This window comes from Myotis myotis, unplaced genomic scaffold (assembly GCF_014108235.1).
Source record: "Myotis myotis isolate mMyoMyo1 unplaced genomic scaffold, mMyoMyo1.p scaffold_m19_p_2, whole genome shotgun sequence".
NCBI lineage: Eukaryota > Metazoa > Chordata > Mammalia > Chiroptera > Vespertilionidae > Myotis > Myotis myotis.
In genome coordinates, this window is record NW_023416324.1 from 93783802 (window position 1) to 93844904 (window position 61103).

Sequence of the window (61103 nt, forward strand, 5' to 3'; positions counted from 1 at the left end):
TAGCTCAGTTTTAGCAGCAAAGAGCCTGATATTCAGAGTATAGAGATGATGAATCAGAGCTCAAACCAGTCTTGACTCCAAACCCATGCTCTCATTGCCATCTCTCTGCACCCCTCAGTGAGCCATTGAGGTATCAGGGCAAGGAGAGGGACATATGGACAGGCCTGGGAGGAAGAGGGACTGGTGTTAAGAGAGGAAGAGCAGCCACTACTGGCCACTTTTGATTGAAATCTCAAAAAAATTATAGAGTTTAATGTTGTTCTCAGCTGACTTTTGCAGTTCTCGGAGATAAAGATCCTCTTTTTTTTTTTTTTTTTTTTTTTTTTGCCTGTTATTGGCCTAAAGGGATCCATTTGCCTGCACACATAAAAGTCCAATAAGACACGGACAGGAGTTTCCAGCAAAGGAACTAAAGATTTATGTAAGAAAATGGCACCAAACCTGGAGACACAGGTGAGCTGATGCTCTGAAAACTGGCTCTGAATGGCTTCCAAGAAGGAGCTGGGTTATAAAGGGGAGAAGTCATTAACCATGGTGACTAAGGGAGCTGGGGTCCTGGCCTCTACTGAATGACTGGGGCCAGGGTAGAGGGTAGTTAGTCATTGTATCAGGCCCTGAGGTTAGCCCTGGCATTGTTCTTAAGACTGCTTGATGCTGATCAGAATCTAACATCAAGTTCCTGTGCAGTTGCATGTCTGCATTCCAAAATAAATTTGAAGCTTTTCCAATAGGAAATCCCAAATTATCAATAAACAATGGTATGAGGTTTTGATCGCCCCCCTCCACCTGCCTTTATTCTCTACACTCCGGCAGCTCCTATGTCACAGCTGAATAATGGCCTTCACGGACTCTATCCCTAATCTAGCCCTCACTATTTGTTAGTTATAACTCTTGGTTGCAAGTTATAGAAACTTGACTTAAACTGGATTAAGTGGAAAGAAAGGGTAGGGTTACTGAAAGCTTAGCACTCCCACAGAAATGGTAGTGGGGTGACTGGCCTAGAAGTCTTCACTAAGACCTCAGATAAGCCCAGGCTTCTCTCACTGGTTTCCTTCCCAGGGTCAGCCTTATTTCATCACACTAGCTTTCGTCACAAAGCAGGAAATGCATTATTACAACTCTGAACACCATGACTAAGGAGGCTTGTTCTCTGTTCCAGAAAAGAACTCGTTCCAAGGATCAGGGTCTGAGGTGGGGCATCAAACAAAGCCTACTGGATGAAGTTTCCCTCCCAGCCCAGGGCTGGGCCAGGTGGACTAGACAGAAGCTCACAGTTCCCCCTGGCAACACGCACTTAGAGGAGAGGGAACATAATGTCCCTGAGGAAAGGGGTTGTTGAAAAGTGTACACAAAAGTCTGAAGGTCCATTGTCCCTGTCAGGGCCAATCTCTGCAAGTGTGTCCTGCACTGCAGGAGGGGAACATTGCTGGAGGTTCGGCCAGTGGCTCTCCCTACCCAAACATGGTTATGCAAGGACTGCAATCCAATAAAGGACTCTACATGAAGTTTATGTAAAAAATGTTATTTACTTAGAAGTTATAATCATCAATGCACAAGCATATCTTTAAGCCTTAACAAATATTTATTTAAAAGTATTTTTCTTCCCTGGCCGGCTTGGCTTAGTGGATAGAGCGTCAGCCTGTGGACTGAAGGGTCCCAGGTTCGAACCTGGCCAAGGGCACATACCTGGGTTGCAGGCTCAATCCCCAGTAGGGGGCGTGCAGGAGGCAGCCGATCAATGATTCTCTCTCATCATTAATGTTTCTATCTCTCCTCCCTTCCTCTCCGAAATCAATAAAGAAATATATATATTTTTTTAAATAAATAAAACTATTTTTTTAAAAAAAGTATTTTTCTAATGTTGAAAAAGGTAAAATGATGACATCTACACAAATCTGGATATAAAGGAGGAAATCGTTTGAAGACAGTGGGATGAATTAGCTTGAAGTTACAGTGACATCTGCTTTTAAAGTGAAAAACAGCTCCCACCCTTGTCCTCCCAGAAATCACCCGAAGCAACAGCAGGTTGAGAACTAGTGTTATGGGCTCACTCAGCGGGATAGACCACCGACTCAGAATTTAAAATTTAGGAGCCTTTATTTAGCTGGCCAGCTGACTAGAGTTACAGAACCCTGCCGAAGCAGAGGCTGAACTGCAGCGCCGATTTCCATGGCCAGCGACTATAGTTACAGCACCCTGCCGAGCAGACGCTGAACTGCAGCGCTGACTGCAGGAGTTACATTTTATTATTAAATTTCGTGGAGGCCCAGAGAAAAATGTGTCTTTCAAATTCTGGGCCCCCCAATATGGAGGAAACTCTCTTTATTTATACTTTTTCCAGTCCTTTGTCTCCCAAATTTGGAATGAGACTTCTGGGCCTTCTGAGAAAGAAGGCCTGCATGCTGGGAAGGGGCCATGAGACCATACCTCAAGGCCTGGCTTGATGTCAGCACCTTCCTATCTATGTGTTTTAGGAACAGACAGCACAGCATGACCCGTCTGGCCAAAGTGCCAGATATGCAGCCCAGCACATTCCCTACTGGTTTTATGTACATGAGTCAAATCATTGACTCTTTTGGGTCATTGTTCGGGAGGGAGTTATATCGACCCCTGAGGAATTCTTTGCCAAATAATGTCAGTGGGCCTGTTTATAAGATAAGGGCCTGGAATGAGGGCCAGGAGTAATCTCTAGAGGGTCCAAAGAGTGCTGGGCTCTCTATTTTGCCGGGGCTGTCTTAAGCCGGGTGTGATGAAGCCACGTCAGGATCCCATTGACCTTGACTGCTGTGGGGGTGGTCCTTTTCAGGCAGGAGTCAGTCCTTGAGTGGCAAATTTATTTACCAAGAGTCATCAGGCTGGAAGAGATGAACCGGATACAGGCAGATCATCTCGGACATGCTTCTGGTCTGCTGTCTGGGTAGACTGTAAAGCCTGAAAGAACTTGAATAAAGATTGGTTATGGATTTCAGCTTTTCTAGATTGGGTTTCCATGTCTGTAGAGGCCCCACTGGTTTTAGGGCAGCCTCCCGGGCTGCTTCGTCTGCAGCCTAGTTCCCTCTTGCTTCTGGGGAGTTCGTGCCAGTTGGCACATCATCCTTGCTCTGCTCATATTTGTCTAACTGCCTACTATATTACCTCAAGGATCCTGGCTCTGAATTATTTCAGGGAAAATGGGTATTGGATTTCTTCTGTAACTGCTTTGAGCTGAGGAGGGTCAGAAGTTTCTCTCAGAGCCAAGAGATCCTTGCTGTCTGTCAGAGGGACGATGAGGCCTGGGCATAGAAGGAGGTGGGCTTGTGACCTGGTGGAGACAAACTGTAACAAATGGTCTGGTGGGAGGGAAAGAAAATATTTCAGTTTGAATAACATCCATTGAAATAGATTTTTTCTCCTTAAAATTATCCCTGTTTATTAAAGTACTAATTTGTTTACTGTATTCAGTTTGGCCTGATTGTTTTCATAAACACAACAAGAATGGTAACTGACTACCTTTGCTGGAATCTCATGATTGAATCTTAATGTGCCCTATAGGGCCAGGAAGCCAAGCCATCCAGCCGCCATCAGGCCTGCCTGCAGTATCTGCTGCCCATTGTCCTTGCTTCAAGGCCCTTCTCAGTAGCCCTCCTACTCATCGCGAACCAGAGTGCGTGGGGGTTCCGTGCTCCCCTTCTACTCTGACCAACCGCCAGTGATGGTAGGGCATGGGCCTGACACCAACGCCAGCTATTTTCAGGGCTTCCAAGCAAGATACCAGGCTTTCTCCATGGCACCCTTATTGGCTTCAAGCCTTCACAGCTGAGACAGGGCTCTTTAAAACATGATACTCCAGTCAAAGTTTTCGCTCAATAAAACCACTATTGGAAACCGGTCTTATTGAATTTATGCAAAGAAACGTATTGCCATGATTTATTTAGCATTGCCAAATTTCAGGGGAATTACATAAGGAAAAAAAGCCACTGACCTGCCTTAAGATCTTCTGATTTTACTTGCCAGTCCTTTTTAAGGACTCTCCAGAGTTATAACAAAACTGTTGGATTTCTTTTATCATTCCCCCCTAAGTACTTTGGTATAACTATTTACCCTGTTTAGGAAAGCAGAATATAAATTATTTACTCTCTCAGGCTTACTGGCCTGTACCATTTGATTAATTTCCTTTCAACATTTCTCTTCTCCTTCTTATCACCTACACAACCTTTATAAATTTCATACTTTCAGATTAGCCTTTAAACCTTCTTTCTATGTCCTTTAAAAATGCATAACTATGCCTCAGACCTTCTACTCAGTAATTCCTTATTCTTAGAAACCTCAATCCTTCACAGCCAGTATTTCTCAGATTACTAAGAGCAGGTGCTTCCTTTCCTATGTAATTTCAAGTATATTGTATCAGTCTAATTTAGTATCGGAAGGGTTAAAGAGAAAAAAACGGGGCAGAGAAAAACTTACTGTGCTTAGCAGCTTGCGGCCTTGAGTCCAGCATGGTTCAGATAAGTAAAAATCAACAAAACTCTCTCCCTGCTCTCCCCACTGATGCCCCGCCCCCTTTTCTGCATTAACCACTTACTCTGTCCTTAGCTGCTCTCCCTCCTAGATTTTTCCTTCTTTAAGCCCCATAGACTCAAATCCTTCTCCTCCTTTACTATTTTTTAAAAAATATATTTTATTGATTTTTCACAGAGAGGAAGGGAGAGAGATAGAGAGTCAGAAACATCGATGAGAGAGAAACATCGATCAGCCGTCTCCTGCACATCTCCCAGTGGGGATGTGCCCGCAACCCAGGTACATGCCCTTGACCGGAATCAAACCTGGGACCCTTCAGTCCGCAGGCCGACGCTCTATCCACTGAGCCAAACCGGTTTCAGCTCCTTTACTATTTTTGATCTCTCTGGCCATCCCCCTTTCCCCGAGCCTAAGGCTCCTCCATCTCAGCAGGCTGAGAGCCTACTACCCTATCTAGTGAATCCTACCACCACTACCCTATCTCACACCTGCTCCGGAGCAGTTTTCAGCTCTCTTCCTCCCCCAGTTAGAGCAGATGCTGTCCCCAACAGAAACCTACTGTAAATCTATCAGGAAGGGCAGGCAAGTCACAGGTCTCGGGACCACATGATAAAAATCCAGCAGTCCCTCTCCCTCACCCTACACAGGCTACGAGAAAAAGTACTAATCTTAACCTAACAAGCCTTTGTTTAAACTTCTTTTGGTTGCAACTTTATACCTTTAAATTAACCCTAGACTTCTAAAATTTTAACCTAACAGCAAAATTATACCTCAGGGAAAAGCAATTAAAAGTTCTCTACTATCTTCCCCTTAAAGCAGGGTTTGCCCTATCTTTAAACAAACAACAAAAAGAGATAACAAATACTCTCATGTGTACAGCCAGACAGCACAAAGTAGCTTTCACTTCACACAGACTCTCACACTTACATTCATACACTAGGCAGTCCGAGTTGTTGACTTCTACCAAATGTTTACTCAGAGTTTAAGCAATCCAACTAATTCCTGACTAATTGCCTAAGGGAGCTCTATGGCTTCCCAGGAGGTGATCAAGCTCCCCTTCCACTCACTTGGAGTGGGCCAGATTGATAGGGGGTCGATGAAGACGACTGACCCTAACCCATTTTAACAAAGACAAAGACAACAAAGAACAAAGACAAAACAAACACCAGACAACAAATACCAGACAGACAAACCCAGTGCAGCCTAAAGCCCCACAAACCAGGGACCCCAGCCACCGTCGTGGCCGCAGGTCAGGACCAGGAGTACCGCAGCGTCCAGCCCTCCGTATAGGTCCTTTTGTGGGACGTCCCAATTCCAGATTAACGACAGGTCTTCCTTACCTCTCTCGAGAGTCTAGGTGGCTCGGTTTCCGAATTGAAAGTTTTGGGTGGAGTCTCCTCCGCCTCCCTGGAACCCGGGACGGAGACTGGAGGCCTCCTTGGTAGTCGTTCCCACAGGGATGTGGGGTATCTCACTGCGTGCTTGGCCATAAATGGGGGAGAGCCTCCTGCCCTAAATAAGGGGTCCCTCACCGCTGCCGGGAATCTCGCTGGGGCCTCCAAATGTTATGGGTTCACTCAGCAAGATAGACCACCGACTAAGAATTTAAAATTTAGGAGCCTTTATTAAACTGGCCAGCTGACTACAGTTACAGAACCCTGACGAAGCAGAGGCTGAACTGCAGCGCTGACTGCAGGAGTTACATTTTATTATTAAATTTCGTGGAGGCCCAGAGAAAAATGTGTCTTTCAAATTCTGGGCCCCCCAATATGGAGGAAACTCTCTTTATTTATACTTTTTCCAGTCCTTTGTCTCCCAAATTTGGAATGAGACTTCTGGGCCTTCTGAGAAAGAAGGCCTGCATGCTGGGAAGAGGCCATGAGACCATACCTCAAGGCCTGGCCTGATGTCAGCACCTTCCTATCTATGTGTTTTAGGAACAGACAGCACAGCATGACCCGTCTGGCCAAAGCGCCAGATATGCAGCCCAGCACACTGAAAGAAAACATTCTGTCAGCTGGAGCCAGGCGATGACTGAAGCATCCACACACCTTGGCTTTCAAGTGGATAGCTGCGTGGTTTGTATAAATTAGAGTGAGTTCATTCCTGGGTGCTCACCCTCACTTCCCTGAGCACCAATTGTCTTCTTGAGGCCCTTCAGCGTGTGCTGGGCTGGGAGTTGTTCCAGTGTGGTGCTTGTGTGGATGGCCTCTGTGCTGTGACCTGGCTGGGAGGCGTGGGCTGAGGAGGGCAGAGGAGAGAGGGGAAGAGCAGTACTAGTGAGGACATATTCATTCTTGGTCCTAACCTAAGGTTCCAGGGACAGGATTTATCTCTCTTCATCACTGGGCCACTCCCTTCTTGCCCACCCTCATCAATTTAGGGAGCCTCAGGGGCTTCTTTCATCTAGAATTCAAACTCCTGGGTAAAAGAAGCAGGGAAGGGGTAACGCAAGCTCTGGAAAGCTGCAGGAATGGATTTGGTATTGAGCTTCTGGGCCACAGAGCCCTGGGCCAGCTTCCTTTTGCCATTCTTTTCCTCTGAGGCCTCGAAGTCTCAGCTCACCACCACTTATTGCTGCAACTGGGCTCCCTCTGTCTTTGAAGACAGCACACTCCACCCAACCCCGGCCTTGTGCAGCACATCGAGTTGTCCCACACACTTCTTCCCTCTGCCAGACCCCACTAGGATCTTTCCTCAGAAATCCAGAAGGAATGGAAGGGCCAAAAGTAAGGAGCATAGCAGGCTGTGGGCATATAAACAGCTGAGTTAGGTCAGATACTTCTCTGTTGAGGGACGTCCAGCTTGGGGTGTCCTGAACTTTCCTCACAGAAGAGATTTGAAGCTCAGAAAGAGGGGGTGTGAGAAGGGAGTGGATTTGCTCTCTGGATACCAGGTTTTTGAGTGGTAGTTGGAGGTGGGCACTGGGCAGGCAAAGGAGATGTCTGCCTCCTCCTCCTTGGTCTTTAGGGCATCCAGTGCTGCCCTGCTATCTCTCTGGAACCGTGTGAAGACAAGCAAGTCTTCCAGTTGAGAGAGAAGGGAAGTCCCTGTGAGGGCCCCGAGACAGAGAAGAATCAGGGAACCTGAGCAGCTGTTTCATAATACCTGTTACTGAACCACAACCCATTTCCCTAGCTAGCACCAAAGTGTCCTGGAATAATTTAGAATGTTGGTTCTTAAAATTTATTGGGCACAAAAATCTCTCTAGACCTTGTTAAAACCCAGATTCCTGGTTCAGTGGGCTGGGGCTTGGCCTCCCTGATGCATCCCCACAGCTCTGGGGGCTGCTGCTCCTGCTGGGCTGGGAACCCCACTGAGTAGCCCTGACTTAGAAGACAGAGCTGGTTGTCCTGCAGAATCCTAGGCAATTGTTGTCCATCCTGGAGTCAGATAACACTCCCAGTTCAAACGTTGTTACCAAACACAAAAGGTTCTTTTGCCTATTCATCAGAGCCCAATAAAATGTGAACAGGAGTTTGCAACAAAGAAAGTGAAGGGTTTTTAAAGGAAATGGTGCCAAGCCTGGATACACAGGTGTGCTAGTGCTCTAAAACAGGGCTTCCAGTGGCTTTCAGGGGATGAGTTATTTAGGGGGAAATCATTAATCATGGTGACTAAGGGAGGTGGGGTTGTGGGTTCTATTGATTGGTTGGGCCAGGGTAGGGAGTATTTGATCAATGTATCACGTCCTGTGTCAGCCATGGCATCGTTCTGTCTGGTTTTGTAGAGTCATTCTGAGGAGGAAACTAGTTTTGCAAGGCGTGTCAGGCCATAAAAACTGTGAGCAATGCACTGCCCTGGGATGGGAGGGAGGTCATTATCGCTGGCCCCAGGACAGATCATCGGATATAGCCTGGGGACCCCCAACACCTGGGGGCCTTCCTGTAAGCCCATGAAAGGGGGGGGAACCATATCTGCAAGACAAAGACCCCAGCGGGATATATATATAGACAGGCTCTCTGCATGTTTCTTCACTCTGATTTAGAAATTATTCCCGGAGTCCACTGGTGTTAATAAAGAGGGTCCCTCCCTTTCTCTAGGAAGCGTGCTTGGTATTTCTTTGGTCTTCTGTAACAATTCCACTTTCATGGGCCTTAGGCTGAAACACAGCTAAAGTCAAAATTGTTTTTTTAGCTTGACTGAAACTACGTTTCTGTAGTCAACAGACCTGAGGCTTTGTACTTAAGACTGATGCTGACCAGAATCTCTATGCTGAGGGCTTAATAATTAAGGAAGTGAGTGGGCATGCAAGGAAGAGGCAGGCAGATGAGTCATGGTGCTATTAGAGTGGACAAGGCCAGTTTAAATCCAGAGGAAAGAAAGGAGCAAAGGTCACATTCAAGAAATGAAACCACATTAAAGAAATGAAGTTTTTGAGCGGTTACAATACAATGTGACTTGGGAAAACGTTTACAAAGATTTCCTAAGGCTGGATGTTGTAACACCTCTAGTCTCTTCCCAGTTCAGCCCTTCCTGTTGCTGTGACATTCACCAGACAGAAGAAAGGAGAAAGGAGAACTGGCCTGAGGTGTTCTATCCTTTGATCTTTCATGATTTCAACACCATCCCCAGTTTCCTATTCTGGGAATGGGGGCCTGGAGGCAGACAGGCTTCAAGAGATCTGGCTAAAGTGGCCCCAGGCAAACAAGAACAAAGAGCAGGGGTAGTTTTAGTTCGTGGCTGCTCAAGGCTGCCCTCCTTCAGGGCTGCAGGGGAAAGGAGATGAGTGAAGGACTAATGGGTCAGTTTTCCATTGGAGTTCCTTCCATCCCTGTGTGACTATCAAGGAAGCTAATGAAAGAATCCTACGTCCACATGTAGCAATTTAGTTCTTTTAAAACTGCTAATATTTCTTAACGCTTTCATATATAAATGGGAAATAAAAAAGATAGTCCCTTGCTTTGGATGGCACTGGAGGGTTGATACTTTCACCTAGTTATCTTACTTGATTTTCATAAGAAACTTCCAGTGTAAGGGTGGGTGTGTCAGCCACTGTTGTTCTAACCTTACAGCTGAAAAAACTGAGGTCTGAACAAGTTAAGTGGCTTGCCAGAGACTGACTTGAAGAATGCTACTGAATGACTCACCAGCAAAATGGGGAGTTTCCTTTAAGTGGTTTTATGATGTGAGTAATAACCATGTGTGTTCAAACTGCCTGAATCCTTAGAGATTATTGTAATCCAACTTCCTTCAAGAGATAAGGAGACTGAAGTTTAGAGGGGCTATTTAATCTTCTGGGATCCATCACAGAATTAAGCATATAATCAGGTTATTGCTTAAATAAAGGTATTATAAAGAGACCCGGACTCTGTTTTTAGTGCAGAAATAAAATATTCATGTCAAATCCTATACTACACAGCCATTCCATTCATCCCACAAAAGCAAGAGCAAGCCAGGCTGGAAAAATGATGTTAGGACATGACTGATCCAATGCCCTGGACCAGGGTAGGTCAGACTTGTACAAGCTGAGACGGGGAGATGTCTACTCTTAAATACCACCTATCTTCTCCAGCAAGTCAAGTCAACTAAACAACTGCTGGCTGAAACTTCCAGGTGCCAGGCACTGTGAGGTTGACATGAGTGCCCCCAGGGTTATAATTTGTTAAGATCCAAAGAGAATCTGTGCACCATTAGCAGCCAGTGTGATGTGAGCAGAGGGTGGTTAAGTGAATACTTCATTTGTCTGATAGATCTTGGGGCAAGATAAAAAAAAAAAACCAATAACAGCCGAAACCGGTTTGGCTCAGTGGATGGAGCGTTGGCTTGCGGACTGAAAGGTCCCAGGTTCGATTCCGGTCAAGGGCATGTACCTGGGTTGCGGGCACATCCCCAGTAGGAGATGTGCAGGAGGCAGCTGATCGATGTTTCTCTCTCATCGATGTTTCTAACTCTCTATCTCTCTCCCTTCCTCTCTGTAAAAAATCAATAAAATATATAAAAAAAAACACCCCAATAACAGAAAATGGAGGAAATGTGGGGTTCCAACTCAGATACTTAAACCAGGAGAGTGGTCACATGAAACAGTTGAGCTGCCAGTTACATAACCTCACTGCACAGTGAAGAAACAGCCCACCCAGGGCTGCAGCAGGCTGCTGAGCAGAGGGGCACAGGGACTCTGGCTTCCTCAGAGACAGCTTTAGCCGGAGCACACCCTCCTGAATAACCTTCCCCAATGCACTTGTGTCTCAAGCTCCTGATCAGGTATGAGCAGGTTCTTGGCTCAAGAATAGAGTTTTTGTTTTCGCTGGACTTGTTTGCACTAACTGTGACGGTGAGGCAGTGTCTAGGCAGGTAGAGAATTGGCAGGCTGCAATATGGAGTTCGTATATTTCATTCTTCAGTAAGGAGCTAAGTGATCAAAATGTGTATTTTCAATGGAGTTGAAAGTTCATCAAAATAAGAAGAAGTACAAAGATCAATTCACTCGGCAACCTCTTTCCTGGGGGTGCAGCCAGCCTGGGTGCCTTTGTGAGAATAAGAAAACATGCCTTCTCTCTGATTTCAGCAGACATTCCCCTGGGTATACCCGGCTGGCACCCACCACCACCCTGCTTCCCCACTCCCGTATCAGCCTCAAGGGTGGATGGCTTAATCCAGCTACATGCGGACAGAACTAGCAGCTGCTATTTGAGATGCCCAGGGATAAAAATGGGGCAAGAAAGGGAGGCAGGCCCAGGTAGCATGGGGACTTTGGACAGGCCTCATGGCTTTGTAAGTCACTGAATGTTTTTGCAGTGAGAAAGTAAAGATAAATAATGTACTCAGGCAGGGAGGCAGTTGGGGCGGGGTCGGGGAGGGGGTGCGGAGGGCATAGGGGAGACACACCTTGCAATTTCATCCTGGGTGCCACTGAAAACTTCTTTCTAAGGTGTTGCTGACAGGCAGCACAGTGGCTCTCTGAGTGTGGTCTGTACAGACCAGCAGCAGCCCCTGGGAACTTACAGAAACACAAATTCTGAGGCCCCCATCACAGACTGACTGCTCTAGGAATTCTGGGGTTTTAACACAGCCTCCAGCTACCTCTGATGCACATGAGAGTCTGAGAACCCAGGCAAGGTGGTGAGCAGTTCTGCATGGGTTCCAAGCCTAGCTCCACGACCCTGGGGAAGTCATTTAAGTACTCTGAATCCCAAAGTCCTCTTCTATATCTAAAACGGATGTAAGAACAGTACTATTTCAGAGAGTCATTTTGGAAACTGAGAATATAACTGTTCTTTGTCGACATGGAGAAGCAGCACACACATTTGCAGTTATTTGATACCAGCACGAATTATTAGGAGTCCTTGGAAGACTGCATCCCTCCACTGTCCCAGGCTGACCCTCAGAGAGCAAATGAGAGACGATGCAGGCTTGCCATGCCTCTTGTACCACACAGTCCACAGGGACAGCAATATCCAGCCAATGACCTGTAGCCCTGGGGAACCCCAAGTACTCATGGAGATCAGAGCAGAAGTGCATGGGTGGTGGGAGCATATGCTGAGCTGGGCACTTGGCTGGTGGGGACCTGACTGGAGCTGAGGGGGTCAGAGAAGGCTTCCCTAAGAAAGTGTTTGAGCTGAGATCAGGAGAGTGAGTAATGGTCATGACTAACTCTTTAAGGACACTTCCTAGGTGCCAGGCATTATTCTCAGTGATTACATATTTCAAATCAGGTAATCCCCATGGGATTAGGTAATATTTTGACTCCCATTTTCTAGATGGGATGGGGGCAGGAGATGATAACTCGATCACAGCCACGTGGTAGAGAAATGGCACAGGTAGGATTTGAATCCAAGCAGACAGATCCCTGGACCTAAGTGCTTCATTGTGCCTAGTTGACAGGAAGGGTTAAAATAAACATAGTGGGGATGAGGGGTGGGGGTGGGGGGCAGAGGGCTGAAGGCAGGGAGAGAGGAGAGTGGTGTTAAGTGATGCTGGAGAGGTGGTCGGGCCAGATCATGCAGGTCTCAGGACTAAACTATGGACTTCTGTTCTTACACTGAGCGCAGAATGTAAAACTCCACATGAGGCATTTAAGCAGGGGAGGGGGAGGCTGCTGGTATAGGATCAGACAATTAATTGTCCAGGTAAGAGATAGGACAGTCCATCCAGGGGGCTGGAAAAGGAGATGGGAGAAGTCAGATGTCTTCCCTAATGCTTACTAAACCAGTTCTTAGGCATCTACCAGTCATAGCCTGTGTGGATGGCAAGCTGGTGTTGTGCAGCACACAAAATCTGAAGCCCCTGCCCACCCCCACCAGTGGCTAAGTCACACATTAAGAGACAAATTTTGGGATATAAGAAATCATGTGGTGACATGAGAAAAAGCCAGCTGTAAAAGAGATAATGCATATTTTCAATTTTCACATACACACATTAGAAAAATATGCAGAGGACATATGTAAAAATGGTCACAGTTATTACCACTGAGAAAAATATTGAAGTTGACTTTTTTGCATCCCCTCCCCTTTTTTTGCAATGATAACATATTACTTTTGTAATCAAATTAATATGCTTCTTAAAAACGGCTTACTAGTCTATGAAGTTAATCACAAATAATGGAAATCTTGGCTACATGGCCATCTGTTCCAGGTGGAAGCTCTGAGGAGACTTAAATAGTGGCTCATTCTGTCACGGCTAAAGCCTGTCTCCTAGTGGACAGAAGCAGCAAGGACAGACCAATTTTCAGACATCTACATAAATATCAATGCATGTTTATTTATTCACTCATTTTGTCATTCAATGAATATGAACTGATCACATTCTACATGCTAGGCATAATCCTATATAATAAAGAGGTAATATGCAAATTAACTATCACACCTTCCCAAGATGGCTGCCTACACCAGGCCAGCAGGGGGTGAGGGATGACCAAATAACTAAACAAGCAGGCTGCATGGGGCGACCAGGCTGGCAGTGGGGGGCAGTTAGGGGCGACCAGGCAGGCAGGTGAGCGATTAGTAGCAGCGGCCCAGGATTTTGAGAGGGGTGTCTGACTGCTGGTTTAGGCCTGATTCCTGAGATCGGGCCTAAACCGACAGTTGGACATCCCCCCGAGGGGTCCCAGATAGGAGAGGGTTCAGGCTGGGCTGAGGGGAACCCCCCCCACCCCCGCCCATGCATGAATTTCATGCACCGGGCCTCTAGTGAAATATAAACACAAGTTAATGTTTATAATAAAACTAGAGGCCCGGTGCACAAAAATTTGTGCACTCGGGGGGGAGGGGAGGTCCCTCAGCCCCATTTGTGCCCTCTCACAGTCTGGGACCCCTGAGGAGATAACGACCTGCTGGCTTAGGCCTGCTCCAGGGTGGCAGAGGGCAGGCCCAATCCCTAGGTGCAGCCCCTGGTTGGGCTCAGAGCAGAGCCAATTGGGGAGTTGGGGCGCTGCCCCCTGTAATGCACAGAGCAGGGATGATCAGGGGGTTGGGGCGCCGCATGCTGTCACACTCAGGGCAGGGCCAATGGGGAGGTTATGGCTCTACCCCATCACACACAGAGCAGGGCCCGTGGGGGGGGGGGGGGAGTTGGGGCGCTGCACCCTGTCACACACAGAGCCACAGGGCGATCAGGGGGTTGGGGAGCTCCCCGCTATCAGGCACAGAGCAGGGCTGATCAGGGGGTTGGGGTGCCTTCCCCTGTCATGAACAGAGCAGGGTGGATAGGGAGGTTGTGGCCCTGCCCCCTGTCACACACAGAGCCGCAGGGCAATCAGGGGGTTTGGGCGCTGCCCCCTGTCATGCTGATCCCGGTGCCAGGAGGCCTCGTGGCTCCACTGATCCCGGTGCTGGGAGGCATATTACCCTTTTACTATATAGGATAGAGGCCTGGTGCATGGGTGGGGGCCGTCTGGTTTGCCCTGAAGGGTGTCCTGGATCAGGGTGGGGGTCCCGCTTGTGTGCCTGGCCAGCCTGGGTGAGGGGCTGATGGCTGTTTGCAGCTGGTCACACACCCTTCAGGGTGGGGGTCCCCACTGGGGACCCTGGCCAGTCTGGGTAAGGGGCTGAGGGCTGTTTTCAGGCTGGCGGGTGACTGAAGCTCCCAAACGCTCTTTTTTTTTTTTTTTTTTTTTTTTATTCTGGGCCAGCTTTAGCTCTGAGGCTTGGCTCCAGCTCTGAGGCCTCGGTTGCGGAAAGCAGGTATCTGGTTTGTTTGGGTTCTATAATTGAAACACTGTTTCAACTCCAGCTCTGAGATCCCGGCTGGCTGAAAGCAGGTTTCTGGGGTTTTGTTTAGCTTCTATATTTGTAACAATGTTTCAAACTGCAAGCTCAGAGTCCAGCAGCGGCAGGCAGGGAACGTTGGCTTTCTCTGTCACTGAAGCAAGCAAGCCTCATGTTTGCTTCAAGCTGCCTGGCTGCCGGCCGCCATCTTGGCTGGCAGTTAATTTGAATATCACCCTGATTAGCCAATGGGAAGGGTAGCAGAGGTATGGCTAATTACCATATTTCTCTTTTATTAGATAGGACTAGAGTCCCGGTGCACAAAATTCATGCACTGGGGGGATGAGTTGTCCCTGTGGGATCGGGCCTAAACTGGCAGTTGGACATTCCTCTCACAATCTGGGATTCCCAACTGCTTGCCTGCCTTCCTGATTGCCCCTAACCGCTTCTGTCTGCCAGCGTGATCACCCCCTAACCACTCCCCTGCTGGCCTAGTCCCCCCCAACTGCCCTCCCCTGCTGTCCGGTCATGCCCAAATGGTCACAAGATGGCCACCTCCATGTGATCACAAGATGGTCACCCCAATTTGCATATTACCCCTGCTGGCCTGTTTGCCCCCCAACTGCCCTTTCTTGCCAGCCATCTTGTGGTGGCCATCTTGTGACAACATGGAGGCGGCCATTTTGTGACCACATGGAGGTGGCCATTTTGTGACTACATGGGGGCGGCCATCTTGTGCAAGGGCATGACAGTCAATTTGCATATTACCGCTTTATTATATAGGATCATGTTTAGGAATATGGATGATTGCCCGAAGCCGGTCCATCCTTGCTGCTTGACACAGTCTCTGCAGGAAAGAAACATCTGCACAGCATATGTTTCAAGGGACCTGGCGTATATAGCATACTGTTCTTAATATGTTTGCTCCCCTTAGCGCTGTGTTTTAACCAAGGTCACCTCCCTGAGAAAGGTTGTTTCCCCAGGTAGGGATTTTCCCCTGAAGTTAGGGAGGGGATAAAACCCCTTAACTAAGTGCCAGGCAGGTAGTTAATCACTTTAACTACGAACAATCACGCTTAAGCTACATAATCTTTACTCCCTGAAATGGAGATAAGAAACGCCCTAACCTTTGGAATAGAGATTGATAGGATTGGAATCAACTGGTATAAATACAGATGTAACAAGACAATAGGACACAGAATCTAGAGACAAAACCTAGGGAGAGAACATGGCAAAAGAACCTAGACCAGCCGTGGGCAAACTACGGCCCACGGGCCGGATCCGGCCCGTTTGAAATGAATAAAACTAAAAAAAAAAAAGACCGTACCCTTTTATGTAATGATGTTTACTTTGAATTTATATTAGTTCGCACAAACACTCCATCCATGCTTTTGTTCCGGCCCTCCGGTCCAGTTTAAGAACGGATTGTGGCCCTTGAGTCAAAAAGTTTGCCCACCCCTGACCTAGACAGAACCTGGCTGAAGAACCTGGCTACAGAACCTGGAGACCCTGGAATGGAGATAAGAAACACCCTAACCTTTGCAATAGAAATTGACAGGATTAAAATAAACTGGTATAAATACAGATGTAACAAGACAGTAAACACTAAAAGTTGGCTAGAGATCCTGGCTAGGCTGCTGATCAACTGAACGCTGTCTCCGTGTCATTCCTTCTTCGCCGACTCCGTCCACACTTTTGGGGACCCCTGGACCTGCTGGGGTTGGACCACAGCAGATGATTTCTGCTTTGCCCAGGTTTTCTTTTGGTCTCAATATGGTAGTTTCTTCATGTAGGTCCTACTCCTCAGATAGTAAGTTTAATTCTAAGCTGTTACTGAGAATGGGATTTTTTAAAAATATTTTTAATTGATTTCAGAAAGAGGTCAAGAGTGGGAGAGAGGGATAGAACTTGAAACACAGGCATATACCCTGATTGGGAATCAAACTGTGACCTCCTTGTTCATGGGTTGACACTCAACCACTGAGCTGAATTAGCCAGGTGAGAATGGGATATTATTTTTGGTACATTTTTCTGATTACAAGTAGTCCAGAAGCTACTATTTTTCATATATTGTTTCCATTTACTATTTTCCTGGGCTATATTATTACTTTTTTAGGTTATCCTCTTTGATTCTCAAGGTAGACAATCATTAAGAAAGAATTTTGTTTCTTTTAAATTATACTAGATATACTTCTTATTTCAAGAGATCTGGCCATACTACATATTTTTCACTTACTCCTTTGAATCTAGTTCTCCATTCTTCTCAACCTGCTCTTTAGACAGGGAAGTTTGTGTAGCTTCTGCCAATGGGAGGTACTAGTACAAGATCAGAGGGCAGGAGAGAGACAGGTAGAGATAGGTAGATTTCAAGCCATCCATTTCCTTTCCCATGCCTTACTACTCCTGCCAAGAATGCACTGGTTGCTGAGATAGTCCACCTGTACTTGAGGCCACAGTTCTTGTTGGGCCACTCATCTATGCAGTCAAGTTCCCTCTCAGCTCCATCCCCTTGTCTCTCAAGGCCTTGAGGTGAAACTGCTTCCTGTGGTTATGAGCTGTTAATATCTGCATTATCTTAAATTAAGTATCTTAAATATTAGTATAGGTGATAGATTGAAACCAAATCTAGTTTCATCTCCTACAAAGCCCCACCAAAACTACAGTAAAGGAATCTTTAAAAGCCATCAATGCTTAAGGTGGCAAGAACAAGTGAGGTAATGGCAACACAATGCTGGATATTGGGGAGGTGATGGGTATGTGGTAACTGACTTGGCAGATCCCAGTGGGGAAAGCCAATGACCCACCTGATCTATGTGGCAGACATCTCCAAGGCTGGGCCAGGGGCAGGTATCCTCTCCTACCCCAGGCCAGTGGAGGATCTCTGGCCCGACACAGAACTGGACCCTGGCCCCATTTCATAAGAAATCAAGGGGACACACTCACTGATTGCTATATGCCAACTGCCTTCCTTCCGTATGTGGCACCCAGTATGTGGGGAGCCAGGCATACCTACTTGACAGGAGAAGAGAAGTTTCTTCTGAGGCTCTCAGTAGCCAAGAGGAAAGCCCTAAAATCATGGACTTCCAGGATTTCCAACAAATGGCTCAGCAAGGATCCCAGGCCACCCCCAGGCTCCCAGGCCCAGAGCTTCCAATTCACTTTTCAGTTCTTTGTGCTTAAACACAAGCATGTCACCCAGCATTAGTGGACATCTGAGGAACAAACGACATGTGAGGTATGCTGGAGACAAAAACAAACAAGTAGTTAACATATAAATGCGAGAACTCCATCAGAAGGCTGATGGACTTTGATATTCAGCAAGGGCTGAGAATCAGCATTGTATTACCCTGCTGCTGGCTGAATGGTTGAAGGTAATCCCCTAACCTGATCATCCTTTATTGTTTACCAAACCTTACCATTGATGTCTCTTTGCTTTGCTAAAGGGCAAACGTATATTCTAACAAATAAAAAGCTATGGGTCCGGAGATTCAGGGAGCCACTCCACTAGAGAGTAGGTCTCTGCCTGGTTCCCCCATGCCTTCTAAATTTATATTTCTTGTCTATATATCCGTTTGTGTATCAGCCCCTTCACCAGATTCTGAATCTTTGCTGCAAAAGGTTGTGGCATTTCTGGTTCCTGAAGAAGGGACATCTGGAGAAGAAGATTCACCTGAGCAAAAAAAGAATTTAAAGTTCACCAGTAAAGGTGGGGATCACCGAAAAGGTGGGGAGATTTACTGCTTACAAAGCTTGCACCAAACTTTGGAAGTTGCAATCTGAAGTGGGTGTGAACATCTTTTTCAAGCCAGGCTATCATGGGGAAGAATTTGATCAAAAGTAAAAAATATCATTGTAAATTTTCAGCTTGTATGCTCAAGGATAAAGCAATTAAAATGTCAAAAGTTACTCTCTTAAATCAGGCTCAAGGAAAATGAGCACTCTTATCATCTTTAACTATGTGGGCTCTTGTTCAAATTGCAAAATGCCTAATTCGTATTAGGGAACAAAAGTCTGTAATAACTAAAAAGGCCCCGCCGGATCCTCCGCCTCTGGTGTGGAGAGGCTCAATGCCAGAGAGGGTGAAACTGCCAGTCCTCTCGCATGGGGACTCTTTGATGCTTTGTCTGAAGGTTTCCATGTGATGCCTGGGACAGGCAGATTTTGGCAAGAATAGCATTGGGGACCAGTCAATGCTATGGAGAGCAGAAGATAAAATCTGTGAATAATAAGCTGAGATCTAGGCTACATTCTGGCTGCAAGTCCCAGGCAAAAGTAAAACATCTGAAAAGATTCATGAAAAGAACTTTGATTTATTAAGTCTTGTCTATATGTTATAGGTGCTTGTCTGTTTTATCTGTCCTTTTTGTTTGGTTTAAAGTGTTTATTCTTAGTTTATTAAGCATGTCTTTTATTTAATTTAATAAGAAAAAGAAATCTAGGTGGTCAGGCCATTTACTGAATTTCCCCAGAGCAAACAGGATGTGGGGGTGGGGAAACATGTGGCTGAGGGTACCTGTCCTAAGAGACAAAGGGAGGTAGAGACCAAAAAAAAAAAAAAAAAGAAAAAAAGCCCCAGCCCATTAATTACTAGGTCTTTTGGTGATCCTGTAAAATGGACGCCCACTCTCAAGAGTGCTATTAAAAGTCTCATTTTCACCATGTTTTTATTTCCCAGTCCGTCATTTGAAATTTGGCAGAATTTAGGGATGTGTCTGGGATTCCTGTACTTGTGAAGAGAAGAAGGGCTAGATTAAGAAAAGGTGCGCCTGGTCCGATTTTGGATGGCTTCTTAAACTGAGCTCCATCTCTTCACGGATGTTATAGAATAAACCCAAGACTATTTGTTTTCTTTAAAAGATGGCAAAAATGACACAGGGAAAAAATATACAGGCTGAATTTAGGCAACAAGATTAGTGTTTCCATAATAAAGGGCAGTTTTTGAATAATAATAGACTGCATTCCAAGGTTGCCTCACAGGTCCCAGGGCACTCCTGTTTTTATAAAAAAAAAAAAAAAAAAAATACTTTAACATAAAAGCCACTAAAAGCCAGTAAGTTATCTCTGTTACAGAATTTGTCAAAGTAAATGCCTTAGATGGTAATAACTGCCTTTAAAATCTCAAAATTGTTGAAACATAAATAAATAGATGTAACTAAAATGAAGGATTTGTGGTGGAGCTTTTCAGTAATTATTATAGGTACTAGTAGCCCAGTGCACAAAAATTTGTGCACTTGGAGGGGGGGGGGGTCCCTCAGTTATTAAACATTTATCTGCACAACACTGACCACATTGGTGGTGGTGGTGGTGTTGTCAGAATGTGTTATATTATGCAGATGAAAATCTATTTAAACAGATTTGTTGCAGATATTTTCAAAGATGGAAGAATTGTCCCTGTCAACTATTTTAGTTGATTCATATCTTCACTAATTGTCATCATTGCAAAGTTTTCAGTCCCCATATGGATTGCTGGATATAATAGGTCATGCGCTGTCCCTGTCCTTTGTAGCCTTTGTGACCTTAGGAAGGACTCTAGTTTTCCATTTATATGTTTAAATACCAACCTTACCGGCTTAAGAAAGTAAGCTTCTAATACTGCTCTCTCTGTTCCGTATCCTTCCGATGAAAATGGAGTTGGGTTGCAGCACAGGAGAGAAATTCAGAGGGGGAATATTGAAGTAATGACTGCAGTAGAAGAGGGAACCTAAATCCCTGGCCACAGGTGCTGGTACCCTGGATAACAGGGCTGGCAGCTTCTCTGGGTGGCTGCAGCCTGGGACCTCAGGCGGGTGGCTTGTCCGCCTCCTGGGCTGCAGCCAGACGCAGGCACTGGTGCCTGGACCAAAGGTGGGCGGCTTCTTCTTCTGGCAGCTTCTTCTGTGCTTCCAGGGAGTGCAGTCAGTTATGTGTATATGTGTGTGCATGCAAACATAGGCGTGTACATGTGTGTATGTGGAAATCTGCTGGGCAAGTCAAAACCATAAAAGAGTTGCCCCCTACCTCTTGAATCTTCCAGAGATATCCCCCACTTTTTTATTCTATCACTATTGCAGACTCAGTATTTGCAGCCAGCAAGCCAGTAACTCTCTCAGTGTCTATGACTTCTTCTTTCCCTGTCTGTCTTCCAACCCTTAATCATATTTCCACTTGGATGCATCATATTTACTCCCAATATGCTGTATAGAGAAGGAGTCAGGATGCTGTCTTACCATGAATAGTACTCAGTAACAAACCAATTTCATTTAGAGTTGGGCAATGCCCCTACCCACCCTTCAAATCCCTTTCACCATGCATTTCTGTTTCCCTTTTTGTTTGTTGGATTTTTCTGCTGCTCCTTCTCCTCACCCCACCACCCTTGGATCATAATGTAAAATTCTTTTACATTGTCAAGAAATTATTAAAAATACAGGTACTTTGAAAAAAAAATACAGGTACTTTTCCGATCACCGGTGGGGGATGGGAGGGGGGAGGCAGAGAAGAGGCAGCTGCTGGCCTCCCAAGATCTACGTGGCAGCACATAGAAGCCAGGACCCAGTCTCACGGGTTTTACCCACGCAGTTTGAAAGGTGCTTGCGATCTACATGGCGGCCAGGACCCTGTCTCAGGGGGTTTGCAGTTTGAAAGGTATTTGTGATCTAGGCGGTGGCCAGGACCCTGTCTTAGGGGGTTTTACCTGTGCAGGTTGAAAGGTGCTCAAGATCTACTTGGTGGTCAGGACCCGGTCTCATGGGGTTTGCAGTTTGAAAGGTGCTCGGGATCTACGTGGTGGCCAGGACCCTGTCTCAGGGGGTTTTCAGTTTGAAAGGTATTTTTGATCTAGGTGGTGGCCAGGACCCTGTCTCAGGGGGGTTGCAGTTTGAAAGGTATTTTTGATCTAGGTGGTGGTCAGGACCCTGTCTTAGGGGGTTTTACCCGTGCAGTTTGAAAGGTACTCGCGATCTACTTGGTGGTCAGGACTCAGTCTCAGGGGGTTTTATCCATGCAGTTTAAAAGGTGCTCGCGATCTACGTGGCAGCCAGGACCCGTCTCTGGGGGTTTTGCCCTTGCAGTTTTAAAGGTGCTCGCAATCTACATGGTGACCAGGACCCAGTCTCAGGGGGTTTGCAGTTTTAAAGGTGCTCCCGATCTACTTAGGTGTCAGTGCTGCCTCTTCCCTGCCCTGCAGGACTTCTCCTATATGGCTGGGGGCGGGGCAAAGGCCCCCTGTTCTCCGATCACGGCTGGGGGTTGGGCAAAGGCCCCCGCTTCTCTGATCACCGCTGGGGGTCGGGCAAAGGCCCCTGCTTCTCCAATCATGGCTGGGGGGCAGGGCAAAGGCCCCCGCTTCTCTGATCACAGCTGGGGGACACTTTGGGGTGGGGCAAAGGCGGCCATTTCTTTCCTGCCGCCTGGGTTTCCGATCACTGACAGCCTCACACAGCTCCTTCCATCCTTACCCATTCGCCTCCCAGCATTGCGCCTACATATGCAAATTAACCACCATCTTTGTTGGCGGTTAACCGCCATCTTTCTTGGCAGTTAATTTGCATATCGCCCTGATTAGCCAATGGGAAGCATGTCGGAGGTACGGTTAATTACCATGTTTGTCTATTAGTAGATAGGATATTAATGGTGGGGATCCAGCTGCCTGCAGGGAGATTGATTGTGCTCTCTGATGGAGGAGGGGCCAGCCTCATTTCCCACAGCAGTAACCTTAGATGTTCTCTCTAGGGAAGAATGTGGTGGTTTTAAAATTCAAATAGCTACAGACTGCTTCTAAAGTCCTTGGTAAATTAAAACTTTGGAGCTTACTAAATTAAATAATAAAAATTATTAAATATCTAGGTATTTTAAAATGACAAAATACTGATATATTAATCTGTTTGCCTCATATGAAAAATCTAGAGGACAGAATTGAATTTATTAATTAAATATGTCTTATATTCTATTTAAAATATATCCTTAAAAATCTGAAGGTATTACTAATCTAAGAAATGCTAAGTATTTAACTTGCCACCAGAAAATTTGAAATTTCTAAGAGTTTAAAGTTCAAATTAAATTGGGAGAAATTATATGGTTGTATTAAAAAAATGCATAAAGTATAGAAATTTATTTTTAAAAAAAATTCTTGCATTTTCTCTGGAGAAATTAGTAGTTCAAAATATATTAGAGTCCTTATATGTACTACATGTGGTAAAATTTCAACCTAAGATGTAATATTTTATATGGTCTAATTAAAAAAGAAGGATTAATTCTATAGTCTGAACCAAATTTTTAATATAAAAACCAGTTTAAATTTAATTAATATCTTTTGGAATAATTACAAAGAGTATCTGATATAATATTTGGGTTATGTATATTTGATGGTCTTTCTAAGTTAAATTTCAAGACTTTAACTGAGAGATAGCCTTGGGACATTACAAGGGCCCTGGAATGATTCAAGGATAAATTTACTCTTGTCTTAAAATAAATATTTTTGAACTAAATTAGGCCAATCTAATATACTTGAAATCATGTGGCAAGCTCTATCAAATAAAAATTAATAACTACATTTTATTATATACATGTATTTTAAATGTTATAAAAGTTTCAACCTCTAAGGGAGGGTAGGACAAAGTTGCTAAATACTTTTAAGCAAAACCAGATTATTCAGCAGCAGAATTTCAAGAAACCCTCAGGCAGTCTGCTCTTTAAATAGGCTAAGGGGGTAGGGCAACATCTGTACTTCATAGATCAAATATATAAGTTTGCTTTTTCAATAAAGGTGCATACTTTAATTACTTAATAAATTAGCTTTTTACAAAATAATCAAGGTCTCATATAAACTCAGTTATATGAGACATCAATATTTTTATAAGTAATTAGATCTTAACAATGGCCAAAGTAAAAATTTGCATATGTATGCAAATGATCACTAGCCAAAAAGAATACTATTTAAAGGTAAATTTTAAACTTAATAAAAAGGAGAAATTTTAAAATCTCTTCCACTACTATTTACAAAGTAAACTAAAGGTTATTATTCAAGCATTAAATCTCATCATTAATAAGTCACCAAAGGTAAAAAGAGAGTTACTTTTACTTGATTTGTATGCATTACAGTATTGGCCAGCATCCAAAAAACAACCAAGTTTGTTGCTCTGTTTAAGAGAAAGATAAAAGTTTTTAAAAGAAACTCCCTAAATGTGGCCTAGAAATTATTCTAGGAGAAAAAAACAGGAGATTCCCTTCTAATATCTATGTAAATAATTTGTATTTTGCTTCCCTAACAAAGCTTATGTCATTATACTCAAAGACTGATAGCAGAAATCCAATTAGTGTCATTTACTGTCCACACCCAAGGACAAGTGAAGTTATAAAATAAGCCTTATTTCAGACTGATTTAAATTGGAAAATTGAAATAAGTGAATATTCAGGGTAACTTAGTTGTACTAGGCAGGAACCTATTCCTGGAGCATTAACTATTTTTTACTTATGGTTCTTCTCATAGTAAAGCTGCTTATCATGCAATAAGTTCAAGGAATGTCCCACTTGCATGTTCCCAATTTAAAACAAAAAAAGGAGGGATAGTAACCTCCTGTGAGTAAATTACATCAAGCCTTACTTACTTTAAAATGTTTTCACTTGTAATGCTGATGGCAAGACACCCATGGTGTCAGAATAAGCCAAAGGAAAATGATTTGGTTAAATGAAAAGATTCTGAGTTTGGTTTATAGAAGGATCCCTTTATTAACCTTTGGTTGAAGATATGCTGTGTATTTCCAGAAAACTCCTCCAAGCCTGGGTAGATTCTTGCAACAATAAATCTGAGAGAGCAACTTCCCACCCTGTACCTGTGACTACAGACAGACAACTACTCCAGCCCCAAATAGCAGTAGCCACAAGCAACACGCTGACGAGACAGAGGAGAAACAGTCCAGAGATGGGAGATGGTAAAGACACCTTGCCATGCTAGCAGTCATCAGTTGTGCATCAGTGCAGGCAGCCCTGGACAAAGCCAAAGAAGGTTGGACCTGCATTGTCATTGCCCATCATTTGTCCACCACCCAGAACTGTCATGTCACAGGGGACAGTGATTAGAAAGGGGAGTGAAAGAACTCATGGCCCAGAAAGGAGCCTATTGCAAACTGGTTCTTTAGATGCCTGACAGCAATTTAAAAGGACATGAAAAAACTCAATCCTTTTCATTAAATTTAAAAATCTTAAAAGGACCTGAGCTCTACGAATGGCATACACCTTTCTAAATTTATTAGAAAACCAAAAGGGGGATAGGCTGGAGGCAAAGACCAACAAGTAGTTAACATATAAATGTGAGAAGTCCATCAGAAGGCTGATGGACTTTGATATTCAGCAAGGGCTGAGAATTAGCATTGTATTACCCTGCTGCTGGCTGAATGGTTGAAGGCAATCCTCTAACCTGATAATCCTTTATTGTTTACCAAATCTTACCATTGATGTCTGTTTGCTTTGCTAAAGGGCAAATGTATATTCTAGTAAATAAAAAGCAATGGGTCTGGAGATTCAGGGAGGCACTCCACTAGAGAGTAGGTCTCCGCCTGGTTCCTCCATGCTTTCTAAATTTATATTTCTTGTCTAGTATATCCGTTTGTGCATCAGCCCCTTCTCCAGATTCTGAATCCTTGCTGCAAAAGGTGGCCACAAAGTTAGAGACCAAAATGAACAGAAAAAACAATTAGAGGAAAGAAGAGTATGTAGGGAGAAAAATGAAAAACAAATGTATTCTTAGGGAGATAAGCAGTCACAAAATAAGTAAGTAAATAAACACAAACAACAACAAAGGAAAAATTAAGAGAAAAGTGAACTCTTGGAAATTTAAAACATGATGATGGCAAAATTAAGTAATGAAATATAATGTTGAGGAAATTTTCCAGAAAGTGGAACAAAAGACAAAAGAATGGGAAACATATACAGAGACCGGTTTTAGGGAAGGCCAACCTCAGTACTGTGAGTTAAAAAGGAAGGACCAGAGAGGTGAGAAGAATTCGCAGGTGAGAATGTGGGCTCCACATCAGATGGCCTACATTCAAACCTCAGCTGGCGGGGCGATCCTGAGCAAAGATTAAACCTTTCTGTGCCCCAATGTCCTTACCCTAAAAATGTAAATAATAGTATTTTGCTTATTGGGTTATTGAGGATTCAAATTAGTCCATGCCAAAGCTAAGTTGTTACTTGTTATATTCTCAGTAAATGGCAGCCATTAAATCCTCTTTCTCACACTACATACAACCTGTCACCAAATTTTACTGTATCAAACCACGTCTTACAATCTCCACTACCACCACTCATCCTCCATCACCTCTCCCTCAACACAGCAAATTCTCATTTTCCATCTCCCACCTCTGCCCTCCCTACCGTCTTATCTCAACATGGCAACAATGGTGAGCCTTATAAAATTCAAGTCCCATTGTAGCATTCTTTTGCTAGAAATCATGAGTAAAGGCCAAACATTTTCCCATGAACAAAATGGTTCCACATAATCCAAAACCCCATCATCTCCTGACCGCCCCCCCAGCCCCCCCCCATGATTGGCCTCCTTTCTAGACACTGTCTGCCAGGCACCTTCCTCCCAGGACTTTGTGCTTGTTGCTCCTTCTGCCTGGAATGACCTTCTAGATATCTAAATGGCACACTCGTTTTCTAATTCTTGACTCAAATAACCACCTTCCTAATGAGGCCTGTCTAGGCTACTCTAACTAAAACTGTAACCACACCACCTCCTGACCCTTCCTATCACCATCCTGATTATTTTCTCCTTAGCACTTAATATTAACTGACATATTAAAATACTATTTTTTGTCCTATCTGTTGTTTCATGAGCATAGGATTTGTCTCTTTTGTTCACTGATACATTCCCAACAAGAGTGATCAGCATAAGGCAGGCACTTAATATTATTGAATTGTTGGGGGCCAGATGTAAGCTGGCAAGGTCCTTGCACCTGAAGGGGCTAGCAAGGCTGGGACCCTTACCCACATAGTTTTCCCAGACTTGTTTGAATGGTGGTTATCAGTAGAATGAGAACAGCCTTTCATGGCTTACCAAGAAGTCTGTAACTATTTACTGAGATATGCTGTACTGAGAACTTGTCCTTCTGTTCTGTCCCTCCCTTAGAGATTAAGAGGAAACAAAGAATACATTCCTCTTGACACACCTCCTATTCAGTGTGTCGTGTATAAAAGGCATTGAGTGGCTAATAAATTTGCTGTAGTTCCTCGAATGAGCTGAAGTCCTCCCGATCCCGCTTTCCTGTCTTTCTTTCTTTTCTCAATTCCCACCTCCCTACCTCAGCCCGGCTCAACCTGTCAGGCTGGCCCTGACAAACTGGTGCCCGAACAGGGACTGAGGAATTGGGAACCAGAAGGTGAGGAACTCCTCCAGATAAAGAGTGCACTCGTTAAGGTAAGGGAGGAGCAATTTTTTGATAGTTGGGAGTAAAGCATGGGACAGTTAGAATCTAGAGAAAATACCCTTTATAGCCAAATGTTAAAGTCTATGCTCAATAGTAAAGGGACTAAGGTTAATGACAAGCAAGTAGAAAATTTTTTAAAATTCATTCAGGAGGTCTGCCTTTGGTTTCCTGAGGAAGGAACCGTTAACTTAGAAATGTGGCAAAAAGTTGGAGAAAAAATGCGCAATCATTATAAAGCCCTTGGGCCAAGTAAGACCCCAGTTGATGCATTTTCCTTATGGAATTTGATACGGGATTGTTTAGATCCCAGGCATGACCATAATCAACCGTCTCTTAAGCCAGGAAAAAAAGAGAAGCAGTGTGATGGCACAAAACAGGGGCATTGTCTGTTTACCCTTCTGTCCCTGTGCCATGTCAAGGCCAGCTGGCTGCACAGCACCCAGCCTGCCCCAGGCAGCAAAACGGATACAAGAGCTATTCCGAGCAACCCACGGAAGTGGCGGGCTGGACCTTGGATCCATAGGGATGAGACATTCTGTCTGCCCTGGGTGCTTGCCCTTGCCTACTGAAATAAACAAAATATTATTAGATTTAGAACCTAGGGATGAGATTGTGCCTCCCACATGGAGAAGAAATGATGATTTCCTTGCATTTCCAATACAGCTGCAGCAAATGCCACTGGATCTGCAACAATATCCCCAATATCCAAATGGTTAATGCAGAGAAAAAAAGAGGCTGTTGGCAGGGAGAGCAGGGAGAGAGAGTTCTTTGTTAATTTTTACTTATCTGAACTACGCTGGACTCAAGGCTGCAAGCTGCTAACAACAAATTTTTCTCTATCGTGTTTTCTTCTCTTTAACCCTTCCAATACTAAATTAGACTGATACAATATACTTGAAATTGCATAAGGAAGGAAGCACCTGCTCTTAGTAATCTAAGAAATACTGGCTATAAAGGATTCAGGTTTCTAAGAATAAGGAATTACTAAGTAGAAAGTCTGAGGCATGGTTATGCATTTTTAAAGGACATGGAAAGAAGGTTTAAAGGCTAATTTGAAGTCTGAAATTTATAAAGATTGTGTATGTAATAAGAAGGAGAAGAGAAATGTTGAAAGAAAATTAATCAAATGGTACAGGCCAATAAGCCAAATGTAAATAATTTTCCAACAGTTACTGTTTTATTATAACTCTGGAGAGTTCATAAAAAGGACTGACAAGGAAAATCAGAAGATCTTAAGGCAGGTCAATGGTTTTTTTCTCCTTATATAATTCCTCCAAAATGTGGAAATGCTAAATATTTAACTTGCCAGCTAAGAGTTTAAAGTTCTAGTTAAATTAAATTGGGAAAAATTATAATTATAGTATCTAAGTGCCTAAAGTATAGAAATTTATTTTTAAGAAAATCTTGTGCTTTTTCTGAAAAATTCGGAATTCAAAATGTTACTCATTGGTCTGATTGAAAAAGAGAATAAATTCTATAATTCCAACTGAAATTTTTATATACAAAAATCAGTTTTAATTGATATCTCTTAGTAATTATAAAAAGTATATAATCTTTAAATCATATATACACATATATATTTAATGGTCTTTCAAGTTAGATTTCAAAACTATAACCAAGGAATGACTTTGAGACATTTCATGGGCCCTGAAATGTTTTCAAAAGTTTATTCTCTCTTCTCAAAGGATTTTTTAATAAAGCCAATTTAATATACTTGAAATCACATGGAAACCTTTATCAAATAAAAATTAATAAATATATATTTTAAGTTTTTGCCTCTAAGAAAGGGCAAAACAAGTTATTTTGTTTAATATTTCTTAAAATACAGCAGTAGAATTTTAAGATATAATTTAAAATGACAAAAGCTCACTAATAATTTTTGATATTTTACAACAGCATATTATACATTTATTCCAAACAAACTTACAAACTAATTCTGTAAATGTTTGGCAGCAATCTAATAAGGACATAAAAGGATTTAATCCTTCCACTGTGTGGAAGGCCCCCTGGGAAGGCACTTGAGCATTCTATATTAACCTCTCTTGCCCTTTTTGCCAAGGGGGTCCCTCTTCCAATTGCCCACAGCTGTTACCTGAGCTCTCTGTTCATGCTGAGGTTGAAGCCTCATGGTGGCTGGTACCACAGATCTGTCTTTCGCCCAATGGTGTAAGCTGGGCCCTCTCTGGAGAAGAAACCTGGGTTCCCCATGATCAATGCCGGGGCCCCGCCAGCAGGTGAGGGGATCCAAAGGAAGTTGCTGGGCGTGGAGGCCACAGGGGCATAGGCTACCAAGGAGACAGAACTAAACCTCACATCACCCTGCTTGGTCCCGGAGGATGGCTGGTTAGTCAATGATGGGTAAGATTCCTCAGGGAGGAATGACCTAAGACAGGCACAGTCGCAGAGGGGCCTCAGGAGAGAACTTGGGGGTCAACAGAGGTGGGGCACAGATCCTCACCCCCCCCCAACTATGCAGGGGCTTGAACACTCGCCCCTTCTAAGGGAGGTCTCCTGCCCCCATGGCTGCTTCTCAATTACCATGCCCAGCCCAGATCAGTACCCAGATAACAGAAAGAGATTTAGCCCAGCCGAGATCAATACCCAGAAAACAGAGACTTAGCTGACAGCAGTTACCCTATATCTAAATCCAGCCTAACACCAGGAATGCTCAGGGCCTTCTCAAAGATGCCAAATAATCCTTTCCATTAATATTTACAGTGTAAACTAAGATTGTTATTAGAGTATTAAATTTGACGGTAACAAGTTTAATTGAAATAAGTTGTATTAACCAAAATTTTCATTTCATGGAAAATTTACTTTACAGTAAACCTAAAGCAGTCATATTTTTATACAAAAAATTAAAATTTAAAGTTATCTAGACTACATTATAAATTTTCCAAAAAGCCTCCTAATAATTAAATAAAAAGGGGGGATAGTGGGAAAATACCATGTAAAGAAAAATATCCTGTAACTAATTTACATCTAGAACAATTTTTCATTTGTAATGCTAACAGCAAGACACCCATGAAAAACATACGTGGTGTCAAAATAAGCCAAAGGAAATTTATTTGAGCAAAAATAAATAGGACCCCAAGTAAAGTTTCCTTTATTAACCTTTGGTCGAGAATACATTTGTATATTTTCAGTAAACAACTCCAGGACCATATAAATTCCTGCAACAACGGATTCCAGAGAGGAACTGAAAGGACTGCTCCAGCCACAGAATAGCAGTGGCCCCGTGAGACAACAAGAAGAGAAGCAGTCCAGAAATAAAGATGGTGAAGACACTTTATCATGTTAGCAGTCAGCAGCTGTGCATCGCTGCAGGTTGCCCAAGACCAAACCAGAAAGGATCGGACCTGCATTGCCACCATTTGTCCACCATCCAAAACTGAAATATCACTGCTGACACATAAGGAACTGTTGGACAATGAAACATAAACTTCGCCTAAAAAACAAAGAAGGGGGATCTGTTAGGGGCCAGATGTAAGCTGGCAAGGTCCTTGCACCTGAAGGGGCTAGCAAGGCTGGGACCCTTACCTGCATAGTTTTCCCAGACTTGTTTGGATGGTGGTTATCAGTAGAATGAGAGCAACCTTTGTAGAATGAGAACAGCCTTTCATGGCTTACCAAGAAGTCTGTAACTATTTTTTTTTAAATATATTTTATTGATTTTTTACAGAGAGGAAGGGGGAGGGATAGAGAGCTAGAAACATCGATGAGAAACATCGATCAGCTGCCTCCTGCACACCCCCTACTGGGGATGTGCCCGCAACCAAGGTACATGCCCTTGACTGGAATCGAACTTGGGACCCTTTCATCCGCAGGCCGACACTCTATCCACTGAGCCAAACCGGTTAGGGCAGAAGTCTGTAACTATTTACTGAGATACGCTGTACTGAGAACTTGTCCTTCTGTTCTGTCCCTCCCTTAGAGATTAAGAGAAAACAAAGAATACATTCCTCTTGACAGACCTCCTATTCAGTGTGTTGTGCATAAAAAGCATTGAGTGCCTAATAAATTTGCTGTAGTTCCTCAAATGAGCTGCAGTCCTCCCGATCCCGCTTTCCTGTCTTTCTTTCTTTTCTCAATTCCCACTTCCCTACCTCAGCTCAGCTCAACCTGTCAGGCTGGCCCTGACATTGAATGAACTATCCACCTGGCTGGTATGGCTCAGTGGTTGAGCATGAACCAGAAGCCACGGTTGGATTCCCGGTCAGGGCACATGCCCAAGTTTCAGGTTTGATCCCCATATGGGGTATGCAGAAGGCAGCCAATCAATATTCTCTCTCATCATTGATGTTTCTATCCCTCTCCCCCTCTCCCTTCCTCTCTGAAATCAAGAAAAACATTTAAAAAGCAAAAAGAAAAAGAAACTACCCTAGAAGTAAAGACATGAATTTCTGGATTGAAAGGGCCACTAAATGACCAGTAAAATTACTCCAAACTTTCCAAACATGAGGAACAGAAAGAGAATTCTATAAGCTTGCAGAGGTCATAAAACAGAATGTCATCTAACTTCTCAACAGCAATGTGGGGAAGAGACAATTGACAAGTAATTTCTGACCTAGAAATTTATTCTCAAATTATCAGATGAGTCTGAAGATTTTGACACCAAAGTCTAAAAATATTTTGCCTCCCATGCCTTAAAGCTGCTGTAAGGATGTGCATCACTTAAGCAGAAAGGAAAGCACAGGGTCCTGCAATCAGATGTGGTACAGGTTGAACCAAAGGACATTTCCAGGATGACAGCAAAGGGACAAGTGGGTACTAAAGCATGGCCATTCCAGACTGAAGAGGGAGGTTCACACACAGGGCCTGGGGAGTGCCATCGCACAGCCCTCCAGCCTGGTAAAGGAGAAGGCAGAAGTCCCAGGACATAGCTGTGCAACATTCCAGACAGATGAAAGTGGCATGCCCAGGAGGGATTACACCCAGGGCGGCAACAAAACCTATGGGTTACTGATGGGGCCATCTCTGTGGAAATGTGTGCAAAATAGCTATTAAGGAGTTTGAGAAGAATTAGCAGTAGATACAAAGAAAACTAAGTTCTCTCTCTGTGTCGGGCATTTAACTTTAGAAAACACAAAAGTGAAATTCCTATATTATTTAGAAACACAGAGCTGCAAGAAGAAACTGGAGGAAGCAGGGAGAAATGGAACAAACAACTGGATTTTTATAAGCCACTTAAAATTATATGTATTCCTTAAGAAATTAAAATTTTCAATAAAATACAAAGCTTTTCAATTTCACCTATGATAATTTTTCTTTTACAGTATTTACCCACAATGTGATGGCAGCAAGACGTCGGAGCCTAGGTATCCAAGGTGAGAAAAACAGGGGCCAACTGAAGACTACTTTGAAATAGTTTTATTGGTTCATAAGACCTTTGCATATAAAAAAAATACCCCAGAACACTATGCAGTATTAAATCACAATTACATTTTTTTACCAATTAAAACTACCCAGAATATACATTTTTTTAAAGGGAAAAAAATCCTACAGAACTAAATTCTGAAATGACATTATGATTTAAATACTATGACAAAATAGATAATTCCTTATAACATTAATTCATTGCACAAAGCTGCCAGACACTTCCATACGCATAGCCATTGCAGAGTGCAAATGAACACAATTCAACATTACACACTTAGCTGAAGTAGCTGTGCCTCCACTTAAGAAACTCTCAGATTTCTGGCATGAAAAGTTGGGCTGTTTTAACTTTTACCAGGAAACCAACTTCACAATCCATTTACTCTCTTTCTGGCCATTTCTATTTAAAAAAAAAAGAAGAAAAAAGAAAAGAAAGTAACATCCTTCTGCTGTCATAGCCTCAAAGAGTCAGCATCGCCTTTGCTTGAAGAAATCCACTCCTCTCAATTCTTCGGGCAGGTATTCCTGGTCCACAGGCTCGCTGTACATGGGGTTGTATTTGTAGCCCTTGCCATAGCCCAGGTCCTTCATGAGCCGGGTCGGTGCATTCCTCAGGTGCAGTGGGACGGGGGGCAGAGGCCCCTGGTGGTTCCGCAGGCAGGCTTTGACGTTGTTGTAGGCGCTGTACACCTCAATAGACTTTGGGGCTCTGGCAAAATAGACTACACACTGGGCCAGAAGCACCTAGATGAAAAGAAAACATTTTGTTATTTAAGTACCAGAAAGTTTATTTTGCAGAATACTCTATGCCTTTAGTTAATTCTGAGAAGATTCCCACCACACTTTTATCACTCCTCTTTCTGCCTCCAGTCTGGACAACCACCAATGACAGAAAGAAGAAATGCCTACATGAGGAGAGAGGCTGAGCCAGACCTGTGGTTTTCTTTTTTTAAACTGAGGAACTTTTTATTAAATTAAATTTTTCTTAAAACCCCAATACATAAAACACAACTACGAAGCTGGTGTGTTTGTGGGTAAACTTGCACAGACTTCCTGTTCAGCTTCAACACTTCTGCCCCCAGGAAACTCTGAGCACTTCCTCTGAACCTCAGGCGACTGAAAATAGTTTGAAACCATGACCTGTCAACACCCAAGATTCATATTCATTCTCTCTCTCTCTCTCTCATCTAAGCTTATAAAATGGGAGTTTAAATAAGAAGCTTCTGCAGTGTGCCCACACATTAACTAATGGTGAAGGCAGAAGATAAAGGGTGTCCCCCCAAAATGTATACCACTTTGAATGATTATAAAGTCAGTATTTATTAATATATAGTTCATTTATAACATTTAAAAGAATCTACAGAAATGAAGATGCCTGTTTTCAAACTGATGACTGCTGTGGTCCAGGCCCTGATGATAACATTAAGAATAATTTCGTTTAGTATTTGTGTACCCTCAATTTGTTGACTATTGCCGGTTTTATACTGTAAACTTAGTATTTTATGCATCTCCATTAAAAAAAAAAGTCTAGTGGAACTTTAGGATAACTTTTCTTTGTTCAAAGATTAGTCTGACTTCACCCATTATTTCAAAGCAGTTAAACCTACAAAGGAGTGAAAATTAAGTGAGTTATCAAGTGTTAAAGTGTGTATACAATTTTTGGGATACCCTATATATGTAAATCCACAAGGAGACACAGTACAAGAGAAAAAAGCTGATCTGCACAGAACTAGGCTGAAAATGTTACCTCACATTCGGGCATGCCTATGAAGTGACAGCCCTGGTAGGCAGCTACTGCTTGTGGTAATGCGGATGGGTCTGCCAGACCTGCACACAGAGAGAAAGGGAGATGTAAGTCACAATGCACCCCCACCCTGGTCTGTCTACGTGCTGCCGAGACCTGAGACTGTCACTGCTTGCAGGCTGCTGACCAAAAAACCCCACTTAGAATGGACAGAGTTTTCTCTGATCTCATTAGCTTATTCAAGACAAAGTTACTGTATGGTTACTGCGTGGTGTCAAAAATTGTTTCCTCAGGGATAAAATCTCCATTCTATCTAGTAGGAAAAATAATAAACATAAGAAGTGGAGACCATGAAGACAGTCACAAGGATGGATACATTAAAAATAAAAAATTTACACCCTACCTGGTTTGGCTCAGTGAATAGAGCGTCAACCCACAGAAGACGGGTTCGATTCTAATCAAGGGCACATACCTCAGTTGCAGGCTCAATCCCCGGCTCTGGTTGGGGTGTGTGTGGGAGGCAACCAATCAATGTGTCTCTCTCTCACATCGGTGTTTCTCTCTCTCTGTCTTTCCCCCTCCCTCCCACCCTCTCTCTCTCTCTCAAAAAAAAAAAAAAAAAAAAAAAAAGGTCAATGGAAAAATATCCTCCAGTGAGGATTAACAACAAAAAAAGTAAGATAAAATGAAACATTTACTAACACCAAGAAAACGTTTTCTGATCTTTTTCTTTAAACAGTGCCCAGAATCTTCCATTTCTATCTCAGAAGCGACCCAATAAAAACCTGAACACTTGACTGGAAGCAAATTTAAAATATTTCTTAGATTTCAATACTCATGTTATAAAAATCACCACTGAAGAGGGAACAGAATGTTGACTTTAGGAACACAGACACTCAAAAGCTCTCACACACAACATCAAGGAATACACTGAGTTCTTACTTCACTCTTACCTTCTTCTTACCTGCCCACATGGTACAAACAGCAACACTTCCTCCCTCTACCCACCCCAACCTCATGGGCTCCAGGCTCTGGGCCCTCCTATCACTCACCTATGTCTTCACTGGCAAACCTCACCAGCCTCCTTGCCACATACAGCGGGTCCTCTCCTCCTTCGAGCATGCGTGCCAGCCAGTAGAGGGAGGCGCTCGCGTCCGAGCCTCGCATCGACTTATGAAGAGCAGAGATGCAGTTGTAGTGCTCTTCTCCTGGACACCACAGAAAGCACCTGCTCAGTTACTGGCAGAAAGAGGGACTCCTCAGGGCTCAGAGGAGGGTCCACCCAGCCCGATGGTGCTCTTACTGGCTGACTTAGGGAAGCCTAAGCTCCCACAGTGCCTCGGAAAGCTGAGGAGCATATGTGGTAGGTTGCTCCGCACAGTGCGAGGGCACATGCCACTAGTGTGGGAGTTGGAGTAGGCCTGTGCAGTAACCTGGGGTAGCCCAGCCCGTCAGAGCAGGAGGCTGCTGGACACCTGTGGTTGTTCACACTGAATGGGAGCCCAGACTAAGCAAAGGGAGGGACATTCACTGTGAAAGGTGGTCCTCACAGACCGTGGTGGATGTGCCAGAGCCATGAGTGGGAAGAGGGGGATTGTGATGTTCTGGCTTCTTGTGCCCCACTGGCAACTTGAGGAGAACTGACCCTGGGCCTGGATGTAGCCCATAAAAAGAAGAGCCAAATGGCAAGAACAGCTGTTACAGCCCATTTGTTCCTCAGTGTCATGTCCAGTTGCCTTTCTGATATCTGAAGCCTGTGGTCATTTGAATCTGGTGTGGGACACATGTGCGTGTGGCAGGATCCCAGGACTGACACAGGGACTAACAGCTCTCACTCTGAAAGCATGCAGCCCTTCTCCCTCATCACTTGGTCTTACCCATTTTTTTACCCAGGACAACAAATCCATCAAATGTGCTTTAGGAAAACATATTTAAGAAGAGAAAATTATGGCTAAATATTTGCAACTACACACATTTCACTATTTTCTGACCACCATCTCTTCCTTAAATTTGAGGAGAGGGCATGCTGCTCCTGAGAGAGAAGTGTTATTCTTATTAGAAACAGTCCTTTCAGAGAAGCACCTGGTCTGTGGTCCTCAAGCCAAGGCCAACAAGACCATGGCCTGCTCTATATACAGCATCTGGGCCCAGGAAAGTCCTGGCTACTGACTCTGCTGATAAAGTGACAGCCTTTAGTTGAAGAGCACAGGACAACGAGAAAGACCTGTGAGGCTGACTGGGTGGGACCGAGCCTCTCCCACTTTTCTGAGGATCACCAAGGCAGATCCACGTTTCAGCAGAGCTGCCAGACTTCTGTGGACAAACTGTTGTTGCCTGTCCCAGGGCTTCCTCAACTAGGTCACAGTGGCGCGGAGACTGGCTGGAAAAGTGTCCTGGTGAAACTCACATGGTTCTGCCTACTTCCTTCACAGTCCTGGACGCTGGCCCTGTGCTGAGACCTTCCAGTGCTGAGCCTGGACATGGCAAGGGGCCAGACAGTGTAAGCTTGGTTGACTCATGGACATGGAGAAGGCAGTAGCCACCTCTACTTCACTCCCTGTCAGATATACATAAGGAGCTGGCAATGACCCTCCCTGCCACAGAGGTTATTCACTTTCTTGTATCTTTCCTGAGCGTCAGCAACAAAAGGCAAGATGGTTAAGACCTGGGCTCTGGAGCCAAGCTGCCTGAGTTTGAACACTAAACTGGGCAACTGACTAACCCTCTGTGTAACTGAGCAAGTGACTGACACTCTACGTAACTGAGCAAATGACTGACCCTCTATGCCTCCTGGGGTTTCTCATCTGTAAACTGGGTATTATAAGACGAGCTAGCTCACAGGGTTGTATTAAATAATGAAGGCCTGGTATGGAGTAAGCACTATAGAAACATGTGTTAGATCATTATTCTATGCTAGCTTCATTGTTGCTTTTAGTAAATACCACTTTATAACTTAAAAATTATATTATTTATGCAGAACTCTGACCTTAATGCATGGCAGAGAATGTGTTCTCACTTGGAAATTTCTTCATTCTGATGCAGAATTATCTGAGCTAGTTATTGGGTCCAACAATAATAGAAAACAGTAAAAGAAATAATTAGAATCCTGGGGGTAAGGGTCTTTGTTCCACCCGAGTTAAAAAAGGCCCCAAAGTATTAAGCCAGCAGACTTCCAGGGTAATGCTTCAATCACCCTACTGATGGGGCACCTGATGCTCTAGGATCTGAATTGTGTGAGTCTCTGGATACACTGTGGAGCAGACAGAGTATACACAGTGATTTCGCATGGGGCAGGTTGGGGTGTAAGACTTGTGGACTGTGTGGGTTCTCAAGACTGGACTCCAGTGGCTTCCATGGCTCCAGCTCTTCCTAGGGCAGCAAAGAGCTATAGAGAAGGTGATCCCCAAGGAGCAGGAGCCCGAGGACTGGACATGTCTGGCATCCATTGTGTGTGTGTCCATGAGCAGGTATGTGTGAATATGCATGAGTGAGAGCAGCATGAGTGAGCTGCTCCAGTAGTGAGACTGGTGACTGTGGGGAGGGGCTGACATGGAGGCAGCACCGGCAGTGGGGAAGGACACAGTCCTCCTAACCAGTCAGACCTGGAGTTGAGGATGAATTTAACCACTTGCTTTGTGAATTCAGGCAAGTTTTGTCATCTGTAAAATGAGGATAATATTAATAGTTACCTCCTAAAGTTATTTTAAGAATTAAAACAAAGACAATGTATATAAAATACTGAGATTCAATATTAGCTAATGTTCTGTTAAATGGTAGCTTTCTGTTTTTTAAGTGACGGAGTGATAAAATGTGAAAGACCAATTCTAGTTGGTCCAATCAAAATAAAGTCTCTTTTATGACACCTCCAAGTAGAGAAAAAGACCACTGTTGCTGGGACCCCCAAGAAACAATGGAGAGTCCAGCATGTGGGACTATTTTTACCTCTTAAAATTTTTAATTTTGTTCACATCTTCAATGCGAAATTCTACATCCAGAATGCTTTACTTTTCAGATTTTCCAAGCATTCATGACATTCAAGGCCTTTGGAGACCTTCAGGGCATGAGAGAAGTACCTGGTGAGAGGCACATTCACATCAGAAAGTAAAGAGGACTGTTGTTAAAGGCCTCTGATGTGTCCTGCCTGCTTGTCAGCCACCCCATCTCCATTTCACCCCCATCGTCCCCACTGGCTGAGGAGCTTCAGTCACTTCTCCAAGGTCACAGGTTACTCACTCACCAGGAGGCAGTGCCTAGAACCAAAGTCCTTCTTAAACTCTCCACCCTTCTCTAACAAATAAGAAGTCCTCTCCAACATCAAAAGGCATTTGGAAACACTGCTAAAGACATGGTGCAGCCTCTATGATCTCTGGAATGTTCAATCATCAGCTCCCTTTCCAGCAGAGCTTTCCAAGGTGTGGAAATTCTATTCCTGTTACTGCAATATCCAGAATCGCACAGATACTCAAGCCCGAGACATCCAGGCTAATATACAGTGTGCTATCTTTCTCATCCATATCGTCTATAAAAAGACACAAATGTGCTGTGTTTATGATATTTAATATTGCCAACTCACGGATTTAATAAGAGTTGGTATCAAAATTGATATCTGTAAATGTGGTTCTACAAAAACATAACTGCACAAAGCAAAATTAAATTTTTCAAGAAGCTATTTCAAAATAAAAGCATCAAGATCCAAATAAACTTAATGTTTAGCTCAGACACTAGAAATTAATAATTTTAATTCTCATTAAACTAATAAGTCACTTATTTCAAGTCCTGCTGTTATTTAATGCCATTATAAATTATCTCAAGAATTATTGTTAATTGAATGTATGGGTTTTAAAAATGCTTGTCTTCTAAAAGGCGCCATCAGCGAATAATGGAAAAATATCTACCTTATAAGGTAAGTTTGAAGCCTGCAATTTCAAACCCCAAAAGCCCTCTCAGTTCTAATCAGGACAGCTTCTGCTCTGCAACTCCCTTGAGAATGCTCAGGAAGGTGGGTCTTTGAAATCAGACTCTGAGTGTAAGGTTTATGTCTATGACCAACCTCGAGATTCCAATGAGAAACACATTCATGCTTTGGACCCAGATGAAGGTCAGAGGCCTGGAAGTGAGAGTGTGTGCACACAACTTATTTCATTAAAGTTTCACTCTTTCCACACTTCAGAGTTATTTACCTGCTCGATCATATAAAATGTGAGACTTCTGGAGGCCTTCCTTCACATCATTCTCAGTGATCAGAACTCTACTGGGAGAATAGGCTTGCCCACTCTTCTTACAAAACATCTTCCTGGAGCTTAACCTGGCCAGCACCGCCAGCTGCAGTCCATTTAGTCCAATTCGGGCATCCCCGTCACTGAGATAAGCCAGAGTGTCTACCGCTTTATCCTCTATGAATACGGAGGGCCTGCAATACAACCAGCGTTAGTTTTGGTCACGCTGATGACACAACTTTCATTCTATAGCACTTCCTAGCAAACTCTAAGCAAGGTCACTAAAAGCTACCTTATGTTCAAGATTCCTTCTCTATTTTGAACTTACATTGTTAACATGGTTAAATACTGTGGAGACTGAAAACTGACCTGACTTTGAGTCATGAAGGTAAGTCACTGGATAAGCACATACACATAAGCATGTATAAAGACATAGGAGTTTGGACATGTGGTCTCCGTGGTTCTATCTTACAGAACAGTGGAAACTACAAAAACACCAGTACCTCATTATGATGTACAAAAAACATGCCTCACATGCAGGCCACATCCTGACAACATGGGTGTGCTCAGACCACTCCCCACACAGAAGAGAGGTGGCAACACATCAGAAAGCTAGTTCTGAACGGCTCCAGATCACAGCTCAATTACCTCATTTTACAAAAAACAAACCAGGTATCCAGTTATGCTGGGCAGAGCAGCACCTGGAAGCAGGTCTCTGGGATTCTGGCCTGGGGTGCACTTCCAGGTGGGTATTAATCACCTTAAGTGTGTAAAGTAGCAGAGGTCACAAAAGATTCTGCCAGGACTTAGCTGTGAGATCTTGGGTAAATCACCTAGCCTCTCTCTGAACATCACTACTAAAATTTATCATCACATTTCTAAAGGTGAACCTTTATAAAGAAAGTCTAACAAGGATTAATTTTCAAATCTTTTTGGGCAAAATGTTCTATTCCTAGTGTAGTCAAAATTTATATCTAACACATTTAATTACTTAGAGGGGTCTTATTAAGTCATGGCTAGCTGTTAGCAGCACAATTTTTTAGTTACAGCTTACCCATGTCATTGCCAAACTTCAGCTACAAATGGCTATTGTAATTAATAAGTTGACTAGGACTGTCCAAATCTGCTAGTCGGAAAACAATGGATAGGCACCAACTGGGCTGGGCCGAGGCATGGGGACTGAGGTAGGTATGTGGGTGGCTGTCATAAAAGGGGGCCCAGCTTGTCTTCAAAGGTTCCTTACTGTACACCTACCCCAATACTTCGCTTGGTGAACGGCTTGAATAATACCAATTTGCATTTCATTTGTTTCTATCATCTTAAAGACCACCTCATCTCATTTCTTAATTTCCTTAAAACAGGACTCCTAGTTATTAATTGTGGATCCCGCGCCATTCATGAAGCACCCGTTTTGCCTTATGGCTTAATAATGACCAAATCTCTCATCAGACTCCTGACAGCCTCCTGGCCCCAGAGCCATGGCTGCAGTCTGGAGGCCCATCCTTCTTCCCTACTGAGCAAATACTCAAAACACTCAGCAAGGCTACATCACTGACATTCTGTAAAGCTTGACAGACCATTTCTTAAGCGGATATTCTTTAGCAGATTATAGATGATTTGGAAGAAAACGACAGACAATACATACCCAAAGAAAATGTGTTAGAAGGAACCAATATCAAGGACTGTGGCAGCACCCAATGTGCCCCAAAGGGAAGGGCAGACACCTGGCTTGGTTACTTGCACATCATGAGTGTGGGTATTGCAGGGACGGGGGGGAAGAAGCAGAAGAACCAAAGTTGCCTAATATCTCATTTCAGCCTCAGAACTAACAAAAGCAACACCTTCCACCTCCTTAAAAACCCTCCTGGCAACAACAAGCCTGGAGGACCACTTGCAGGAAGAAAAGAGTGAAGCAGGAACCCTAATCAATATTAATCGATTGTGGAGCACATTCCTCATCTCTCCATTCCCTCTACATGTCGAGGCCCCAAGGACAGGATTTACGTTTTATTTTTTATTTGTATCCCCAGTACCTGGTAAAGAATAGGCATTCAAAATCTGCACAATAATGAACAGACTAACTTTAATTTTCCCACAATTTTAGAGCGAAACATTCATTTCCTTTTAAATAACAATATAGAAAGTGTAGCTCCCCCCCTCCCCCATCTATTATCTCTTCCACCTAGAGATAACAATAGCTACTACGGCCTTTGTTGAATTTCATTTTTGATCCATCCACTCCTTCAACCATAAACCTTACATTTAATTTAAAACAAAATTGGGATCATAGTATGTATAGTTTGCATCCTTAACAATTAAATAAATTTTAGAAAAACAATGTACTCAGAACTCTAAATATTACTTATTTATAAAATGTACATTATATTAAATTTTAAAAATAGGGGTAAAAGTCACTTATTGCTGTATTACCTTAATATTAGTATTTTGGTATAAATCTTTCTATGAATTTGTCCTTTATATAGAGACAAGAATGCTCGTGTGACAGAGAAAAAATGTGGGGCCTTTAATACTCTAGTGTATACTATCCTGCCCCGTTTCCATGGAGTCCCCATATAGAACCAGTGAGCAGGCCCTTTGACTTATGAGAGAAGACAACTCATAGACTGTTTCATAGATTTATAGAGAGCACACAGTGAATAAGCATGTACTTGAGAATGGGCATGTATTGTATGTGACTGGAAAATAGGATCCTTTCTTTAATTTTTAAACTCTTAACCAAAGTCCAAGTTAGTCCATCATTATCTTTGTGAATCAGGTTTGAAGTCATGGAGAATGAGAGTGCTGCCACAATAAAGCCAGAGCTGAGTGCTTCCACCTAAGCTCCCACTCCATTCCTCCTCCCCTTCAATATGAACCACACTCCAAATTTCACCCCATGTTCAAAATAAGCTAGTTTTCTTTTAAAACACAAATGAATCTTCCAGAAGTTCTGGCCAAGTAATAAAAGCGATCACTGATGGCTCTCACGATGGTCAAACAAATCCCCAAGTGAAAATATGTGCTACTAAGAACACTGTATAGGATGTTCAAAGGGTTCTACTTACCACTCAGTGTTTCCTGAGCCCTAGTTCATTCTACCTAGGTTCTGAGGAGTAATAAAATGTGTGAAAATACCTTGAGATTTTTAGGAGAGAGCACAGATGAGAGTCCTTAGGCCAAGAATGATGAAATAAGGGATATTCGTATTTATATTTGCCAAATTCCCCTCAGCAAACAGTAACTACTGCACAAAGTATCTTGAAAGAGTGCTTCTATTCCTGAGAATTTAACATGATTTTAAAATTTAAGCATAAACTTATAAAATGTTTTCCATTTGGAACGAACTTTCCAAAGTTACCATAGGATTAAATGAGGCACAATTTACTTTGGGGCTAGAGTGTCTTCAATCCCATAGCAAAATATAGAGGAAGAAATAAGATAGTAAATTATATTGTTACTAGAGGCTGGGTGCACAAAATTCATGCATGGGGTGGCAGGGGAGGGTAAGGAGGGGATCCCTCAGCCCAGCCTGCACCCTCCAATTCGGGACCCTTTGGGGGATGTCTGACTGCCTCTCACAATCTGGGACTGCTGGCTCCTAAACTCTCGCCTGCCTGATTGCCTCTAACCCCTCTGCCTGATTGCCCTTAACTACCTCTGCCTGCCTGCCTGATCGCCCCTAACTGCTCCCCTGCTGGCCTGATTGCCCCTAACTGCCTCTGTCTCGCCTCGCACCCAGGACCAGGATTCCCTCCTCCGGCTGGTCGCAGGCACCCGGGACCTGGGACCCGGGCTTCCCTCCCTCTGGCTGGCTGCAGGCACCCAGGACCCGGGCCAGCTGCACCCACAGGGGACCGTGGACAGGCGGCTTGTTCCTCTCCCGGGCCGCAGCCCCAGCCACTAACGCCCATGACCGCAGGGAGGGCAGCTTGTCCCTCTCCCGAGCTGCAGGTGCAGGCGCAGCCACTGGCGCCTGGGACTGCAGGGCGGGTGGCTTTTCCCTCTGCTGGGCCGCAGCCTGGCTGGTTCCCATTCCTCTCTCACGAGCTCATTTGTGCCTGGCTGGTCCCTATTTCTCTCTTGCGAGCTCATTTATGCCTGGCTGGTCCTCATTCCTCTCTCCCCAGTGTTGAGTGTCCGAGCTATTACAGTGTGACAGCATGAGGGCATGACGACCATTTGGATATTAACTCTTTGTTATATAGGATAATGTGATTAAAAAACAAACAAACCTCAAAACCAAATCCTCAACTGTTCCACAATGAGAAAAAAAAAAGGTTGAAATAAATGCTTTGAAAAGATTGTATTTCTAGTTAATAAGACCTAGAAATAAAGATAGCCTAGTTTCTCCAACTGAAGCAAAATGCTTTGGACTTAGCAGGAATATGGGAAGCATGCTGTACATTCTGTAAAGACAGCTCTTTCCTTTCTTTTTTTCTTTCAAGGGTGTGAATCTTTCTGCCCATTGTTGTTCTGGTGAACAACATGGGATCTGAAGGATTCTCCTGAGATGGCTGGATATTTAAGTTGAAGGAGTGAGATTCTAAAAATATACCTGTTGTTTCGTGGCAAAACAAAAGACTCAGTTAAACTCTCCATAAATTACAAAACAATATTCTGTGAATCTCTTTCACCTAAGTAAAACATTCCATGGATAGGGTAACAACTGCTATGCAGTGGTCCTCTACCAGAAATGTGCATCAGATTACAGAGAACTTTCCCCAAGTACAGCCTGTGGATCTTACCACACATGTACTGATTCTGAAACCTCCAGGGACAGACCCTGAGCACATGTCTTGTCAAGACGCATCCCTGGTCATTGTGATGTGCAGATCTGGTTAAGAGGCACTCCTGCTAAATTACAGCTAGAAATCTTGCGTCCCTAAATACTTTACAAATTAATACAGTGTTGGCCTTACACATAGAAACAGATTAGAATATTAATACTAACTAGCAGCAGTTTTAACTTATACTGACTAGTAAGTAACCCTTTTAACTTCACACCCAGACCCCTTTTAATACCTGAGATAGTTTAGTAGTTAAACATGACTTCAAAACCTGGTTCTATTCTCTTCAAGCTGGGTGACAAATGGCAAATGTCTTTATAAAAAACAGTAAAAGAGAGTATAGCGGTACACAGAGGAGAAGGCCATGTGAAGATGGAGGCAGAGACTGGAGTAATCCTGCCACAAACCAAGGAATGCCACAAGTCACCAGAATTTGAAAGGAAGGACTTTCTCCTAGAGTCTCTGAAGGGAATGTGACCCTGCCAACAGCTTGAGTTCAGATTTCAAACCTCCCTAACTGTGAGAGAAGAAATTTCTATTCTTTTAAGGTATAGTTTGTGGTAATGTGGCACAGCAGCCACAAGAAGAGAATACAAGTTCCCTGAGATCTCTTTCTAGTTTCCAGTGTTTTTATGTCATCACTTAATAATGTATATTAATGTAACATTTTTCTTTATATCGAAACATTTTTAAGAAAAATTATTAAAATCCACAACTCCTTTTGACCAGTACCTTCTATGCTTGTGTTGCTCTACCGTTCTTTCTATTCAATGTTAGAAAAGATTATTTTTAAAGGACAGGCAGAATAGTTCAAACTTTTATAAAAAACAAAAACAACCAAGAAACAATCTCACAGCCATCTTGTTTTGGGCCACCTCATCTGGGCTTTCCTCTCAAGATGATCAGAGAAGAGCCCCATCTCAGAGCCAAGCCAGCACACCTTCCCTTCAGGACAGAAGCCACTTCACCTCTTTCAACCAACTCTTGGAGCTCTGCCTAGTTAGACGGTAATACGGCAATTACAGACTCTCATTTCACTCTCTTCATGTCTACAAACTTATGCGCTATTATGTGGCCTACAAACAACTGATTCTTTAGGGTGTTTTTGAATATGCACATGTCCTATGATCTGGAATTTACAATCCTTCAAAACAGCAAATAAACATTAGTTTACCTTCTCATTTTCAACAGTGCAAGCTCATCAGATAATAGACCACGTGCACAGGGTTGGGGTGGGGGGAACATGGATTTTTTTTTTTTCTTGGCCTCCAAAATTAACCCAAAGCACAGATAACATGCTTTACTGTACCATGTGACCAAAATGTTTAGAGAGCAAATACATGAAAACTATTGATTACTCATACAAACCAAAGGCACTATGGGATAGATAATTCAATATAAACTACCAGCTTATCTCCATCATTCTCTTCACAACCAAAACACAACTGAGTATACATAGAGTACTATTTTGCAGATGTCACACTAAAGCTGGAGGGTGAAAGGGAGGTGATATGCTATTTTTTGGCTGCTCTTCTTTCCTGTTGTCTGGAGTACAAATTTAACAGCTAGATTTCCAGTAACCAGTTACCTTGGGGCATGAGGTAGAAGCCCTGTGCTCAAAGGGTAGAGCAAAAAGATGAGCCCATGTCCTTAAAAATACTGTGAAAGATAACTGGCTAGGAGCTGCATTTTTTATACCTTCAGACTAAATATAGGAGGGAAACAAAAAAAATCCCCTTTCATCTCATGCTAATGAGAATTTATATTGTACAGGTACAAACTGCATAAAAATTCACAATTCCTTAAGTAAAATCAAGAATGGGCCTGGTCAGCGTGGCTCAGTGTTTGAGTGTTGCCTATGAACAAAGAGGTCATGATTCGATTTCCAGTCAGGGCACAAGCCCAGACTGCGGGCTTGATCCCCATTGGGGGATGTGCAGGAGGCAGCCAATCGTGATTCTCATCATTGATGTTTCTATCTCTCTCCTTCTCCCTTCCTTTCTGAAATCAATCTATATATATAAAAGCGTAAGCAACCGGCCAACCGGCCAGTAGCTATGACATGTACTAACCACCAGGGGGTAGATGCTCAATGCAGGAGCTGTCGAGCTGCAGTGACTTGGGAGCTCTGGTGACTTGGCAGCTGCGGTTCTTGGGTGATGCACCCAGAACCAGAGAGGAACAAGCCTGATTCTAAGGTGTGTCACCCAAGAACCACCCTCTTACAATCTGGGACCCCTCGGGGGATGTTGGAGAGCTGGTTTCAGCCCGATCTCCACAGGCCAGGCTGAGGGACCTCACCGGTGCACAAATCCGTGCACTGGGCCTCTAGTAAAAATATTATTAAAAAAAAAGAATGGTGTAAGCATCAGCTTACTTTCCAGATTTGGTACCTGCTCAGCTCCTCTCATGCACAACCTTAAATAGTCTGGGATTTCTCTGAAAATGTTCTAGATGTTATCTAGGGCACTAAACCATAAGAATACAAATGTATTCTCATAGCTCTCCAGAGAGAGAGTAATTATTTGGGGTCAAAAGTCTTTTCTTCCCACTAGATTTTGGTGTAACCAAATCTAACTTATGTCCACAATAGTGTATATATAGTTAAAGTCAGTTAGCAGGAATTTGAAAGTAAAATTTTACCTAAAACTGAAAGAGAGCACAATCCACTATTAATGATCCATGGCAACTGGGGTGGCCAGGTACTTCTATTAGGAATAATTCTTCCTATGGCCTATGCCATCTCCCAACTTAACTTCTTCTCAGAATTTCTAACAAGCAGACGAATAAATTAAGCTTAATAATCTTTAATTTCATTCTGCTTGCTGCAAGTTTGCTTGGACAGTAGTGTTAAAGGGTTCTTGATACCTGGGCAATGGGGCAATTATCCCTTATGCTGGATTATACAAAAAACAAACAAACAAAAAAACCATTAAACTGTCTCTCATACTAAAAAGTACGATTTATTTATTCATCCACAAACCACTTATTAAACATATACTAAAAGCTGGGCTGTGCTGGGTGCTGGGGATATGAACAAGAAGGAAAAGTTCCTGTCCTCTTAGCCTTCTCAGGAAGGTAAAGTATATAAGAAAATAAACAGGAGAATGAAAAGAAGTCATAGTTAAGATCAATTCTAACTGAGTGGTAATGGAAAAGTGAACAATCTACTAGAGAGGGAAGGTGTTCTCTAACTGGAAGCAATTTTAATAGATTAAGAATCACTGGCTTGCCCAGCTGGTGTGGCTTGGTGGTTGCGAACTGATCTATGAACCAGGTTATGATTGGATTCCCAGGCAGGGCACATGCCCAGGTTGCAGGGGGGGCGTGCAGGAGGCAGCCGATCAATGATTCTCTTTCATTATTGATGTTTCTCTCTCTCTCTCCCTCTCCCTTCCTCTCTAAAATCAATAAAAAGAAATATTTTTTTAAAGAAAAGGATCACCGGCTTCACTTCTGTATACAGCTTTGTTTCACTTGCTCCTCTCAGATTTTAGTGTGCATGCAAGCGATGTGGAAATCCTGTTAAAACGCAGAAATCCTGTTAAAATGCAGAAATCCTTTTTAGGATGAGCTCCATGGCTCCTCTGTTCCTCATTTCACTAAATAATGGCATGGCAGTGATTGGGAGAGGGAAAAACAAGTGCCCAGCACAAAGGGCTCCTATGTCTGACTACATCTGACTGCTAGCAGCAGTTCCAGATATCTTCTTGGTCACAATTCTGATGGCTATCCCATCACAACTATACTCTAAAATGATGTGATTTTGTTCTGCTTGGGGGTCCTTGGCCACATTTTAGGTCTTTCATGAGATATAGCATAATTCCACTTATATCTGAGACAGGAGCAAATGGGAGAGGACAGACATATAGGGAGAGACTGTTGAAACCTAAACCCTGAGCCTATGTCTTGTACTTAATCCTCACAGAAGAGTGGCTCCAGAACTTGGCCCCAGGGCAGGCACCAGCAGCTGTGGGGTCCCCGGCATAAAGAGGCAGGCATTAGCCTCTCATCACACCAGATTAAGTTCCACTGCAATATTTCAACTGACACATGAATCAGCGACATCTGAAGAATACAGTCTAAAATTAAGAAATGAAAACCTATAACTGAGGTAATCTAATTGATTATCCATGATATAGAACCTGTGAATTAAGGACCTCATGTAGCACTCATGTACAGTTACTGATTACTGAGAGGAAAGGAACAGCCTCTATGTGTCTTTTCAGTTAAAATTATTTTACTTCCATGAAATTGAGTCTGACTTTAGAGTATGCAAAAATCACTCGAAAATAATTTAAGTGATTTTATGGTACCATTTACATTAATTTTTACTTAATATTTTTAAAGAAGTAAACTGCAAGAAAAAATTGCAATCTGATTATAAACCTCTAAAGAATTATAAACTAAAGCTATTCCATAAAAGAAAATAATCAATAAGGCTTCCCATAGTTTTCCAAGGCTTTTAAAAAAAGTGTGCTAGGTAAAGAACCAAATCCCTAAGCACAAAAACAAACACCCCAAAACTAAAATAATGGGCAAAGTTATGTTAAAGCCTGAAGAATTATAGATACAGACATTATAAACTACAAAACATCTTAAAAGAAAAAAATATTTGCAGAGATATACTTGTTGGTATAATTCAGCACTCCCTTCTCTTCTGTTTTCATTACTTGATCAACATTTCTCCTCTGTCCCCACTCTCTCCCTACTGCTGTCCAGCCCTTTTTGGACCCCTGCCAGGGGATTCTCTGGGAGGTGTGTTACTCTAGGATACTGCACACAGTCAACTTACTCAGAACTGCTGTTGCTGCTGTGGCTCAGAGGGTCTGTGGAACGGCTGGAATCCAGGACGTGGATGCCCAGTGAGTTGATTGCTCGCATTAAAATAGTCACCATTGCCTCTACTGGAAGCTTCTCAAGAACAATAACCCTACAGCGGCTCAGAAGAGCAGCATTGACTTGGAAAGAAGGGTTTTCCGTGGTCGCCCCAATTAGAGTGATTGTCCCACATTCCACGTGAGGAAGGAACGTATCCTAATCATGGGAGGAAAACAGAAGACATTGATTCCAGTCAACGACAACCTGCAGAGTCCTATGTAAGTTGGCCAACCATTCCTTCCTTTTCCTAATTTTGATTTCAGGACTAGCAGCTTTACAGTCACTGAATATTGAATATGGATGCAATAGCAAGCGAACACAACTAATGCTTTTTTAAGCCTAAAACACATCTTCTGGAATGCCAATGCCCAAGCCCGGTCTCTTGCTGGTAGAATAAGAGCTCAAAGTAGAATTCTACTCTAGTTTCAATATAAATGATTTCTTTACTTAGAAAAGTATCTTCTATCCCAAGGCCAAACTGAAATAGCTTGAATACAGAAGCTATATAATTACAGAAGTCTAAGAAAACACAAAAATAGTATTTCCAAAATCTTCCGCCACTGCTAGTACTCAAGACATATTGTTATTCCTCCTAATAAACTTAGTAAATATATATGATATATTAAATATAATATATCAGTGAATATGTAACCACCAGATGCTAATGGGAAATGCCAAGGTGAGTCAATGATCCAATCTGGAGTGCTAACATCCAGTTATAACTCTAAGGGTCTATTTAGTGATAGAGTCAAATCAACTAAAAAAGTTTAGCTAAAGCGATGGGTTGGCAGCCTGTGCTTCTTTGTAGACAGTTAATAATGATAACAGTCGCTAGCATTTGTATAGTGCTTAATGCTTTTCAAAGTGATCTTACATACTTTATATTCTATTTAATTAATGTTAACAATGAGCAAAAGGTAGAAAAGTTAATATACCTGCTGAGATTTATTGAACCGGTGAATCTCATCAATAAAAAGTATGGTTTTCCTTTTGAAAAAACTCTTTTCATTTTGAGCTTGTTTTATGACATCTCGTACATCATTTGTCTTGGCATTTGTTGCAGATAATGTCACAAATCTTATACTATGTTTCTTGCTGTTGTTAGCTATGATGTGAGCCAACGTAGTCTAGAAAAGATGACACACACAATTTGAAAAGCTGATCAGACACAGAGCAAAAAGCACCCATGGGTACAAACACAATCAACATAAGCATATACCAAGCAACTTGACCTCTGAAAAATGCTTAGCAGCGTAGACACAATCTGAAATACCATAGCACATTATCAGAAATTAAAAAAGTTATGGACCCAACAGGAAAGTAGCTAAACCTTAGGTTAATCCTGATTTTTCCTTCTTTGTACCTAACCCCATTTGATTCTTTATTTTATTTTATTTTTTTTTTTTGGGGGGGGGAGTCTAAGATCTTTGGAATCCTAATAAAAAGAACAGCTGTTCTGATTTAGTAGAGCCTGGGTGACAGCTGTGATCTCTTCCAGCCAAGAAAACATTACTGCTGAAGGACTAGGTGTGCAACTGAAGCGCAGGACCACAGACTCCATCAATTCCACAGCTGGAACCTTTTGCAGCTTAGAAGAGGACAGGTAGCCTTTGCATTGAGAGACCAATGACAACTAGCTAGCATTGAATATGACTGCATGATACTTCTGAATGCCTACTTTGGAAGGTGAAACAGCACTCTGATCATGTCAGTACTTACCAGAAAACAATGGAGATCCAAGGGAAATACTGCTCAATGCATGGCACTTAATGATGCTCTACAAATTTGCATATGCTTATTAACATTATTGTTAGCAATATAGTAATATGGATGGGAATAAAGCAAAAGGAACGATTAAAGTTTGGGAGTCAAATTTGAGTCAAATTTGCCCCTGAATGGAAAGGTGATATTTTAATTTCTAAAAGTTGTATAGCGCCAATAGATACGAAGCTGCTTCTTCAGCAAATTCCATTCTACTGGCTCCCAAGCCACATATATAGGCTTGTGACTCATCACCAACCACTACGTTGGGGAGTATAGCCTACTAAATCTTTTGTCCAGCATCTTCTGAGTTCACCATACTCATTATCTCCCTGGGGACTTTTCTTGTCATGAGACCATCAACAGCTGATCAGCCATTCTCAGGATGTTAAGTAAAGACTCATGGACAATTAATAAAACTGCTACTGCTCAATCCCCTAAATGGAGTAACAACTAAATCCACCACCATGGTAATACATTATTTGGGTTACATCTAATTTATACCTGGCCAAAGGGAAAGTATGACAGCAAACAAGGCAACAAAAGGAACAACATGCATTTCAGGAACTGGGGTAAAGGGAGATACGATATTAAGTTGTGGGAGATGAAGCTGGAAAGAAAAACTGCAGAAAAATCATAAAAGTTCTGGTGTACTACGGAGTCTGAACATGAAAGCTCCGAGAGCCCCTTTACTCTGATCCTAAATGTTGCCTTTCATTCACTGGTGCTCATTCCTCTCCCTCTTCCTATGGATTTTTTTAAAATCACTTATTTAAACACCTCAGGCTACTCTTTTTGTTGTTGTTGTTTCAGTCTTAACACTCCACTGTTTTTCAAATGCTCTTCCAATGACATGTTTCCTAGACACCAATATCCTAACTGCCCTCCTTTGGACTTGTGGTAATTCCTAACAAAGTATATAGAACTGGACACCAAAATACAGCACCGTTTTTTCTCTAAATACATGGCATTATGAGGGCAGTAATGGAAATTCTAGATGAAAATGACTTGCACAGGGCAGTGTTCACACTAGTTTTGTTAAATAGGTTCAAAGATAAATACAAGTCAGTCTGATAAAATAAATTAACAGCTAGATGGAAGGGAAGGAAGCACAATTGGGATTAAATTTTTTAAAAACTGATTCCGTATACCTAAAAATGTAACATACAAATGATGCTCTGCAATTTATAGCATGCTGTTTCCTTAAGAATTTGGTCATTAATGTGGTGTTGGAACACAAAAGTAGATTAAATCTAACAGTTCACATATTCTTGTAAATTTATAATTCACCCAATTCTCATGTTGAAAACGAGTCTGATGAATCTGGGTGGGTGTGCCTTTTTCAATCCATCACAGCACCCGTGGGCCGGGCGCCGCCCGGAGCGGAGGCTACCTGACCCCTGGGCTCTGAGGCCTCAATGTCCAGGGACTGGCGGTTCTTCTCGGCGTTAGATCCACGCCCGAGCCATGCAGATCCCGGCTCGGAACCTTCCCGGCAAGGCGGCACTCACCTTGCCGCAGCCCGGCGGCCCCCACAGGATGAGCGAGGGGATTTCGTTCGTCTCCAAGAGAGACCTGAGCAGGGTCTCCTGCCCCACAGCTCTGCTCTGCCCGATGTAGTCCTGCAGCGTGTCGGGGCGCATCTTGTCCGCCAGCGGCTTGCCCTCCAGCATCTGCCGGATCTCCTCGGCCGCCAGCGCCCTGGAGTGCGCGCGGCCCCCGCCGCTGGCCCCGAAGGCGGCGGGGTCGGCTTCCCAGTGGCCGGGGTCGTCCTCGCCTTCGGCATCCGCGTCCCCATCGCCCTCGCCCACCGCTTCTTCCTCCTCCGGCGCCTCCGCCTCGTCCCAGCTCCTTGGAGACGCGCTCCCCGCCACGGCGGCCGCAGCGGCCGGCCTCTTCCCAGAGCCCTTCCTCGCCGGGCTGCTGGCGCGGGCCACCGGGAAGTCGGGGATGAGGCGGGCGCCGCTGGGCGTGGGCGGCGCGTCGTAGCTCTCCCGGCTCTCGGTCTCGCCGCCGTCGTCGCCCTCCTCGCCCTCGCCCTCGCTGCTCTCGGCCGCCGTCGGGGTGGCCGGCTGCTTCAGCGCCGAGCTCTCGGAGAGCCGCCGCCTCTTGGTGCCGGGAGGCGAGAGCCCCTTGGGCCGCTCCCCGGGTCCGTGCGGCCCGGCCGCAGGCTCCGCGTGCCCCGCGGGGTTGAGCAGCAGACAGCGGTCCAGGTGTGAGTTGATGTGCGCGGCGGGCATCATTTGCTGGCACACGGGGCACTGCACCTGGTGCAGCTGCGACAGGAAAGGGTCGTCTTCCGGCCCGCTCACCTCCATGGCGGCTGCTGCCCTCGCTGGCGCGCTGGCAGCGCTCCTACGCACGCTAAGGGCTCGCGATGCCCGCCGCTAGGCCCCGCGCCGCGCGACCCAGGCTCGGGGAGGCGGCAGGACGCGAGCCCGCCGGGGGAGGGCGCCGCTCATGCTTCGCGCCCGGAGCTGCCCGCCATCGGCCGGCCTCCCACGGCGTCTCGCGCTTTGCGTCGCGAAGAGTCCTCCGCATCCGTTTTCCGCAGCTGCAAGCGGGAAACGTGTCCCGCTGCCTGCCGGGAATTGTAGTCTGTGCACCCGCTTCTGGCCGGCCTGCGAGCCTCCGGAGGGGGCCAAAGAGGCCAGCAGACTGCGCGTGCGCACGAGCGCGTGGTTGACAGGCACCTTTCCGCGCATCTTCGAAATCCATGATATCTGAGCAGTGTCCATTGAAACGCCCCTAGATTGCGCCCTGGAAAGCGGTTTTCCACACCCGGAATTGAACTGGTGTGTGGGGAGGGCGGAGGGATGGGAAGAGCCCAGAGCTTGTAATTAAAGGGAAAGGGGTTCCCTTTTCTCCACATCCTCACCAACACTTGTCATTTGTTGATGGTAGCCATTCTGGCAGGTGTGCGATGGTAGCTCATTGTCGTTTTGTAGGAAGGTAAATATATAAGGAAACTAAAGAAAATACAGGCTAGTTTGTTATGTAGATTCCTCTGGGTTAAAAGGATTTGGAGTTGTTTCTGGCCTTTCTGGTAGAGAGGGGAGTGGGCATGGGCACCTTTACAATGTATGTCCTGCTTTTAAGTAAATTGTGAGAGAGTAGAGAACTGTATCTGCTGCTTCTCAACTGCCTTCAACTCAAAATAACCCTTATACTGAAGTGGCATTTTGGTGTGGCCTATTCCACTGCCCTTTAGGTTCTAGTGCTGCTCTCAAAACAGACTGTGAAGGTAAGTATCCTATATAATAAAGAGCTAATATGCAAATGGTCATCACACCCTCATGCCAGCACGCCTTAATGGCTCAGACACTCAACACTGGGGAGAGAAGAATGAGGACCAGCCAGGCACAAATGAGCTCGAGAGAGAAGAATGGGGACCAGCCAGGCTGCAGCCCAGGAGAGGGACAAGCCACACGCCCTGAGGTCCTGGGCACCAGTGTCTGGGCCTGCGCCTGCAGCCTGGGAGAGGGACAGGCCGCCTGCCCCATGGTCCTGGGCACCTGTGGCTGCAGCCCAGGTGAAGCCACCCAGCCACAGTCCCCTGCGGCTGCGGCCAGCCCAGGAGAAGCCAGCCCCAGTCCTCAGTGCCTGCGGCCAGCCAGAGGGAGGAAAGACAGGGTCCTGGGTGTGGGGTGAGGCAGAGGCAGTTGGGGTGATCAGGCCAGCAGGGGAGCAGTTAGGGGCAATCAGGCAAGCAGGGAAGCGGTTAGGAGCCAGCAGTCCTGGATTGTGAGAGGCAGTCGGACATCCCCCAAGGGGTCCCAGATTGGAGAGGGTGCAGGCCAGGCTGAGGGATGCCCCCCTGCACAAATTTCGTGCACTGGGCCTCTCATTACTAAGTATGGAAATGTAATATACAGTATTTTAAACATTAATAGAAATATGTATATTGACATATGGTCATCATGAACACAAGCAAAATACGTTAAAGTGATGACAATAACTGAGACAACTGTGAAGTTTGTTGAATGTCTTTTCTCTTAATAAATGTAAGGCTTACATTTTTTTTCTTTAGAAATGATACATGCTTATTATGGAAAATCTACTCAGAGACCATTATTGTTAATATTTTAGTACCTTATTTCAGTCTTTTTAAATGATTTAAATAGTATACTGTGTATTTATATGTAAATATGATTCTATGTTTTTATTGTTACCTAATATATATTTTCAAAAATATATATACTATGAGGTTAAAATGGCACTAGACTTGGACTTCAAGAATCTGGGTTTGAGTTGGCTACAGAGTGACCTTGGGCAAGATTCTTAACTCTTTAGACTCAGTTTCCAAATCTAAAAAAGGAAATTAAATGATCTTATAAATGCAAATGTTTTTGGTATAATGCTTAGCACACAGTAGGCCCTTGATTATTATTTTATTTGTGAATCCCAGCTCATTTTGCCTATAGCTCAAAGTTTCCTCCACTAGATGGTGATGGTAGGAGAGAAAAAAAAGAATAAACCATACCAGCTTTTCTAACCAAATTTAAGCTTTCTTTTAAAATGAACATCAATACAAATAAACTTAAACTCCATTATAAGGTCACAGGAAATGAGGTCACTGTAAAGCAGTAAAACTTACTTAAATTTTCTCCTTTAATACCGCACCGCTTAATGGTTTTCAGCTGACCTTGGCAGTTTGCTTGCAGTGGTGTAACCATCTTCTCTGTCGTCCTTCCCCAGACTCAGAATAGGGATGATGTATTCAGTGGGAGTCTCAATAAGCCCTTTGTTCAGTGGCCACAATAAAAGTCTCAGCCTGGCTTCAATGCTTAAGTGCAGATATGTGGCAGTTAGACAGGCAGTTAGATAGACATGAGTTGAGTTGAGCAAGGACTGTCACCCAGGTATAGAAAGCCCCAGGTACATACATAGCAATGGCAAAACTGGGCTGGGACCTTGCTCCCAGGGTGACATTTTCTACCCTAGCATATCGATGATCATGTGGTTTAGACGGCCCTGACCTTTCATATCACTGGTCATGTGGTTCGTACCCTCCCCTGATCTTTCCTCCCCTGGCATGTTGCTAGTCATGGGGGTTGGAACCCCTTAGAAGGGAAAGAACAAGGGGCCCAGAGAATAGCCCTTAAACATTAAGCCCCCAGGACAATGCCCCGCTTCCACGATTTTCTTACCTTTCACATGCATCTAGGCCTCAGTTGTGTTTCAGCTCCAGGCCCAGAAAAGCAACTAAACCAGACAAGTGAAGGCATGGCTGACCTCGGGACCAGCTGCAATACCTAATGAGCCCCTGGTGCTGACTAATAAACAGAGATCCTGACCCTGAAAGAACACACCTGGAAAGCTGATGAATAGTCTATTGGGATCCTCCCCTGAGACCTACAAATAAAAACCCTCAAGAGCAGTGGTTCTCAACCTTGGCTGCACATTAGAATCACCTGGGAATCTTTTTAAAATCCTGATTTCTGGGCCTCACCCTCCGGAAATTCTGTTTCTTTGTTATGGGGTTGGGGACACAACATTAGTAACAAAGAAACAGAATTTCCGGAGGATGAGGCCCAGAAATCAGGATTTTAAAAAGATTCCCAGGTGATTCTAATGTGCAGCCAAGGTTGAGAACCACTGCTCAAGAGGAAGGACCCTGTTTAGCTCTCTCTATGGAGCACACCCACACCTTTCCCCAGGCATGTTTTCCTTGCCTCTTTCTCCTAAGCTCTAAGGGCCCTCTCTTGCCTCTGTAACTTGTTTCCTGAGCCCATTTCTTCCAAGGCTCATTTCTTCTACCTCTGTGACTTTCAAAATAAACTTTCTTTAGTTTGAGTCGGCTCTGAATTCATTCTTAGGACTCAAGTACCCAGGTTGTTGAACCGAGGTCCTGCCTGCCTTCACTAGTCTAATACCTGGTGCTGTTTTGCTGCCAGCGGGTATATAATGTCTCCTAGGATTATCAAACTTCCAGGCATCATCTTGTACCCTCCTATTCATATCCAAGGTATGTTGGGATATATTGGACAATTCGAGTCCAGGTGGTCCCACCATAATGTACATCCCTGACATGTTTAGTCACCATCCTACAAGTTAGCTCTGCTCTTCCTGCTTTGTGATCTCTCTCCTAGCCCAGCCTCTTGCTCCTTTCTCTGCCTGACTTCCCCCGTGTCCTTTGGAATCTGCGGCACCTTCTTCTAGTAAATTGTATACATTTCCTCGCTATTGTAATAAGACCTTTTAATTGTTCTATTTTCTTACTGGTCTTATTGGTCTAAAAAAATGCATTGATTTTTATTAATTTTTTAATATTTTACCTTTTGGGGAACACTTTTAATAGTTTTGGGTGATTTTCAATTGATACCTGTAGTATAAACAGAACATATCTGAACTTTTCTCTGGTTCTTGACACAGAGTTAAAAACCCTTGGAATTTCCTGAGAAATAGCAAGAGTCTTTATTATGCCAATGAGGTTACCCTAGTCCAGGGGTGGGCAACCCCTGGCACACGTGCCAAACATGGCACGCCAGTAACTTTTGCTGGCACACGAAACCCGCTCTTATAATCTTCCATTTACAATTGTGAATCTTTGTTCTCGGTGATGAATTTTGTTAAGTCTCGTAATAGGAGTAGCCTGACGGATGAAAGTAGTAGCTCGTGCATATCTCTGAAGGTCACGAAATATAAACCTGATGTAAAATCTCTGTCATCCGTGATGCAGCAGCAAAAGTCCCACTGATAATATCAAACGGAGTCATAAAGTTTTCTGTCAGACTATTAGTGTACATGTATATATTAAAAAGTAAATGTATTTTTCATTATCATATACTGTGTTTTTGTTGCTCGAATGAATTTTATTATTTCTTCAAGGTTCTTCACATATGTACACCTTAAGAGATATCAAGTAGGCGTAACATGTTCTCAAAAAATTAGGGTTGGCACGCAGAAGAATTTTGAGTCAGAGATTTTGCTGGTTTTGGCACGCACTTACAAAAAGGTTGCCCACCCCTGCCCTAGTCAGTCCCTGGATAGCTTCAGAATGGGGGCTGATCACCAGAAAGAACAACCACATAATTAGAGGGTTGGAACATCAGGCCAGCCATCTCTGGGGAGTAGAGAGGGAGTTGGAGTTTGAGTTTGATCACATAGCCAGTGATTTAATCAATCTGCCTACTTAGTGAAACCCCAAGAAAAACACTAAGTTCGGTGAAGCGTCTTGGTTGGTGAACACATGTGTTAAGGGAGGGTGATGAGCCTTGTCTTCAGGGGAGAGGGCTTGGCAGCTCTGTGTCTGGGTCCCTCCCAGATGTTATATTATGTGTATCCATTATTTGAAAACTGTAATCATAACTAGTGTGCTTTCAGTGATTTCTGTGATTAATTCCAATGAATTATCAAACTTTAGGAGGTTGTAGGAACCCCCAAATTTGTAGCCAGTTGATCAGGAGTGCAGCTGGTCCCAAGACTTGAGGCTGGTGTCTGATGTGAGGGCAGTCTTATGGGGGATTTTGCCCTTAATTTGTGAAGTATGACACTAACTTCAGTTAGTTAGTGTCAGAAATGAATTGAGTTGCAGGCCACGCAGTTGGTGTCAGAACACTTTTGTCTCTTCCTCTTCAATTCCTTTATCTATTATTTTTGCCGGGGCTGACCAGCAGCCCCTGAACAATGGATGAACAGATTACTCCAACACAGTTTCACTGTGGAGGGGAGGGCAAAAGATGGCCGGCTGAAGAAGCCAGGCAGCCTCAATTACCTGATTGCCTGCCTCGTTGGGCTTTTATTGGAATTTTTATCTTTAGATAAAATCAGTAGGGTGAGTAATCTTGGGAGGACACAAGATTACTAGGCAAGGACACAAGATTTAAGCATAAGGATTCCAGTAAATACCCAGAGGTGTGCACATGCACAGACTTGTTTGGAAAGGTCAAAGAATAATTAGGGGCACCACCTTCAACACTCCCCTAAGTCTCCCCTAAGTCGGAATTCCGATAAACAGGGCAGGCGGCCTTCCATACACTTCCCTTTTCTCAGAATGTCCACCTTACAACTTTCCAACTAAGTCTCGTGTGCTCCCTAACATCTTCCTCTTTTTTGTTTTGCTGAATGTGAACTTTCTGCTTTGGAATGTCGGGATCCGAAAATCATGTTTACTGCGCCAGTTCTGATTTTACAGACTATAAGAAAAACAAAAAGAGCTATAGTTAGTTATCTGGAATGCGTGGAGTGTGAGTACGCTCCAATAATTACTCAGCCTCTGCCGTCAGCTTCATCATCATTCCCCAGGTTATTTCGGGGGTCAGCTGGGTCCGGGGAAGGCACAATGTTTGGTGCTACGAAGTCCCCAGGCTCAGATTCTTCATTTCTGGACGAGGGTTAGTCCCGTGCCATGCCATGATAGGGTTAAACTGGCAAGCTGGAATCCACAATGGCCCTGTGAGGGCAGAAACACATGCATATCCTCTCCCTCATGTTAATAATTCATTGGGTCCCGTTCAGTTATTAGTGTCCGTATCTCGCCACAAGACTTTGGTTTCTGAGGTGGGGTTATTGAGGTAAAGTGCTGTTCTACAGAGGATTGAAAATGACCATTCAGATTTAAAAAATTAAGGGTAAAGTGTGCTTTAGATAGTGTCATAGCAGAATCCTTGAGTTCCTTATTCCCCCCCTCCCCCCCCGCCCGCCCTTTTTTTGTTTTACTAGCATACCCTTCAGGGTAGCAGGGTAGTATGGTGGTCTGCCTTTGTGGATTGTAAGGGATTCCCGTGGAATGCTGGATAGACCAAGTTCTGCAAAACGTGGTGAAATCATGGCTGCTATGAGTAGGCACATTATCAGTTTATCTTGGTTAATATAGCTACAATTGGAAACAGGTTTTATTGAATTCATGCAAAGAAACGTATTGCCACTTATTAAGAATTACCAAATACTAGAGGGACAGGTGGGGAGAATATATCTAATTTACCAAATTTGCGTTAAAAATGCTTCCTTATATCTGAAAAACAAAAAGTTTAAGAATCAGCAATACTGTGCTCGCTTCGGCACATATACTAAAATTGAAATGATACAGAGAAGATTAGCAAGGATGACATGCAAATTAGTGAAGCTGAAGCGTTCCATATTAAAAAACAACAACAACAAAAGAATCAGCAATACTTGCAAATGACATGGAATCTTGTCCTTTTTGCAAAACACAATATTCCAGAATAGCAATTAGAGCTATAAATGAAAGCATAATATGGTTATTATTATTTGACAAAGCTTCGCATGTACCTTAAGCAGAAAATTTTCCTTCATGAGAGAGAAAACAAATACTTGAGGCATTCCATCCAGGGCCTATTGGAATGATCTAAAGTCAATTTTAGGTCAAGAAAAAGTTTCTTAAAATTCAAACCCTGGAAGGATTGTCAAATTTATTTTGCCAAAAGATGATATATCCAAGAGTATTAGACACAAACATGAGCTAGTAAACTTCAATTCCCATGATTAAAAGATTTATTTTTGTAAAAAATACCTGATTAACATGAAACATAACCATTTTAATAATTTATAGAACTTTTGCTTCCTGGGTAGAAAAACAGGAAAGATATCCCTTTTAACAGACTAGAAAAGGACTAATCAAAATGAGGTTTATTCTCTAACTTCATTTGTCATTGGGTGTGGTCAGCAAATGACACTAATCAGATTTCTGCTATCAATCTCCCTGAGTACATTGATATAAGCTATTCACCATCTGGTTATACCCTCTAGTTAGGGAGGCAAAATGAAAATCATTTATTCGTAAATGTCCTTGGTTTAGGGAAGATGGTTTACTAGATGGCTCCAAATTGCTGTTTACTATCCAAGTGGAAACATGTATTTTTATTTTATATAGAATACATCATTGATGTGAATTAAAAATAAGAACTTTGTTCTTCTTTTTTGAAAAGCAAGAGAGCACCAGGGGTTGGTGTTAAAGTGGGGAGTGGAGGAATCAGCAAAGGCCCAAAAAAAGAGGAGAAAATCACCCAGACCTTGAGGAACTAGAGGATTATCTGTATTACTAGTTGTATTTTCTAAGCAAGCCATGTTTTAAATAAAGCTAGGAATGCACTACTGTTAAAATCAGACAGGCGGGTTATTTGGCTGGATTTTCTTTTCTTGGTCTGTGATGGAAAACTCGAGGGAAATGCATGGTGTTGCCTGTTCTTGTTCTTTGTAACTCTCTGGATGCCTGCACTTTCAACCTTTCCCTAGAGTTGTAAACAGTTGGAGATATTGCAAGTAATTTTAAAGATTAAAAGATTAAAACTGGCTAAGTGCTTTCACAAGATCTCTCCTATTCTAGTTGGACA

The 61103-nt window shown here is 43.5% G+C and overlaps 1 protein-coding gene and 1 pseudogene across 2 annotated transcripts; one reads left to right on the top strand and one right to left on the bottom strand.

The window, feature by feature from the left end:
• Positions 1 to 32398: 32398 nt before the first annotated feature.
• WRNIP1 (WRN helicase interacting protein 1) lies at positions 32399 to 53332 on the bottom strand. 2 transcript variants are annotated; one of them, XM_036349187.1, is made up of 7 exons: positions 52320 to 53329; positions 49983 to 50174; positions 48962 to 49203; positions 39344 to 39573; positions 35216 to 35371; positions 34167 to 34246; positions 32399 to 33163 (listed from the first exon to the last, which is right to left on the bottom strand). In XM_036349187.1, the coding sequence occupies exons 1-7, from the start codon at positions 53124 to 53126 to the stop codon at positions 32888 to 32890; spliced, it is 1983 nt and encodes a 660-aa protein (XP_036205080.1). In that variant the 5' UTR covers positions 53127 to 53329; the 3' UTR covers positions 32399 to 32887. The 2 variants fall into 2 exon arrangements, with proteins under 2 accessions (XP_036205080.1, XP_036205081.1); XM_036349188.1 differs by lacking the exon at positions 34167 to 34246 and having other exon boundaries at positions 32961 to 33163; positions 52320 to 53332.
• A 6466-nt stretch (positions 53333 to 59798) lies between these two features.
• LOC118677902 lies at positions 59799 to 59889 on the top strand (annotated as a pseudogene).
• Positions 59890 to 61103: the final 1214 nt, after the last annotated feature.

Excerpts from the sequence above, each read along its gene's own strand:
- WRNIP1 (XM_036349187.1), bottom strand. The coding sequence starts at position 53,126 with ATGGAGGTGAGCGGGCCGGAAGACGACCCTTTCCTGTCGCAGCTGCAC. Across the intron at positions 49,204-49,982 it reads GGTTCAATAAATCTCAGCAG|GATACGTTCCTTCCTCACGT; the intron begins GTATATTAACTT and ends TCCCATGATTAG. Across the intron at positions 33,164-34,166 it reads TAGGCATGCCCGAATGTGAG|GTGCTTCTGGCCCAGTGTGT; the intron begins GTAACATTTTCA and ends CTTTTCATCTAG.